The sequence below is a fragment of the Lissotriton helveticus genome, chromosome 3_1 (genome assembly GCF_964261635.1).
Source record: "Lissotriton helveticus chromosome 3_1, aLisHel1.1, whole genome shotgun sequence".
NCBI lineage: Eukaryota > Metazoa > Chordata > Amphibia > Caudata > Salamandridae > Lissotriton > Lissotriton helveticus.
The window spans coordinates 585,394,466-585,466,554 of NC_136061.1; the positions used below are offsets into that span (position 1 = coordinate 585,394,466).

General features: G+C 46.0%; 1 long non-coding RNA gene across 1 annotated transcript; it reads right to left on the bottom strand.

Moving 5' to 3' along the window:
• Positions 1 to 23,934: 23,934 nt before the first annotated feature.
• On the bottom strand, positions 23,935 to 59,056 carry LOC144824673 (uncharacterized). Its single transcript, XR_013609051.1, has 3 exons — positions 58,994 to 59,056; positions 25,592 to 25,716; positions 23,935 to 25,202 (listed from the first exon to the last, which is right to left on the bottom strand). It is a non-coding gene; the product is annotated as an uncharacterized LOC144824673 (long non-coding RNA).
• Between the last annotated feature and the right edge of the window lie 13,033 nt (positions 59,057 to 72,089).

The window sequence follows — 72,089 nt, forward strand, 5'->3', positions numbered from 1 at the left end:
AAAGTGCCTAGCGGTAGTTTTTGCACCCTAGCTCTGCCGGCACCTAGGGAAACCTAGCAAAGCTATACATTTTTGAAAACTAGACACCCAGGGAAATCCAGGATGGGGTGACTTGACTGGCTCCCACCAGGTTCTGTTACCCAGAATCCCTTGCAAACCTAAACAATTGTAAAAAAAAAACATATTTTCCTCCCACTTCTGAAGTGGAAAGTTCTGGAATCTGCGTGGATCCACAAATTTCCACCCACCCCGCATTCCCCAATGTCTTATGAGAAAAAAAGGTACCTCACTTGCGTCAGTAGGCCTAGTGCCCACGACAGAAAACGGCACAAAACTCAACGTGGACACACCACAATTTCACAGTGAAAAATGACCCTTTTTTGGAAAAGTGATTAACTGTGGTTTTTGAACCCTAGCTCTGCCGGCACCTAGGGAAACCTAGGAAACCTATACATTTTTTAAAACTAGACACACAGGGGAATCCAGGATGATGTGACTTTACTGCCTCTCACCCGGTTCTGTTACCCAGAATCCCTTTGCAATCCTAAATAATTATCCCCCAAAAATATTTTCCTCACATTTCTGTGGTGGAAAGTTCTGGAATCTGCGTGGATCCACAAATTTCCACCAACCCTGCATTTCCCCAAAGTCTTCCAATAAAATTGGTACCTCACATGTGTGGGTAGGCCTATTGCCCGCGACAGGAAACAGCGCATAACGCAACGTGGACACGCCACAATTTCACCGTGAAAAATTACCCTTTTTTGGCAAAGTGCCTAGCTCTAGTTTTTGAACGCTAGCTCTGCCGGCACCAAGGAAACCTAGCAAACCTATACATTTTTTAAAACTAGACACCTAGACAAATCTAGTATGGGGTGACTTGACTGCCTCACACCAGGTTCTTTTACCCAGAATCCCTTGCAAACCTAAAATTTTGCCAAAAAACACATTTTCCTCACGTTTCTGTGGTGGAAAGCTCTGGAATCTGCGTTGATCCACAAATTTGCACCCACCCCGCGTTCCCCAAAGTCTTCAGAGAAAAATGGCACCTCACTAGTGTGGGTAGGCCTAGTGCCCATGACAGGAAACGGCACAAAACGCAACTCAGACACACCTCAATTTCACAGTGAAAAATTACCTTTTTTTTGGCAAAGTGCCTAGCTGTAGTTTTTGCACCCTAGCTCTGCCGGAACCTAGGGAAACCTAGCAAACCTATACATTTTTGCAAACTAGACACCCAGGGAAATTCAGGATGTGGTGACTTGACTGGCTTCCAGCAGGTTCTGTTACCCAGAATCCTTTGCAAACCTAAAAAAACTGTCAAAAAAAACAAATTTTCCTCACATTTCTGTGGTGAAAAGTTCTAGAATCTGCGTGGATCCACAAATTTCCACCCACCACACCTTCCTCGAAGTCTTCTGAGAAAAATGGTACCTCACTTGCATGGGTAGGCCTAGTGCCGCTACATGAAACAGCGCAAAACGCAAGGTTAACAGACCACAATTTCACAGTGAAAAATTACCCTTTTTTGGCAAAGTGCCTAGTTGTAGTTTTTTGACCCCTAGCACTGTCGGCACCTTGGGAAACCTAGCAAACCTATACATTTTTTTTAAATAGTCACCCAGGGGAATCCAGGATCTGGTGACTTGACTGCCTCTCACCAAGTTCTGTTACCCAGAATCCCTTGCAAACCTAAAAAACTGTAAAAAAAAAACACATTTATGTGGTGGAAAGTTCAGGAATCTGTGTGGATCCACAAATTTCCACCGGCCCCGCGTTCCCCAATGTCTTATGAGAAAAAAGGTACCTCACTTGCGTCGGTAGGCCTAGTGCCCGTAACAGGAAATGGCACAAAACTCAATGTGGACACACCACAATTTCACAGTGAAAAATTACCCTTTTTTGGAAAAGTGCCTAAATGTAGTTTTTGAACCCTAGCTCTGCCCCCACCTAGGGTAACCTACCAAACTCACAAAAAAATGTAGACACCCGGGGAATTCTAGGGAGGTATGGCTTGCGTGGATCCCCCAAAGTTTCCTTTCCCAGAATCCAATGCAAACCTCAAATTTAGCTGAAAAAGTCACTTTTTCCACATATTTTTTTGTGGGAAAATTGTGGCATCACCGGGCTGACACAAAAATCCTACCACCCAGTGTTTTCCTGGGTCTCCCAATAAAAATGGTGTCTCACAGGCGACAGGCAAGGGCCCAAAACGTATTGAGGCAACATTAAAATTGCCTATCTCAAAAAACCTGGTTTTGCAAGGGTGTCACCTGGGTTTTTGGCCCCATGCTTGGCACCATCTAGGGAAACCTACCAAACCCACACATTTCTGAAAACTAGACACCCGGGGGATTCCAGGGAGGTATGGTTTGCATGGATCCCCCAGCGTTTCCTTACCCAGAATCTCCTGCAAACCTCAATTTTAGCTGAAAAAAATCATTTTCTTCACACATTTTTGTGTGGAAAAGTTGTGGCATCACCGGACTGACACGAATTTCCTACCACCCAGCGTTCCCCCAGTTCTCCCGATAAAAATTGTGCCTCATCTGTGTGGGCGGCCCAAGTGCCCGCGACAGGCAAGGGCCCAAAACATATTAAGGCAACATAAAAATTGCCTATCACCAAACAACCTGGTTTTGCAAGGGGGGTCACCTGGGTTTTTGGCTCCGTGCTTGGCTGCCATCTAGGAAAACCAACCACACCCACACATTTCTAAAAACTAGTCCCCCATGGAATTCCAGGGAGGTATGGCTTGCATGGATCCCCCAACGTTTCTTTACCCAGAATCCCCTGAAAACCTCAATTGCCTATCTCAAAACGACCTGTTTTGCAAGGGGCTTCACCTGGGTTTTTGGCCCCGTGCTTGATGGCCATCTAGGGAAACCTACCAAACCCACACATTTCTGAAAACTAGAGACCCAGGGGTTTCCAGGGAGGTATGGGTTACATGGATCTCCCAACGTTTCCTTACAGAGAATCCCCTAACAAACCTCAATTTTAGCTGAAAAAATCTATTTTTTCACACATTTTTGTGTGGAAAAGTTGTGGCATCACCGGGCTGACATACATTTTCTACCACCCAGTGTTCCCCCAGGGATTCCGATAAAAATGGTGCCTCACTCATGTGGGAGGCCCAAGTACCTGCGAAAGACAAGTGCTCAAAACGTATTGAGGCGACATTAAAATTGCCTCTCACCAACCAGCCTAGTTTTGCTAGGGGGTCACCTGGGTTTTTGGCCCTGTGCTCGGCGACCATCTAGGGATACCCAGCAAACCCACACATTTTTGAAAACTAGACACCCGGGGAATCCAGGGAGGTATGGCTTACGTGGATCCCCCAATGTTTCCTTACACAGAATCCCCTGCAAACCTCAATATTAGCTGAAGAAATCACTTTTTTCACACATTTTTGTGTGGAAAAGTTGTAGCATCACCGGGCTAACACAAATTTCCTACCACCCAGTGTTCCCCTGGGTCTCCCGATACAAAATGGTGCCTCACTCGTGTGGGAGGCCCAAGCACACGCGACAGGCAAGGGCCCAAAACCTATTGAGGCAACATCAAAATAGCGCTCAAGGCTGACAACACGACCAGCACCTCTGCACATAGACACACCAGGCAGGTAAAACTGAACTGCTGGTGGTTTCTTGTACCTTGGCCACTAAGCACTTTAAGTCCTAGATTGCACGGTCCAAAAACTTTTTCAAGTATATCTATGCAGGGTATATTTCTCCCATAGGATACCTAGATTCTCATTGTGTTTGCGTGGCCACGCATGTGGAACCAGTCACAGATTTCTTGTTCATTTGTATTTTTTTATGCTTGTAGATGTTATGGGGCAGATTTACAAGCCCCTTGTACCTCTTTTACGCCGCCGTTGCATCACTTTTGTGACACAACGGCGCCCCATGGTGCGCCGCATTGTAAATGCGGCGCACCTATGGTGGCGGAGCCGTGACGCACAATAACTGGCGCATCCCTGGGGATGCGCCAGTTATTGTAAATCTGCCCCTATGTCTTTTTAAATTCTACCAACATTTTATAGGCATTTTGGTTTATTACAAAACGTCATAGAACGTTAAAAAGTATACAAGAGAGGGTTTGGATCTGAGACTGGAGAACAGAGACAACTTTTTCTCGAATGGTTATATGGGCATGGAAGAAGCAGAATTATGGTTGTGATATTTTGTCATAGGTCCTGTGCCTTTCTTTTTTATTTGTATCTTTACGAAGATGCTACATGTAGCGTTGAAGTGACGAAGGCGGACCGAAGACAGAGGCGACCAACATCTAACTGCCGCAGAAACTTGAATAACCATTCTAGAACCAATATGTAAACACCAGCAGGCGATTGGCACGAAATGGTACCTGCAACCACTTATGCTCATGCAAACTTATAGGTACTAAATATGTATAACCTAAAAAGCATCTTAAATATGATGGAGCATGATGGTGCTCTTTCATTTGTTGGGGTGCATCATAATCACTAGTAGTCTGCACCTACATTTATTCCTTTGTTGTGTTAACATTTGGTCATTAGAATGTATTTAGTAATAACTCGAAAGTGATATGATAGAATTATTACGTGCCATGTAAAGAAATACACGTGGCAGTCGTGTTTTGAATAATGTAACCCTTAGCATTTGTTGCAATTGATTAACAATTTATAATGTAATGGAACGTTCACCAGAATGAAGTTGTACACGGATGTGGCAACTTGAGATTAAATGTGTATAAGTCCTAGGCTGCTCACAATGATTTGCGCATTTGGTATGTTTATGTAACATGATGATTTAGGAATGCTTAAATAAAATGTTCATTTATATGTATTTTGCAGGGCCTATGTGCTTCATTCTTATCTTAGCTGATCTCTGTAGGCCTGAAATGTGTTCTCCCTGACGACTTTCGAAGCGGGGTAAAAAGATACATTATATGTGATTGTTGGATTTGTTCTGTTCTCATGTTTCCGTTGCAGGTGGAGAAAGTCTTCTTTGTTAGTTAGAATAACGCCTTTTGTTTTAGGCTCGGGAGCAGAAGATTCTTTTGTGCAAGGAATGGGAGACGTGTTCTTTCTCACTGGAGAAGGCCTGGGAATCAAGGTCATCGAGCCAGGAGCTGGGAGTATCGAAACTAAATGGAAAATCATCTATGAGAAGGATGAGGTGATCCAGATGCAGGCAGTGGGCGTGTCTTGTGTTTTGCGTTTTGAATTAAGAACAGTGTCCCAGGGGTTGAGTCAGGAGAGGAGGTGAGATCGATGCAGAGGGAAGGAGCATCTTAGAACAAACTCTATAGCTTTGGCTACTTGACCAGTGAGTGCACTTCTTAGGAAGTCTTCATGCACCGACATCTTTTCCTGATCTTGCCTGGTGAATGCTAAGTAGGGATGGACTAAGTTTTTTCACTCACTAATCCCAAATGAAGACTGATCTTGACGTGGGGACAATCATTACCTGTGTTCTGATTCAGGAATTTGACATCCTTTTCATGCTACAGTGCTTTAATGTCGCCCGTAGGTTTGAATTTGTAATAGTTCCAATGTACTTCTACAACCTCGTCTTCAGGTGTCTGCATGACCAGTTATTTTTGGCCTTGTGATAAACCCACTAAATTGGAATTCGGAGTCTGTGATATATCATATTCATGGGGGAAGATTTACAAGCCCCTCGCGCTACTTTTGGGTCACTTTTCCCATGTTAAAAGTGAAGCAAAAGGGGCGCAAAGGGCTTGTAAATAAGCCCCATGGTTCTTTAAGGTTGCTGTCTTGCTAATGAGTTATCTCTCCTCTCTACACTTCTCAGCAGGCAACAAAGATTCATTTACCAAGAGTTCAGGAGTAAATTTGTAAAGAGGAACCTAGCCCTATTAAATACTAACTACAACACGCTTTATGCATAAACTATTCATCTCCATATCTTTAATACGATCTGGGTTTTGCAATCACCTGTAAATGGTTAAAAGCACCGGGCCCTTCCATCCTGGTTCACCCGCAACCTCAGCTACCATCTGAGTCCTGTTTCCCAGGCAACCAGAATAACATGCATTGTTAACACTGCTACAGTTTGTCTCATTAGTATGGACGTTAGGACATGCTTCACTTCCATCAAAACAAACGTTACCAGTAATTCCTGAAAGAATGCCTAGCTTCATAACTGAACCTATGCTGTGCCACGATTTAGGCAATTTTGGAGAGTAAAGTGCATGTAAAAGGTATAATTCATTTTAACTGTATTTTCAGGAGCGGTGGCACATTTTTTGGCACAAAGCTTGAAGTCCAGAGCAGCTGAAAGCCTTTGTAAGTGACTCTCTTTAAAGTACCACTGTGATCACTGTAAAGATTGTAACACGTGCCTTCAGTTACATACAGTGCTAGAATTACACACAAATACCAACAAAAAGTGTGTAAAGCTGTGGCAGAAAAACAGTGGTGGACCCACGAGGGGCAGAGCTTGAAAAACAAAATCCGGCGGTTTTATACATTTATTTAAAAAAATCTTTTCCAAAAAGGACACATGTGACAGCAAGTCTATTCTAACTTACTTAATTGGTCCCAAAGGAGCTACATTTTTAAAATTCCTACAGGGTTCCGACACCTGCTGCAGAGAGCCTTGTGTGCCTAGCAATTTTGAGGGGCTTACAATGATGTTTAGAGAACTCTAGTTGTTAACGCAGCTTTTGGAGAGTTCAGTGTTTTGTCCAGTCACAGCTTTGACACATAAAGTAGCATAAAGGGTTAATGAGCCTGCTTCAAAATCCAATGTACAACATGCAGATCACAGATTTGTATTTTAGGTAGATTGGTAAGTAGGTACTACTTTTGACACAGAGATCATTTTGTAACTTCCACTTCATAGGTTTCAGTACTTCTAATATAGCACAGCAATCTATTTACTGGCATGAAAGGGCTGCATGCAAACTGTAAGACACAGGTCTGAAAATTACACCAGAACAAATTCAGCATGTTTCCCTGTGGCTGTAGCCCAAAATTAGCTCCTGGAACCGGGATTTGGTGGGTCCCCTTACTTTCCAGCGCTGATTACATTCAGGTTTGATCCTTTCTTTTAGATGTCTTTTTGTTGGCAGTATGTTTTGGCAAGCAGTACATATTAAATCTACTAAAGTAACTTAATATGTTAGAACATAGGGATATCACATTCTGCAGAAAACTGACGTTTCTTCTAATATAGAATTCTCAAATAATTCTATATTCTCCCCCCAAACCAACTGAGCATCTCGTCTGTTCTGAGTCAGCCCACCTTCCCACTACTCCCACGTGTGTAGGCGACAGTATGTTTGATATCAAAACTTCGTCTCCTGGTCTTCTGGCAACTGTCCGATTTAAATAGTATAACAAGGTATGCAAGCTAAAGAGATTGAATATGTTAGAACAATAATATAGGTACGTTGGATCCAGCGTTGATGTTAAATGCCAGGGGGATTAATTACAGAGGACACGCGTCATCTCGTGTCCAATCTATAAAGGTTTTCACTAAAGTAGCCCAATTGTGGGCATTGCGGTATTTCCGCACCCCAGCCCTCTCTTCCTTATATAGATGCTTGCAGTGCTTAATTTGAGCTGGTGGGTTTCAATGCAGTACACAGGCACTTTGCTGTCATCACCGGCACTTATGATAGTCTGCAACATGCTGGTGCTGTCTGTCTAATTTAGTAATGAACAATACAATAGTCATTTATTAATTTGATTTACATTAAAACGGACTAAATGCCTGTTGCCCAAGCCGTCCTCATTGTGTTGGGCACCTGGAATACGGTGAAGTGTCACAAAGACAACAAGGGAAGCACCACTTTACCCCAAGTCTGGACCATCAGTAGTGTCCGGCTCTTTCGGTTTATTGTGCTGAGTCCTTTAGCTAGTTGAGGCTCTGCTCGAGACCGAATGGAGGAAGAGGTCCAGCACTATTAAATACCTCTGTATATAAGATATCTCTGCTGGCACTGGAATTATACAGCTGAGGAGTACCAAAATAAGTGGCAGAGTTGACTAAAGTATGCGGCAAGAAAAGACAAATTCCGCAGCATAATGCAGCACATTTTGTGATGGTATTTGTGAGAAAGTGCCCACTTTTTTCTGAATTGCTGATGTGCTTTGACTGAGTGTGCCCTGGGCTCCTGCCAACCAGGTACCCAGGACCTGTGTTCCTTCCCTAAAACTGTACTGAAACAAAACCCAATTGGCTTCTATGGCCACCTGTCAGCCCCTAGTAGTTGGTACCCTAGGTACCCAGGGCATGGTCACCAGAGAAGTCCCCTGAGGGCTGCAGCACGTATTGTGCCACCCTCAGGGGCCCTGTACCCTGGCGCTCACACACTGCCTTTGCAGGCTGAGTGCCTAAGTACAGAACTAAAACCAGAGTCGACATGGCACACATCCCTGTGTGCCATGCCCACAGAACCCATTGCCCTAGCATACTTCAGTCACCCCTCTAGCTGGGTGCCCTATGCCAGAGGTGTGGGCACAGGTGCATGAGCCCTGTGCCCCTACAGTACCCAGGGCCATTCCTGGGCACTGTAAGTGCAGTGATGCTATTAAGAGTATATGGTGCTGGGAGGTTGGCATTACGAACTCCACAGCAACATAATGGCTACACTGAAGACTGACAAGTTTGGTATCAAACTTCTCAGCACATTAAACCTGCACTGATGCCAGTGTCAGATTTAATGTAAAATGCACCAGAGGGCATCTTAGAGATGCCCTCTGGAACTCTAACCTACAATCCACGTCTGGCTGAGTGGCTGCAGAGGCTGCCACACAACAGACATGTTACTGGACCCCTGGGTAGGAGAGCCCCCGGTCTCCTGGGCCTGCAACAATGCCCATCCTGGGCGAGGTGCTAGGTCTCCTCCCCCAGGATGGGCCATGCCCATCCTGGGGGAGAGCTTCAAAGGCATGCCGCCTCTGTGAGCTTCTCCAAACCATTTGCTGTACCCAGCAACCAGCCCCCACCAGTCCTGCCCCCCACTCCGGCGGGAAGACTGGCAGGAAAAACTACGTCAGGAAGGGGGGGTGCCAGCCTGTGCCAACCCCACCCCTCAGTTAGGGGAGACGAGGTGAAGCACGACTCCGGCCATCTTGAAAATGGGGAGCCCTGCCCTATCACAGCTAGGCTCCTGCCCCCCTCCCACAGGAGAGGAGCAGGCTAGGGGGTGTACCCATTGGTCCCTGTCCTTACCCTACCTGTACCGCCCCTAAATTCAGTATTTAGGGGCTCCCTGAACCTTCCTTACTCAGATCCCGATACCAAAAATAAGAGAGAAGATCAAGAAGACCCACCGTGCAGCTGCTAACAACAGAACAACAACAACTGACTTGCCCCCAGCCCTACCGGCCTGTTGATCCTGGAACCTGTTCCTGCCTAAACCCGGCGACCTCCGCGGACAGCAACCTTGGGACACCCAGAGGACCTGCCTGCCTTGACCCTCTTGAAGATTGGGACTCCCATCAGCAGAGGCTCTGCTGCAACAACCCACCTGGTGCCTACCACGAAGCTCCGGACCAGCCCACTCTGCACCAGCCGAGCCCGGGCCGGGCCAACCCGAACCAAGACCATGAGGACGTCCCCCCGGCGCCTAGGACCCAAAGTCCAGTGCCCAAAGACCCTCCTCGACGAACCAGCCGACGCCTGCAAACTCAGAACCAGGGGTCACCACAACCGCGACCACCAGAGGGTAAGCTTTTCCGACACCCAAAGACACCCCTGCACCCGGCACCCTACCGCCCCCTGTGCCGCCCTATGGGGTACCTACCTGTGCTCCAAGATCCCAACTTACCTCTCGAAGTGCTGGTCGCCCCTCTAGAGTCTCCGTCCCTGAGCCTGCAGCCTTTGTTCCTTTTTGACATTTCCCATTGGATAACCTTGGGCGCCCAACGTCTCAAAAGCACCCTGCACCCAGCCGCCCGAGTGCCGCTGGCTGTGACGCCTGTGTCCTATCCTACTTCCCCACTTGCCCTGAGCAAGTGACCAAGAGCCCAGCTCCCACAGCCGCGTGACCTGCTAGCCAGCAGCCACCAACCGAAGGCCCCCTACCCTCACTGGATATCATTGGGCCTACCTACCTCTGCACCCGGCTGCCCCTGTGCCGCTGGGAGTGAACTAACTGTACTTACCTGACCCTGGGGGACCCCTGAGTCTATGCCCAGAACCTTAACTTCACCAACCAAGTACTCACCTGGAAACCGGTAATTTACTTACCTGCCATTGAATAACATTGACTCATTTTGACTCGAACATTTTTGGGTGAAGTTTTGAAACCTGAAAATATTTACATAAAATCAGCCAAAGTCCGAATTCTGAAGTACTCACCTGTGATCAGGGGAGAAGCCAGTGCTGTACCTTTCAGCCCAGTACTGAACCGCAAAAGTAATCCCTAGCGGGGTTACTAGTAATCTGTATTTTCTCCATAGGAACCCATTGTCTGCTTTTCTATGAAATTTCTTCTAAGTGTCTACTTTTCAAAACTTTAAATATTCTTTAAAAATCACACGAACTACTGAAACGCAATTACCTACCTGTTTTGAGTTAAGACCCCAGTGCTGGCCCTATGAGACCATTGCTGGGTTACAAAAGTAACGCGAGCGAACTTTACCTGCAACCTGAATTTTCTCCTATTGAATAACATTGTCAGATTTCCTTTGAAAAGTTTCTAAGTGTGAACTTTTAAAACAGCTTTATATTAATGAAAATTCACTACAGTAGCTAAAACGGTTTTGCTAACCTATTTTCAGCTTAGACCCCAGACTGACTCTCAGATCTAGTCCTGGGACTACTAAAGTAATCTATATAGGAATCAACTGTACTTACCTGTGGAAACCACTTTGAGCTCAATGCTATAGTGTGTTTTAGGATTGTGTTGCTTACTGTCAATACTGTATTATTTGTGTGCACAAACTTTATTGCTCCTTTGCAAAGTAATTACATGAGAGAACTCATAACAAGAAAAGTATATTTGTATAACTGTTGGTTCTAAAAATAAAGCACCAATATCTGTGGATATAAAAACAATTGGCCTAGAGTTCAGTCCTTGAGTGTGTGAAACCTTTTGCTGACTGACTGTGTACAACAAATGCTTTACACTGTCCTCTGGTACTGCATTACTGCTCATCCAAACTACCACTTTGGAGAGTAAGGTCAGTTCTGACTTTAACCTCTGTTATACCTCTGGGGTTGGTGGACTCTATACACACTGTACTTCATTCTAGTCTTGTATATATAGCGCCACTTTCTCACAGTATTACTTCATCATTTTGTCATTATTGCACATGGTAACACTGTCTGGGAAGGATTTCACTGTATTAGTACCTATTTAACACAACATTATAGCAATAAGTAACTGAAAGACGATCAGTTAACCTTTGTGAAGGGCCTTCCAGTGTTTCAGAAACCCGTGTTGCCATATTCTTAGTAACCTTTCATCCATTTGTGCTAAAAACAATATGCTAGAATCCTCAGGTTATGTAGCAGATGACGGATTATGTGGCAAATGCGGCAAATCCATAATAATGCCCAAAACACTGCAGCTTTAAACTGTAGGGGTTACGTCCGTTTCGGGGGCCCGGTAGGACGTGCAATATTTTTTCAAAAAGGATTACCTGGCCACCAGTTTTGGAACTGCTAATTACTCATGCAGATTTGGAAATACAACGCATCACGTCATTGCATTTTACTTTCACAGTTTTATTGTTTCAACTTGATTTCGAACATCCTTTCATTTTTTTAAAGCATGAAAAGAATACACATTTCATTCATTTATACATTCCTCATGAATAAATGTTAATAAACACATAAAAAACTGGACAATTCAAAAACTTAAACATGACGACAATCAATTCAAATCTAACGATTAATTCAAACAATTACACCAGTCGGTGATTCAAACAATGCCTGTAGGCGCTATGACATTAAGTATTATTCAGTTCGTTGAGCCCTTCAAACATGTATACTGCGGGGACAACTTTCTCCGGAAGTGATTTGCTCTCGGTCTATATTTCATGTAGTGGCACCCTCTCTAGAGCTTCAATTAATGTGGATCCCTCGCAGGCAAAATATTAGCGTGCGGACGCGTTTCCAATCCCCCTTTGCCTCAGGGGATTATCATCAGGGCTTAGACCACGGTGTAATCTTATCTTCTTTGATGAAATTCAATCTCCTAATAGTATCCTCTTAGACACTGGAGTCTTCGTGTTTACTTGCGATGACTCCCACCTTCTATCCTTATTTGCGATTTAAATTGAGCCAAAATACTTCATTGAGGGCTTTACATTCCACCTTGTGAATGTTGTAATCCTTTTTCAGGGGATTTCTGGCTCTTCTTAACGGGTTATGACTTCCTGATGGAAATTTAGGCGATATACTTCAAGCTTCACTTGGCAAATGGCATCTCTCCACAAACATTCATCACCAACCGTGATGAATGTTTGTGGAGAGATGCCATTTGCCAAGTGAATACAACTGTGAAAGTAAAATGCAATGACGTGATGCGTTGTATTTCCAAATCTGCATGAGTAATTAGCAAAACACTGCAGCAGCATAATCCAATGTTACCAGTGGCCCTGCTTACACCACTCAAACTGTACAGCATGTTTCCAATAAATCTCAGTGATGCCCCAGATGAGACTGATTTCTATCACATGGTGTGGTCATGTCCCAGATGGAAATCATCTGGAAGAAGGTAGGAAATCTGATCCGTGATCTATCAGCGAAACGTGCCTGAGTCCCACTACCTTTCCTGCTATTATGTTGACACTTCCAGTTAACCACCGTATGCTCTCACTTGACAGAGAAGCCAAACCCGGTGGCAGCATTGCCATCGACTTTCAAGACACAGTAAAGGTTTCTCATATTAACACTTTAAATAAAGACTGGGTAGAATTATGCATTTTCAAAATTGAATTCTTTTCTAATAAACGTTGGAAAGGAGCACTAGGATATCGCCCTCTGGGATCAAAAAGAGTTTAACCATCGTTTAACCGAAATCATTGTTACACATGGACTGTCATCGCAACACTTTCTTTTACTGTACGACTTTAATTACCACGGAAAGATTTCTCCAACCCAGAGGTTGTGCAAAAACTTGTGAGAAAAAGTCAGGGGAAACTAGCCGCCATTGTCTTGAAGCTTTTTTGTCGACAGTCTTTCTTTTCTGTCCTGTCAGTTTTAGGAATCTGGAGACAGATTATGGAATGGTCTGTCCAGATAAGAGGTGGAGGGGAGGGGATCACAGATCTATAAAACTAGAGTTAGTAAAAATTAAATCCAAGGTATGGCCCGCTGAGTGGGAAGGACATTTAATTTTTGGGTGGAGACCCAGCATCTCTAAATCAGAGATGCTCATCTGAAGTGAGCAAGGGACCCACGTCTGGGCATACCCTGCCAACTTAGGGCGAACAAAGCAAACACAAGGAGATGATGGACGGAGCGCTGAAACTCACCCCCAGTTTCAGATATGGGTTGAATCCATCATCGTTCTTTAGCTCACTCCACCACCCCTGTTCAGACACAGCTACATGCAGATCAGTCTTGACCCTGTGCCTCATGGGAACAGTCCAGCCCGAACTGCCAAGCCATGTCTTCCCTGGACCAGAAACAAGCATCCTGGGACCAGTTTCGGGCTAACAGCCCTCATCAGCCAGGCTAGCTTGATTCCAGTGGCAAAGTGAGCAAGGAACCCACGTCTGGGCATACCCTGCCAATGTAGGGCGATCAAAGCAAACACAAGGATATGATGCACGGAGCATTGAAAGACAGAACTCAGACCAATTTGTGTGTATACAAATATTATTTAATTATTTTATTTCTAGAACCAATCCAGGCCTGGTGCTGGTAAGTCAAATAATACTTTGCAAAATGTATGTAATTAATTTCAGTTGTATGAAAGTTCAAATGTAGTTTTTGATTTACAAGTAAGTCAATTATCAGAATTACTTTTCAGTTACTTTGTAGATTACAATGCTCGTTACTTTTTGGATTACTTTTAAAGTTATTTTTGCTAATCAGTGTGATATGCCTAGATATCACACTGAGACATTTCCCAGACAAAAGGTAAGTAATTCACTTTTGGTACGCTTGCAGTTTTTCAAAGAAAAGCAGCCAATGCAATCCTATGGGAGGAAATTAAGTTATTGGTTTACAGTTAAGTACTTGGTTGTGGGAGTTGGTATTCTGGGGTTAGAACCAGTGTCCCCCCAGGGTCACGGATGCACTTTTGAACACTCTCAGCGGCACTAGTGAGGCCGGGTGCAGAGTGCTAAGGCCCAATGTTATCCAATGTGGGACAGGGGGCCTCTGGTTGGTGGCTGCTCACGAGCATGCCACAAGGCTATGGGAGCTAAGCTCCTTAACTTCAGCTCATGGGAAAGGGGGATCCAGTTCATACAAGGTGCACCCACAGCGGCATAGGTGCGGCCGGGTGCAGGGTGCTGTTTTGGCATCGGGTGCCCTGTTGTTTTCAATGGGAGTTGTTGGTTTGGATTCTGGCTGTAGGCTCTGTCCAGGAAGACTTCTGGGAGGAACCAACTGCTGGGCAGGTAAGTTGGAGGCCTTGGGGACTTATAGTGCACCACAGGTTCACTTCTCCAGGGTGCAGTGCGGCTTGATGCAGGTGTGTCTTTTGAGGTTGATGAATTTCACCTCACCGGGCCATTCTCTGTTGGAGGGGGTCTCCGTGCAGAGGCTGTAGGCGACGTCAGGAAGTCAATGAGGGGTCAACCCACAGTGGACTCAGACTCTCGAGCACTGGGGGACCTCGCTGGGACTGGTGGGCCACTCGGACATGAGCCGTAGGCGGCGGGTGCAGTGGTGGTTCCAGGCTTCGGGTTTATTTGTCCTCAACAGGCTCGGATTCTTTCTTGGCTGTTTCTTTTGAACAGAGCTGCTGTTCACGGGAGATCCGGTCTTTGTGGAAGGCAGTCAGTCCTCCCAGGGGTTCTGGAGGTCGCTGGCTGCAGGACAAGCTGACTTTTAGCGCAGGATCTCTGGAAACTGCAGACAAGCCGGAAGGGCTGGGGCCAAGTCATTTGTTTACTGCAGTCTTCTCTGCTGGGAGTCTTCTTTCATCCTACTTCTTCACAGGTTGCGGAAATCTCTCTCCTTGGTTAAGGGCTGACCCCTAAATACTGTATTTAGGGGCCGTTTTAGGGGTCACGAGGTCAGTAGCCAATGTGCTACTGAACTTAGGGTGACTCCACCCTTGGTGTGCTCACCCCATGTGGGGGAGTGGGCACAATCGCTAATCCTGGAGAGTGCCTGCCATCTGCAAGATGGCAGGCACTGAAGGTTGGACTTCAACTTGCCTCTCCCACCTGAGGGGTGGGGTTGGCAGAGGTGGGCACACCTTCTGGGCTGTGATAATTTTTCCCGCCAGTCTTCCCACCGAAAAGAAGGGGACACAGGAAGGGGGGCCTTCTCCTGATTGCAGGAGTGGCTGGGGTTGTTTTACAAAGGCAGCAAGGTCTTTAAAGCTCCCCTGCCACAGATGGCTCTTCCTGGCCTGGGGGAAGTGTAACTACCTCCACCCAGGAAAGGCTTTGATTCTGAGCTCTGGGATTGAAGGCTCCCACCCCAGGGGTTCAGAAACCTGTCTAGTGGTGGCAGGCTGGTGTGTACCAATCAGGGAACCCACCAGAGGCTGGTCGTTTTTCATGGGGCATCTCTAAGATGCCCTCTGAGTGGATTTTTCATTAAATCCAACGCTGGCATCAATTTGGGTTTAATGTGCTTAGAAGTTTGATACCAAACTTCCCAGTTTTCAGTAAAGCCATTATGGTGCTGTGGAGTTCGTAATGAAAAACTCCCAGCATCATAAATCTCTTAATGGCATTACTGCACTTATAATATCTAAGATTTGGTCTAGACACTGTAGGGGTATAGGGCTCATGCACCTGTACCCTCACTACTGGTATAGTGCACCCACTAGAGGGGTGGCTGACCTATGCCGTGGCAGTGGGTTGCTGGCATGGCACACAGGGATATGTACCATGTCGACTCTTCACTTTGTTCTGCACCAAAACACACAGCCTGCAATGGTCATGTATGTGTGTAAAGGTACAGGGCCACTAAGGGTGGCACAATAAGTGCTGCCGACCTTAGAGGCCTTCCCTGGCCACAGTGCCCTTGGTACCCATGGTACATTTTACAAGGGACTGACATGTGGCCGGAGAGGTGGCAATTGGGGGTACAATATTCAGTTTTGGGAAAGTGCACAGGCCCTGGGAGGGAAACATCCATCACCACACAGGCATTGCATCGCAATGCCTTTACATCGCGGGTATTACAACGCAAGTCGTTACAACGACTTGCGCCGGATGGCACTCTAACTTAGGGAATAGTATGATTTACTATTTCAACACCTTCCCTACTGTACGTAGACTGGTGTTGGAATAGTAAATCATACTATTCCTAAGTCCAGCACCCTCCAGCTCAAGTCGTTGTAACATCTTGCATTGTAAAACTGAGATGTAACGTAACACGATCATTTTAATTGCGTTGTAATGTCACATATTTACCCTGGGAACCTGATTGGCAGGGACCGATGGCACTTCAAGTCAAAGCGCATCAGTAGTCTGGCAAAAAGTCGGGGGTTACTGCAACATAAACCCAGCTTCCTACAATGCCCTCCATGGATTTTGGTGCAATTCTCTAACCAGATTGCTCCTGCAATCAGGTAACTGTTTAATCTAACAGTAGATACTGGGAAAATCCCTCTGGTATGGAAATCAGCACAGGTCTCACTCATACAAAAGAAGGCCAATGTTGAACCTAAAAAATCAACAAACTAATGGTCTATCTTGCTTCTTCCACTTTTGGGCAAGCTGGAAGGCTTAATAAACAAACAACTTTCAACCTATCATGAGAAGAACAGGATCCTGGGCCCTTCACAATCAGGGTTTAGATCCTCCCATGACACAGACTGCCTTGGTTGCAGTCACTGACTCCATAAGACGCTCTCCTGATACAGACACTCCATCTATGCTAGTGCTGCTGGACCTGCCTGCATCTTTTGACTCTGTGCCCCACTCCAGGCTGTTACATAGGCTGCATGTCAGGGGGATCTGTGGGGCAGCTCTACATGGGTTTCGAGGCTTCTTTGAAAGTAGAATGCAAACCATCTCGCTTGACGCATTTGAGTCTCGCACCATGAAGATTGACAAGGGGTCCGGCAAGGCTCATGATTAAGCCCCACTCTGTTTAATATATATGTGGACCCTCCTTGCCAAGATCTTTAAATCCTTTTGATTTGAAATACTGTCTTATGCAGACAGCACTCAATTTGTAATCTACTGGGATAAATACCTGGACAAAATTAAAGACAGTTTCTCCAAAGGTATGAAAGCGATCGCAGAATGAATGACAGCAAACTGCTTTCAGTTAAACGCTAACAAACCAGAGATCATGATTTTTGGCTAGGGCCAACAACTCTGCTCCTCTGAATGGTGGCCTCCAGAATTAGGTACAGCTCCTACTTCCAGGCAGGTAATCAAGAATTTTGGTATTAAAATGTATTAATCCTTATCTATAAAAGAAAATGTTATATCCACTACTGGAACCTGCTTCAATACGGTGTGCCTGCTGAGTAAAGCATTTCATTTTCTTTCTCTCTCTGCAAGGAAAACTGGAGTCTAAGCACTAATTATTAGCAAACTAAGATTATGGAAATGCCGTACTTGCTTCAGCAAATGAGACATTAATGTCCCAATTACAAGTAGTAAAAATCACAGCAGCATGATTCGTTTGTAACCTCCCTTATGGCTCTACTTCTGCACCTCTGCTGAGAGCCTTACACAGGTTACCAATCAGGAAAAGAATAATCTTCAAAATCTGTTTCTTCATGCACAAATCATTAATGGGAAAAGGTACCAGCTACTTACATCAGAAGCTCAAATTCCTGCCCAGTCAGGAATTTGAGATCTATGGACAAAGCTTTACTCACAATCCCCCGTAGCCGACTGATAAGATGCGGATGCAGGTCTTTCTCTTACCTGGCCCCTTTCTATTGGAACAACTTACCTTATAAAATCTGCACTTCTACTGACCAAATCAAATCCTGGAAACTGCTTAAGACAGTTTTATGTTAATGTAGTGTTCTATTTCTGCCTGGTTCTGCCCACAATGCCAAGATCCCACTTCGGGGGCAACTCGTGTGCTTTAATAAATTACATTACCATAACACAGAGTGGATAAGAAGGCAAAGTATACTTCATGGAAAATTTGCTGGAATGCCAAGACCCCAGTTAGCTGTTTTGTAAACATTGGTTTTGTAACTGTTAAGAAATCAATTGCCATCTGTTGGAAGTTTCCTCACATTCCACTGATCTCAATGTGGGGATTGAAATTGCACAAATGGGTGCAAGTCGTAGACCTCACCCCTAGTTTTAAAACAAAGAGGGCTGTTGAACTGTCTGATTGGTATCTATACTGCTGAAACTGATTTTCAAGCCTGTTGATGAGTCACCTTGAACTGGGGACACTAATTCAGATAAACTGGTTAAAATTAAGGAGCGGATTTAGAGATTGGCAGAGAATGTACCCTCTCCCCCACACTGAAGGTCTGCTCACTGAATTTACAGACTGGTGAACCTTAAGTATGTCAGCAACAGAGACCACTCCTTCTCTGTCACTGACATACTCATCCGATGGCCTAACAGAACAAGTGCGTCAGAGGTTTGGCCATTCGACTGCCTGCATGATTTAGAGTGGATGGTTGAATGGCCAATTTTCACTGTCCTTCATTGCTGGGTAAAACCTGGAGGTAAGGGTCAGTGAAAACTTCAAAATGAAGCCCACACCATGAGAGACGGCTCCTGCGGTGTTGGGGGGGGAGAGGGGGAGGGGGCATTATTGTTTGTATTTCACATTTCGGAATTTTGTTTTTGAAAATACAAAAATCCTGTTAAAAGTTTGACCGATGGTATCATCATGTTTTATTGCATTGAGAGGTAAGCAAAGGTTCCCACCAATCTTAAGAGACGTCCGCTGTGCCAGCGGACATCTCTACATTTGGAGTCAATAATGTACTCTGAAGTCTAAATCAGGCCTTGTATTTTATGGTGATTTTTACAGTCTGGGGGTCTTTCTCCAGAGCTGGGACATGTTTCTTTAGGTATGTAATGATGAATACCTGTTAACATTTAAAACCAATTAAACAGATTAAAAACCCAGAAAAGCGCATACAATTATACTTCTAATCAATTCCTAGGGTCTCATTTTGGATTGGAAAAGGGCAGCCAATCCACTCGCAATAGTTTGTTATTATTTTCTTCTACCATAAATCTTTTTTATTCAATCTCTTTGCTGTCTGTTCGGATTAAAAGACTCATAAACACTTATTCTGTTGCGTCAATGGGGCCCTAAAGAGATTCTCATCTTTCAAACACCATTTGTATCCTAAAGGTTTCTCTAGTATAGATCTGTCAACACCTTGAAACGAATAAACCCCACAACAAATAGATCGGCGCTTACCTTATGGAATGCGAATTGTAACCAATGCATTGAGAGTTGAAACTAAGCAAGGCCTTGGTTTCTGTGAGTGAACGAGTCCTGAGCCAATGAAATGATCATTAGCTCCCGAGTAAGGTGGGGGAGAGCCTGATCCCTGTGCAAACCGGAGTTTGCTCAGAGTTTGGAATTCTGAGTAATGGGGAATTTAGTGAAAGCGTGCTGCCCACTTGAACCCTTTGGTGGTTTCAGTCTGCTGTTTAAAGGCCCCCAGAATTACCCAACTTAACCTTGACCGCAGCGGTTGTGTACAATAATCCACACATTGGGAGCAGACCAGGGTAGTTTATTTAGCACCAGAGCCTGCAATATCATAGGTACTTCACTCTTTCCTTCTTAATAACAAGATGGGCAAAAGTGACTGGATTTCCATCCACTATACCTTTCTGTCCCCTTTTCCTGCCTGGTAGAGTTAGAATCCCACTCGACACAGGAACAAATCCCCTCGTACTACTGATTCACTGGTAACATTAGTACCATCATCACACACCATGGATTTGTCAGACTACCAAATTTTCATATATCACATAATGGCTTAACTGCGCTATCAGAAATACAAAATGAAATACATATTCACTGGGTATTGCATTAATAAAATATACTCCTGATAACCTGACTTGGACTTGAACATTGTTCTTTGGGGGGAGCAAAGAGGCAGATTGTCCAAGTGTAGGAATCAAGGATGATTTCCACAGAAAACTGTCCCGCAGGTTTGGTGTTGCTGTCCAAACAGAAGCAAATGCAGGCCAGAGAAGGAAGAATTTAGGGAAATATGAGGTGGTAAGACTGGTGGTCAACGATTTATAGGATCACAGATCTGATAACTGGATGCCTTTGTATTGGTTTCCCTATTGTCTATCGCACTCTATCCATTTATCTGTATACAAAAAATTGTAGAATTTACATTGTTGTGGGAAAGTCTAGAATGGCTTAATCCATCATTTCTGTACATATAACATTGCTTGCTGCGTTTACGTTAAATAAATTATCCTTCAAAAATAATGTACTCATTCATCTAGATCAGTCGGAATGTGTTCCAAGGCGGAACACAATATCTTCGCTGCCCGGCTCGCGTCCAGTGTTATCAAGGGGAGGTGGGTGTGACCTACTCAATAGCCTCACTCCACATTGAAAAACCCTTGGAAACGGTGGGCTGGGAGTTCATGTTCCAGACCCACAGTGATATTCTTTTCCTCCTATATGCTACGCTAGATCAAACTGCTGTATTCCAAACCACAGGGAGGACTCAAAACAGGCAAGGTGACATTGGTAATACGAGTGCTGGGAGGGATGTGGAAGCCGCCAGGGCTTGTCACCACTACAGTTTGCCCTACTCATTGATGCCCTGGCTGGCATGATACACTGGGGAATATCAACTGCTGAAACAATCTGAGGGAGCCAGCACATTTTAGAGGTCTTGGAAGAATTCTGAGCACTCTCGAGACTCCATACGAATTGGAATAAAACCCATTTGTTCACCCATACGCATTAGCAGGAGGCGGCCCAGGGGAACTTCCTCAGGTTGGACTACAGTGGTGCACGAGTGACCTCAGGTATCTGAGCTTATGGCACGCAATACTTGTAAATACAGTGACTGGTTTGGAGAAATGATTTCTCAGCCATATGAGAATCCATAAAATGTTGTTCAATGATGCCCCTCTCGATGCTGGTTAGAGTGGTGCTAATAAAACTGGTGGTGCTGCAGCGTTGTCTATACATTTTTCAGACATTCTTTTGCTGGTCACCCATGAAGTTCTTTTGAGAATTCAGTAGCTTGTTACCTCGCTGATGTGGGCAGGCGCTCGCCTAAGGGTGGACCTGAGCATGGTGAAGTTGCCCTCGGAGAGCGGCGGCCTGACTGTACAAGATCTAGAATGCTATTCTTTAGCCTTTCGGTTACTGCACCTCCCTGGGAGGTTAAATGTCACATCCAACAGGTAGACTTTTCAAAGTGATATGCAATTGAGATACCAGTTACTCTCTCCCATCCAGCCAATAAAGGGGCGTATCATACCTGGTGAGGTTGATGTCCTACCTCTGGAACTGCCACATACATAATTAGACACATAGGTACTGTCAGTCTCTGATTTTCCTACTGTTTCAGGCCCTTGGGACAATTTGGAATGGGAGAGTGCTTACTGGGCTCGGCAGGGAGGAACCGGCTCTACCTGTTTCTTACCCCGTCACTATACCCCTTATTATCCTGTTTTCCTTAATTTGCCCTCCCTATCCAATCAGGGGGCCTCTTGTTCCCTCGATCTGGTGGAAAAATGTATTATTTTTTTCCTTTAACAATAGTAATGTCAATGTGATATAGATGATATTTCAGTTTCAACACATTTTTGTATATATTGCATGCTTGGGAAGTATGTTGAAAACACCAATAAAAAATTGAGATACCAAAAAAATAACAACCTTACTATATAGGTAATAACATTAAAATTATTTGAAGCCTACCATGTGGTAATGTTAGCGTGTTAGAATCCCACAACTTTTTCTCTATAATAGACGTCGAAATTGGGTGAGCATTTCATCTCCAAATTTAAGAAAAATATGTTTTACAAATTGGCCTAATATAGGAGCCCGCCTAAACATACTTGTAAGGAGCAGACTAAGTGATGGGTTGGGGTACTGTGGCCTTTAAACAGACATGTTCTTAAGTATACCTCTATTAATTGTTCATATGCAAAACAGGGGTTGGGGTGTTGAATACCAAGATCTCATTGTCTGGATTCTACCTTTTGCCTCTTTCATACACCTACAGACACCACTTGACTTTTTATCACATTCTTGCAGGATCTTTTTCATCCCTGCTTTCTCTTTATCTCTGTTTTTCTCTGTATCAATCCCTCTCCTTTTGTGTTTTCCCTCTCTTCCTCTGGACCAAAGTTTGCTGAGGGAAAATAAGAGCTGCTCCCCAATAATGTCCACCAGTTGGCCCAATCCACAACCACCAGCTCAAATTAAACACTGTTTGACACTCCCCCAAAGGTTCATATATTTGAACAGTGATACATTTATATGTGTAGCTTCATATGATTAATATTAAACTACTACGTTTTGCATCTCTGGTTTAACTTACGCTCTTGACTATCAGCTTTACCTCATGAGAACGAGATGGATTTCTCGGACCACCATCCACTTGTAAAAGTAATTATGCACTTTTTATTACACATTGTGATCTCCAACTGCACAGTTCATCACAAAAGATTGCCATATGAAGACAGAGGAAACCTGGATGATCCTGGTTTTACTGCTGAATAAATCAATCAAGGATTTATAAGGTGCGGCAAATCACTCAGGAGGGTCTCATGGCACTGGAGTTGCTAACTGTTTCGTGGTGATCAGTACATTCTAACAGCCAGGTCTTGAGTCCTTTCCTGAATTACCGGAGTGATGCGGTGGTCCTGAGGTGCAGGGAAAGGTTGTTCCAAGCTTTCTCCACCAGGTGCCAGGATACACTGTTGTGAATAAAGACATCCTCCACTGTTGCCTTTGCAGATACGCAGGTGTCTGTGAGGAAGAGGAAGATGGGTCGTAGGTGTCTGGTCGGTTGGTGGAAGGTCATGTGTTTGTTGATGTATGCTGGTCCTTTGTTGTGCAAGCCTTTGTATGCGTCGGTCAACATCTTGAACTGGCATGTCTTTTGGATCGGGCGCCAGTGTAGCCTCCTGGGGTGGTATGTGACATAGGCCCATCTGGGGAGATTGAGGGTGATTCTTGCAGCTGAGTTTTGCATTGTCTGTTGTCTCTTCAGGAGGCGTGCCATGATTCCCACATAGAGTGTGTTCCCATAGTCCAGCCTACTAGTTATGAGGGCCTGTGTGATGGTCCTTCTGGTGTTGACTAGGAGCCACCTGATGATCTTGTGGAACATACGTAGGGTGTGGAAGAAGGCAGATGTGGATGAGTTCACCTGTTTCTTCATTTATAGCTTTCTGTCCAAGATGATGCCAAGGTTGTGGGAGTGGTCTGTCAGGGCCGGGGATGGGCTGAGTTCAGCAGACCCCCATGCGTCTTTCCATAGCGAGGTGTTGTTCCCAAAGATGAGGACTTCCGTCAGGTCATGTTGCAGTGGTGGTTCGCTTAGGATGTGCTGCGGGGAAGTGGGGTGGGGCGGGGAGGGGTAGGGAGGGGGTAGTAAACTTAGACAAACTACAGAACGAAGAACATAATAATTACTTTCCTCTGTTCCATTGTATGTCTGAGTTTACTACCCCCACACCCTACTCCTCTTCCGCCCCACCTCCCAGCAGCACACCCTATATGAGCCGCCACTGCCATGTTGAGCTTGAGACAATTGTCCTTCATCCAGTTGGTGACGTTCATCATACCTCTGTGGTAGTTGTGTTTGGTGGTGAAGGGGTCTTCTGACAGTGAGAGAATGAGCTGGGTGTTATCGCCATTGGAGATGATGTTGAGTCTGTACGATCTGACGGTGTTGGCCAGGACGGGTCATGTACGTGTTGAAGAGGGTAGGACTAAGGGACAATCCTTGGGGGACGCCACAGATGATCATCTTGGGTTACAAGGCAAATAGTGGGAGACAGATTATTTGGGGTCCTCTGGTGAGATATGGGGTGATCCATTAGAGGTAATCTCCCTGGATTCCGATGTGGCAGAGTCTGATTATCACGATGTGCTGGGAGATGTTGTTGAAGGCAGCTGATAAGTCCAGGAGGATGAGGCTGCTCTTTTACTGCATTCCAGGAGTGCCCTGATGTCGTCAGTGGCTGCAATCAGGGCTGTCTCTGTGCTGTGGTTGGCTTGGAATCCAGATTGAGAGTGGTCCAAGAGGTTGTGGTGTTCCACGTGTCCGATGAGTTGCGGGTTAAATGCCTTCTCAAGAACCTTTTCGGAAAAGGGTAGCAGGGCGATGGGCCGGTAGTTCTTCGGTTCTACTGGGTCAGAGGATGGTTTCTTCAGGAGGGGCCTCACTTCAGCTAGTTTCCAGTCCTCAGGGAAGGAGGCTGAAGTGATGGAGGTGTTCAGGACTTTCTTGAGCTCGTTGCCAATCGGCTTTCTCCTGATGTTGAAGATGTGGTAGAGATAGGGGTCCTGTGGGCCCTCTCGAGTGCACAGAGTTCATGATGGAGATTGTAGCTTGAGTTCTGAGAGGATCCCAGTGGGTGAGCAGGTGTTCAGGTTTATGTTTTTGGGTGTGAGCCAGTTCGAAAGCACCACAGAAACAAGTGCAATCAATTATTTTTGATAGTATGTGTCTATTTCTATCAACTGCTTCATTGTGTTTCTGTATTATTTTGCAGTATGCGTCGTTTATATGGTGCTCAATCTGTGTGTCTCTCAACATTCCCAGTCTCGTCAGGTTTGCCATATGGATTCTTGTGTGTGCATGCTTCTTTATTTTGTCAGACAAATGCTTCAAGTCTATTACTCCTTGTTTTGTCCAAGGAATGTCACCACCAAACAGCAAGCAGGGGAAGAAGAAGAGAGAATTTTTTGACGTACACCCTGTAAGCCAATCATTTTTTGTGTACCAGGTGTTCAAGAATGTACATTTTTAAGTCTTTCCTCTGTCCTGGGAAATTTGTTGTAGTTTTAGGTCAGGCCCATCAAGTCCTAATTGCTTTATATTTAGTTTCTCTTCAAGTGTCCATCTAAAGAATGACCTTGCAAGTATCTGTTCTCTTGTATTCATGCCGATGCTGGCCTTACCAATATTAAAGAAACCTGTCAATAATCAAAGTACAATGTATAAGGTTTGGTGCAATAGTATCAAATTTCAGTTTAAATACATATATCTTGTGCATTATCGCAATATATCTCCAACAGCTTCCCTTTGCCCAACATGACTGCTAAAAATACAGCCTAAGTTCCTGCTGCCATAGTGCTTGCTGAAGGCACTGTACCAGACACTGCTTGAGGGTCTTGTACAAGGCAAGGGATAGATAGTGCCTTTAACAACCATTATTGCCAAAGCACAGGGCTAAGGCTATTAGTAAATTCTATCCACTGAGGGTACAATGTTCAAAATGTGCACCCTCCCCAACCACCATGTAGAGTGACCACATACATAGCCCTAAATCCAATGTAAAAAAGTATAGCATCAGTTTCCTTACCTTTAACACTGGTGTTTGCTGGGTTATAGCTGGTGTGAAAGAGCAGCAAAGGAGGTTGGGGTCTCTTGTTCTTCGCCCAAAAATTGCCCAAAAATTAGGTAATGCTTGCCAGGCTTTACCAGGTGCTGAAAATAAAAATATAACAATTTATTTGTGAAACATTAGGATAATCAAACAAAGACTGGGGGAAAAAACATAACGCTCTAATGTTTACCTTGCAGTTTGCATGCAGCTCTTAGATGACAGTTAATAGCTCACTGTTCTATGTCAGGATTTTAACTTACAAACTGCAAGTAACAAAATGATCTCTCTGACAAAAGCAGTGACTCACTGACCTATTAACATCATGTGCATTTTGTGATCTGCATCAGGTACATGTTCTTTGCAGCAGGCACATTAACATTTGGTGCTACCTTTCCATGAGTCAAAACTTCCACTAGACAAAATTCTGATCTCTCTCTAGGAAAAACATTAACCATCAGCGTTATCACAACATTTTCATTGTTTCTGAAAATTGCTAAAGGCCAGGAATGAGTGTTTTAAAAACCATATTATACTTGCAACTTTATTCAAATTACACACTAGACAAGAGAGCAATATGCTGCCTTAATAAAAAGTACCAACATCCTGGAAAAAGCAAAGTAAAGCGTGTGAAATATAAGTAGGAAGAACATGGTTACCAATCCACCCATCAATAAGTCATTGCAGTACCCCAGGATTGGTGCACTTCCTCACCCGGGAATACAATGTTGTTCAAAAAAAGACAATAAAACAATAAGTATTGAATATGTTTGGGTGTGAATAAAATCAATCTAGCCACTTTGCGAACAGTTTGACTTGCTTTATTTCGTTTTTATTTATTTTTCATAGTTTGAACCTTTTATTCCCAAAGCACACTGTGAAAACAAAAATGTAAAAAATAAAACCAAAGTGCTTTTTTCTGTTTTTGGATCCATGGCAGATGTAATTAGGGAGTGGCTTAAAAAGTAAGCAAAAAATCAGTGCTTAGCAAAGTGTACCACCCGAGAGGTAATGTGCTGCTTCTGTCATTGCATCCAGATATATAATACAAGTAACAGTGACCTACAACAAGCCAGTAGTATTGGCTTTGTTAATGGTTGTTAGTTGCATAACAAATACGTAACAACCGTAGCTTCTAGTATTGCAGATTGAAAGTGCTTTAGTTCTAAAATTATGAAACTATGAAAGACCTACAACGAGTCTCTTCGAAGTTACATTGGCAGCGCGGTTGGTACTGCTGCACATGCACTTTAGCACTAGCTGGCTGATTCTCCCTGCGCCTAAAAAAGTCAATATATTAAATGCAAAGCAATTGAAAATATGTGAAATATATTATAATTGTGCATTTCAGATATGAAAATTTCTGCATGAGGTACACAATATTGCATCATCTGCCACCACCCTCACCCATCCATTAATAAACAGCGCCCAGTTACTTCCCAGAAAGTTTTGATGTAAATAAACCCAATGAATACATACATGGAAATCTCGCAACTTCCCACTCCATTTGTAATGGTGTTTCCGTTCTGCACCCTTGATAAGAGCAAGGTAAAGAGTAATATTTTTCTGGTGGAGAGGCTGGACAGTAAAGAAAGGGGAAAATACATTAAAAGTAGCCTGGAAATAAGCCATTTGAACTTGCTCCGCTCTATTTATTTGGAGCGGCATAATATGAGTCTGGTAGTAACGATCACGTCACAAGCTGATGACCATTAATATACTATTTTCCTTTCACCCGCGCCCCCAAGCTGAAGTGAATTTCTAGGACGCCTGAATTTGCATTGCGACGCTGTTATTATGGGGTGGCTGCCCCTGGCATCGATCACCGGGGGTGGGGGGGAGTCAAGCTGTTCGTGGCTGGCCCAGCTTGCAGCCTCTGCGCGTGTGTTTCAGTGGTGGTATTACAGTTTACATTGCCTCCCAATGGTTTTAACTAATCATTACCTCCTCGTCCTGTCTTCCTCGCCACAGTAATTACCCATGAGCCTCCGGCTCCACACAGAACTCCAAGCATAAAAAAATAGCGCTCTAGTCTCCCTCTCCCTCCTCCAAGATGGCCCCCAGTGGCTCCAGCCAATCCCATAAAGGGATACAGAAACACCAACACGACCTGTTCTTTTTTTCTGCACTACTCCGAGTGCTGTGTTCCCTGCTGGACAGGTGAGTGGGGCTGGGGTCTTGCTTGAGCAGCCCCTTTTGGCCTTTTGGTATTTCGTGTGGGGGAAGTGGTTATGTTTTTGAAACTGTTATTTATTTTTCTTTGTGTGTACTTAGTTTTTTCCCCCATTCGTTTGCCTCCGCGCTCCGTGTCCTGCTCTAGCAGACCTTGGAGGCGTTTTCTTCTATGGGCTTCGGTCGCTTTGCACCTCGCTCTATGTGGGGGCACCTGGGGGCCTGCTGAGCGGGGCCGTTGATGGTTTGCTCTGTTTTCCCGGCCACGAGTCCTGCTGTGCGGACATGGCGCGGCCGGGTGCGCTTTTACTTCAGACCTTTCTCCGCTTACCGAGTGCCGCGTATGAGTGCTCGTGTGTAGCGATGGGCGCCATTCTGTTTGCACCGGTCTGCTGTTGCTTCCACACTTTGCCCATTCATTCTTCAGTGTTGTGGGTTTTGGATACGGAATGGAAAGATGTGGACAAGGGTTTTTTTTTCCACGTTTTCTGTATAAAGGATATCCTCTGCTGGTGCGGTGACGCGCTCTTTGCGGCTGCTACCTTTTCCATTCGGGCGGCGGCCTATTCTTCTTCCACGATCCAATCCTTGCTTATGGATTTTCACTCTCTATCGGTGTTATTGTACCTGGGGGTGGATCTCTCTTCTGCTCTGGGTATGATGGAGCAGCAGGTTCGCCTGCTTTCTGATGTCTCTTTGATTCATTGGAACGCGGCTTCTGCGACTGGATCTTCGGTCGCTGCGAGACGTCGGTTGCGGCTTCGCTCCTGGCAGGCTGTTGCTGCGCAGTAAGGTCTACTGCTGCAGATCCCTTTTTTCTGGGGTTCGGCTTTTGGTTCCCCTTTCGATGGGATGGTGAAGGAAACGGCAGTGGACCGTGGACTCCTTGCTCCTGAACGGGCTGGTCGCTTCCATGCCTTGGGTTCTCCGTGGGCTTTTGCTCCTTCTAGGAGGGGTCGGGCTGGTCTGCCCTTTCGTGGAAGGGGGCGTGGCTGAGGTGTTCCTTCCTTTGGTGTATCCCGGTTCTCCGGTGCTTCTGCCTCCTCCTCTCCTGCTTCGAAGTCATGTCTGGTTCGCTCCTGGTGTGGGTCCGGTTGGGGGTCGCCTCCCTTGCTTCGTGGAATCTTAGCACGAGACTGTGTCGGGCCTGTGGGTGCTTCCGGTGATTTCGGACGGTTTGCGTCTTGGGTTTACCTGGCCTCCCCCAGGCTGTTTCAAATCCGCTCCTTGTCACAGAATCCCTCTATGTCGGATGGCGCTTTTGGAAGGCATCGATTCCCTGGTGGTCAATAATGCAGTGATTCCTGTGCCCAACGATCAGTTGGGGTTGGGCGTGTATTCCGTTCTGTTTCTGGTGTCAGAATGCATTGGGGTTCTCAGGCCTGTGATGGACTTTAAGTGGGTCTCTACTTTCATTCCTCACCAGGAGTTCAATGTGGTTTCGCTGCAGTTGATCCTTCCTCTGGTGTCTCAAGGAGATTTCCTGGCCTCGATTGCCTTGGGGGATGCTTGTCTGCATGTGCCGGTTCACCCCGACTCTCGGAAGTTTCTCCGGTTCTGCGTCCTGGTTCGTCTCTACAGGTTCTTGGTTTTACCTTTTGGACTCTCCTCTTCTACCGGGATTTTTGCTGAGGTTCTGGCTCCTCTTATTAGACATTTGCATGGGGAGGGCATTGGTGTTTTTCCTTGTCTGGACGACATTTTGATATCTGCTTCTTCTCTTTCTATGGCGGAGTTGCGCGTCCAGAGAGTGTGCCATGTCCTGGTGCATCACGGATTCCTGATGATTGTGCCGATGTCCTCCCTGGTTCCTGCGCGGGAATTGATTTTCATTAGGGCTCTGTTCGAGACTGTATTGGGGATGGTGTTCGTGCCCCCTGCTCGGATTCTGTCACTGATGTCGGCTGTGCGGTCCCTGTTGTCGGGGCCTTCTCATCCTGTGGCCCTGTGGTTGCGGTTTCGGGGGCTGATGTCTGCGTCCTTGTTGACCATTCCATGGACTCGCCTTTGCATGTGTCACTTGGTGTCCCACGTTTTGTTGCTTGGGTCTCCTGTTCCCTCGATATGGGTGTTTTGGTCCCTGTGTCCCCGGGGGTTCGGGTGGTCCTGGAGTAGTGGTTGGACGTGGGTTGTCTGTCCAGGGGCCGCCCGTTTCTGATTGTTCCCTCCCGGGTTCTCACTTCCGGTGCCTGTCTACTGGGGTGTGGTGCTACTCTGGGGGATTCAACGTCTCAAGGGGTTTGGCCTTGGTCGGTGTTGTATTGTTCTTCCAACTACAAAGGGCTGTCGGCCGTCCTGTTGGGTCTGTTGGCTTTTTCGGATCTTCTTCGGGGTCGCCATGTGCGGGTCCGGGCGGACAGTCAGCTGGTGATGTCCTACGTCACCCATCAGGGTAGCTGCAGGGTTCGTTCCCTCGGTTGCCTCGGCCTTCGGATTTGTGATTGGGCAGAGAGGAACCTGGCGTCCCTGTCTGCGTTTTGACTTCCTGGTCTGGAGTACACTGTGGCGGTTTGTATGAGCCGTGTGTTTCCGTCCATGGGGTCTTTGTCCCTGACGTCCTTGTTGTTCTGGAAGATTGCGGAGACTGTTTGGGTCTCCGATTGTGGACCACTTTGTTTCACGGGCCGCTGCCTTGATCCACTGCTTTTGCACGATTTTTCCTTGCCGGGATGCTTGGAGGGTGGACGCTCTGTCGTTCCTTTGGCCGAGGGGCCTGTTGTATGCTTTTCCTCCTGTTCCCCTGATTCCGGCGGTCTTGCAGAAGTTCGTGTGGAAGGGGGCCTTTGTCCTTCTGGTTGCTCCGGGGTGGTGCCGTCGTCCTTGGTATCCCCTATTGCTGGAATTGGCTGTATCTCCGGGCTGGACGTTACCGTTCGTGCCTTCTCCTCTGTTGGGTCCTCTTCTGCCTCTGCCTGTGTTCCGGTCCCTGGGTCTGTGGGCCTGGCTCTTGTGAGGGGATCGCTGTTGCATGCAGGTTGTTCTGTGCGGTTGCTGGCGTCATTCAGCAATCTCGGCGGCCTTCTACTCTTATGTCCTAAGCTAAGCATTGGCATAACTTTGCCTCTTGATGTGTGTCACAGGCTGTCGTTGGCTTCTTTGGACCCTGCTCCGATTCTGGATTTTTTACTTGATGGTTTCCTTTTGGGCTTGGCCATTTCCACTCTTGGGGCTCATTGGGCCGCCATTCGGGCATTTCTTGTCCTGCCTTTGGTTCTAATTTCTCCTTTGGTGGCTCGGCTTTTTATGTCGCTTTCTTTGCCACGTCCCCGTCCTATCTTCTGTTCTCCTTGGGACCTTACTCTGGTATTGCGCTCCTTGCGGTCGGCTCCTTTCGGGCCTTTGGAGTCGGTGGGCCTGAGGTTCTTGAGACTCACAGTGGTGTTTCTTGTGGCTATTGCATCTGCCAGGCGTACAGGCCCGGACTGGCCGTTGCGGGCACCGGGTAATCCCCCGGTCGGCCGCATGGGTGGGGGCCGGTTGGGTGCTCCTGGGGGCCGTTTTTGTTACAGGGCCATTTTTGCAGCATAGCTGCAAAAACGGCCCTGTAACGAAATCAGCCGAAAACCGGCCCAGGCAAAGAGCGCGGCCGCCCCCCCCCTCCCCCGACGGGAGGGGAGGGGGGCCGGCCGAGCACTTTGCCAGAGTCGGTTTTGGTTCCCAGTCCAGCCCTGCAGGCTTTTTGGTGAGCTGGGTGCCTTCCTGCGGTCTGCTCCAATTTTGGTCATTTTGTCTGATCGTGTAGTCTTGCGCCCTCATCCTACGTTTATTCCTGGGGTGGTTTCTTATTTCCACTGTTCTGCTGGGGTGGTTCTTCCGATTCTTTGTCCTGATCCTTCCTCGGCTGGGGATTGCCTTCTCCGCCTGTTGGATGTGCGTCGTGCATTGTTGGTTTATTTTTCACGCACTTCTTCCTTTTGTAAGGTTGACGATTTGTTTGTCAATTTTGGTTTGTCTCGTCAGGGCCTGTAGCCCTCCCTGTCCACTGTCAGTCGTTGGATTAGGGGGCCATACTGTTGGCTTATGGTTTTGTTTCTGTTCTTCCCCCTCTGACTGTTCGGGGTCAGTCCACCGGATCTGTATCTGTATCCTGGGCCGCTTTTCAGGGGGTGTCCATGGAGGATGTTTGCCGGGCTGCCACTTGGTCGTCCCCGCTTACTTTCAGGTCCCATTATCGCCTTCGGATTGGGGGTGGGGGTTCTGTTTCCTTGCCTCTTCTGTACTGTCGGCTGGGATTCCTTGAGGTGTATGTTTCTGTGGAATATTTGTACCTCTTGTGATTAAAATATGTTTCTCTGCATGTTTCTGTGGAGTGTTTTCCTTGCATGAAGCTGATTGCTTTGGTATCGGCTCATGGGTAATTACTGTGGTGAGGAAGACAGGACGAGGAGGTAATGCCCCGGTTACTTACCGGTAATCTTCATTACTCCGAGTCCATGTCTTCCTCGCCACAGTATAGTTTCCCTTCCCTCCCGGCCCTGTTGGTGGCTTCATATCTGCGGCTTGGTTCTTCAGGTTGTGTTGGTGTTTCTGTATCCCTTTATGGGATTGGCTGGAGCCACCGGGGGCCATCTTGGAGGAGGGAGAGGGAGACTAGAGCGCTGTTTTTTTATGCTTGGAGTTCTGTGTGGAGCCGGAGGCTCATGGGTAATTACTGTGGCGAGGAAGACATGGACTCGGAGTAATGAAGATTACCGGTAAGTAACCGGGGCATTCACTGACTTTGACTTACGTCTGGTCTATCACTGTTGATGATCAGGATCTTTTGGTGACGATTCCGAATTTAACCAAGGCAGCCTGAGAGATGACCCGAGCACGAACCACGAGCAGTAGTAGCCTGGCACTGAACACGAGGTGTGTCGTGTCATGTGTATGGCTGCGGCATGAAGCAACTCTCGCTCTCCTAATGTGCAGGCTAGTGCACATGTTCGGGCTGGTAAGAAAAATGACCAGCCCAAACCGAACATGCGCACTATTGCTGCTGCGCTTAGTGCGCTAGAACCGACATCACCACCCTTAGTGCAGCCCCACCCCCTTCAGCGTCCTGATTGCTCTGAATTCCCGTCAATATAATGCTTAGAAATTTGAGCAAAGCAGAAGCAGTTGAGTTTACTTTACTGTATTAAAAACGTGGATGAATGGGGCCATGTGCATTAGTAGGGCAACGCCCCAGTGCCACAATGGACGCACCGCCACTGATGAGGCCATGGATGGAGTTGCAGAAGCGGGGGCATGGTCCTGGTGGTCTGCAGGTGAGGGTGCTGCTGATGGTGTTTTTAGTTGGCTGGGTGGAGTTGGAAGTTGAGATGCTCCATTATCAGGATCGAGTCATCTCAGGAGGTTGTGCAGCAGATGGTGTCCTTGTAGATGATGGAAGTTCCACCTCAGTGTGTGTTGCTTTGGTCCCGGTGTGGTATCTTGTAACCTTCGGGGGTGACGATGGTGATGTTCGGTGTGGAGGTAGGGTTCAGCTAGGTCTCTGTGAGGAAGATCCTGGGAGGGGCTCCGGGAGGCAAGAGGCGGGGTCAGCGGGAAAGCGGGTGGTGGGGCAGGCTGGCTCACTGCACAGGGAAAATAAACTCACGAGATACAGTGAAATGACAATGTTCGGACTAAAATAACAAGGCACAGGAACAGTAGCAATGAAAGGCTATGAAAAGAAAAACACAAGTTACAAAAATATGAGTGCTCAGACTAAAATGACAGGCACAGAAGCAATAGCTTTGAAAGGCTGGGAAAAGGAGGTTGCGAGCTACAAAAATATCAGGGCTCAGACTAAAATAACAAGCACAGAAACAATGGCAATGAAAGGCTGGAAAAGGAAAGCCACGGGTTACAAGAATAACGGGGCTGAGACTAAAATAACAGGCACAGAAACAATAGCAATGAAAGGCTGGCAAAAGAAAGTCACGAGTTACAAAAATAACGGGGCTTAGTCTAAATAACAGGCACAGGAACAACAGAAAATGACACACAGAGAACAAACCACGGAGGATAAGCACTAAGCTTAAAGCAGTGGAGGGGCTGGGGTGGAACAAGGACCTGGTCAGTGGGGTTGCACTGCGGCCTCCATAGTAGGTCCTGGGAGGGGGAGGGGTGCCGGGAGGTGGGAAGCGGGCGGTGGGATCGGTGGGAATGTAGGCGGTGGGGTGGGCAGGCTAGCTGCATAGAGACTAAAGAAACTCACAAGGTAGAGTGAAATCATACCTTCAAAATAAATAAATAAATAAAGATCACTAAAAATCAAATATTTCCTATATGAAGGTGGAAAATTCTTCCTCTCTTCTATGTCTGCATGCCATCCCCTTGCTTCTGCACAAATTAAGCTCTGGGCATGTATGGTCATGTATTGCTTCCTTAGACTCATTGCAGCCCTATCATGTTTCCACTCCATGATTCATTTTATTCAGCATCAGCACTAGGGTGCTTGATACTTGCAGACTCTACTTCCCTCTTTGCTCTACTAATACAAAGTGGAACAGTGCTTAGGAAGGATGACATTGGCCTGGATTTATCCCTACCATGGTGCCCTCTCTGCACTCCATGACTTACCTCTTCATGGGGTTTGATTGGCATGAGACTACTCAGAGATTTTCTCTGCTCAATCTCATAACTTCTTCCAGAGTACAGAGCTACATGTGCATATTCCAGCGCTGAGGGAACTCCAAGGGTTACCTTAGTAGACCCAGGCATACATAACCTGTTTAGTAGCTCTTGACAGCCCTGGATAAAAATGTGTCTTGTTGCACACAGGCTTCAAGGACACCTTTAGGTCCCCTGTTTCTCTCTGTTCACTAGTTCTTATTTTCATAATGTGAGCAACACTTACTACAGGCCAGATGGGGAGTTCATGGGTGTACCCCTGCATCCTCATCTTCAACAAGGGTGACACGTAGTAAACGAAAAAAACAAGGCAAGAAAAGCAATATGGAAAAAAGTTAAACCTGAAAACAAAAAAGAGTGGCCCTCTTTAAAACAAAGCAACGCTTTACTGTGCGCTTCAAAGTATTTTCCAGCTACTAAAGTTGCACTCAATGACAGTAACAGTTGAGAGGTACATAAAAAGTACTCAGGCTGAAGAACTAATTAAAAAGACTGACTACAGAATGGCAGAGGATGATTGAATTATTTGTGAGTGAAGAAGTTCTCTTTTCACACTGACCCTGGAATTATACCAGGCAGTGGCTGAGCAGTGGAGTGCGGGTTGATGCATGCAGCAGGCAGGCCTCTGGGCATAAGGTAGCATCAGATGGCGTCAGTTGTGCCTGCCTCGGGTGTTTCAGGGTGAGTGGCAGGATGCATCGAGGAATGTTGATGGATGCAAAGGAGCCAGGGGAGGAGCCCCCTGTGGGAGGCAGGTGGAAGCTGTCAGAGAGGCCAGATGTGGGCGGGGCCGCGGTGAGTGGCAAACGCCTAGAGTGGAAATGCTGCTGCTGAGGTGGCAGCGGCGTGGGTGAGTTGTGAACAGCAGCACAGCACACATTCACGTTAGCCGAGGCTGCTCTCAGAGCGTGTGCCCTGGATCCCACGAGGCAGAAGCAAGCAGCTCAGGTAACATCGATTCTAATGCAATTGACCTGTAAATGAGCAGGACGTGCGTCTGACGGGCAATATTGACTTGTTTCTATGGAAACCAGAGAAGCAACGGGCATGCCACTAGGACTAACAAGAGTTCATTACCCTGCAGCCTCTAGATGCACTAACAGATATCGGCTGCCCGTGCAGTCTTGCACAAGGTAGCCGTTTGCTTCTACTCTGTATAGACCTATAATGATAAGAGCGTAGGAAGCCATGAGAATTATTGGACGTTTTATGCAAGGTTGGTTGCAAGTTACTGTGGCTCTTTCTAACCCTCGAACCCCCTTCCAGACACAACAACTCTCCCTAGTTTCAGGCCATGTGTTGCAGCATGTGATAGGTTTAAAGGCGGTGCTTGGAGTGGGGTCAGACATACAGTGCAGACTACTTTAGACATTACCAGAAAGGGTGTGTATTTGCTTCATTGATAATCATTTGGAATGTTTTTTTAATGTTCCAGCCCTCACAATCATTTGTTCGTTAAATGTGTCCATAATGTTATGAGTAAGCACCAAGGGTGGACTGTCCTATTGTCCTTAAATTGATGTGGACGTGCATGTAATGTAGGGGAATCCAACCGAGGTCTAGGAGAAGTGGCTCCATGTTAGATATTGATTACATACAATTTATTTAAATTGAACTAATTTACATAGTCAATGGTCATCTTGAAAATCTGGCTGGGACCCGGCCTTCCAGGGCCTAAATTGGGCATCACTGATGTAAGGGATTAAATAGACGTGTAATACTTTAGCTGTTTTGTAATATAAGTTTTACAACCCATACTGGATCCTCCACTCCTCTTTCCTCTGATATATATTTATGTCAACATTCCATTTTGCATCTGTTTTGTAGGCCATGCTAAGAGCCTGCCAGAGGAATATATTATGGTTAAGTTATTGTTGGAAGTTGCTTAAATGTAATGCACACAGTTGCTAGAAGCTTTTTCTACGCCGACTGCAGTTTTTCTCTATGCTGGACAATAGGCTTTATGAAGTCTGACAGGGTAGTTGTCTTTAATCAAACATTTACTCACCACTCTCAATTTTGGCTTTCTTGGCAATATCAAAGATTGTAATACTGATGTGGATCTTTGCAAAGACGTTTCCCCAGCAGTGCACTACACGCAAGGTATTTGCTACCCCGATTACTTGTAAATCCCCACGAATTTGTGGATCCGGCAGGCACACTAAAGCCTGGATCTTGTCTTCATCAGGATGCACCGACTCTGGTGGCACATGGAGTTCTACGAGTTTTGTGGCTAATACCCTAAATTGAAATTTGGTTGAAGGTATTTGAATAACTTAAAGCTCACTCGTCTCAGAGTTCTTCCTGTACGCTGATGTTTATATATTCCAGATTTCGGTTATTGCAATATTGTTCCCTATTCTATATTTTTTGCCATAGGTCTTGTCCCTGATTCGTGCACTCTGACCTCCTTAAGCCTGACAAGATCCATGATTCCTTTCCTTCAGTCTGACGAGATCACTGATTCCTGCATTACTCTCATTTTTCGTCCTTCAGTCTGACAAGATCCTTGATTCCTCCCATGTTCTTACTTCAGTTTGACATCATCCCTGTATCCTCCCAGTCTGAAAAGAAGCCTGGTTCCTCCGATCTGACTTCTGTCAGCCTGATAAGAATTGTAAGAGGAGTTTATTCTGCATGGGTGAATCATTGGTTACTCTTCGTTCCACAAATATGTATTGACCTTCCTTCAGTTTGTAGAGCCTTGGAATCGTTGTAGGTGCTATGGTAGCACATCACATTTACGTGCAAGGTTTTCAGAGCCGAAGTCTGAACCAAACATCACTGCTTAATTTGTACCACTGGTTGACAAGGAGTGCTTTGGTACTCAGACTCAATTTTGGCATCATCACGCTTTGGCCTAGAGTAAGAGAGAGATTAGGTAGAAAAGAGACACACAAGGAGGCAGATAAAGGTAAGAAAACAGTGGCAAAGGTAGAAAGTAGGAGTGGGTGAAATTTGTGGAAATTGTTTCCTCCGAATTCCACGGAATTACATAAAAAAATCCGTGAGATTCCATGGAGTTCTACGATGGGGTGGAGTGGGCATTTGGCGCTATTTGAGTAGCACAAAATGCACCCTTGCATCCAAAAAATGGATGCGAGGATGCATATTGCACTATGAAATAGTGCTGCCAGATACCAAATACATTACAGTGAATACCCCTTGGTGCCCATACATACTCTGCAGTGACTACTGCAGAGTATGTAAGGACGTGGAGCTGTATGCACTGAAGAGATAGAGAGATGTTATCAAAGTATTGATTTTGATGGAGAATTGGAAGTTCAATAATATGTTTAACCTATGTCGTGTATTGATTCTACCGAAATGTGTACTATCCTATATCAAGATACTACATGGTGTATCTTCCAATTAGGGCAGTCAAATGTAATTTACAATCCAAAATGGATTTATGAGTGATAATGGTGCTTGCCATATGTTAAGCAAAAGGACAAATTAAAAAGGAAAAGACATTGACAAAAATAATTTTGGTTTCTGTGTAGCGAAAATATTTGTTCATGCTTCAGTGATGTAAAAACACGAATAGCATAGCCAGCAGCAGAGATAGTTCTATTAAGACAAAAAGCACAAAAACTCATATAGGACATGTGGCAACAGCAGCAATATTCAGACTCACACACAGAAGAGGTTACACAGTAGGTACCAACTGTGACACTTCAATAAGTTTTGTTGCATGACAGTTCATACTTGTTAGAAATGGGGGTCTCTAGTTGGCAGAGGTAGGTACCTTTGTGCAAATAGGGATCCTTGCGTCTAGTTAGAGTAAGGAAGATATACACTTTAGATAAGCCCTGCTCGGATGTATGACATTACAACGCATGCTTTTACCACGCATGCCTTTACAACGCGGTATTTACAACGCATGCCTTTACAACGCATAGTGCTTTGGGGCGCTGGATAGTGAATTGTTTAATTTACTATTCAACTCCAGTCCCCGTGGATAGTAGGGAAGGTGTTGGATAGTAAATTAAACCTATTCCCTATCCTAGAGCGCCCCCCAGCGCAATGCGTTGTAATGGTTTGCGTTGTAAAAGTTGCGTCGTAAAGGCACTGCGTGGTAAAAGTTGCGTTGTAAAGGATGTTTCCCTCCCTGCTCACCCCCTTGGTAGCTTGGCACGAGCAGACAGGCTTATCCCAAAGGCAATGTGTAAAGTATTAGTACTAACACTCACAGTAACACAGTGATAATACCACAAATGGACACCACACCCGTTTAGAAAAATAGAGTATCTTTATCTGAACTTAACAAGTTCAAAACAACAAAAATCCAACATACACTGTCAAAAAATATGACTTGCAAAAGGTTTCAAGAACTTGTACCATAGAAATCTATGGATTTGTGACTTTTCACCAAAGTACCTGTAGATGGGTCAAATGTTCCCAAGCCAAACAGCTGCAAATTCAGAAAACAAAGAGATGTGACACTCCTGAGACCTGAGGAAGGCGATGCGACAGTTCTGCGGTCCGCAGAGAACAAGTTGCGTTGGTTCTGGTCTGTATGGAAAGTGAGGTGTCGATTCTTCGGGCTGGTTCCGGTTCGCAGGTGATGCGTCTGGAATGCATGCTGCATAGGTAGGATGTGTGGATCTTCAGGGTGCGTCGGCGATCGATGCGATGGCGTCAGGCGGCGCTGCGTCGGTCCTCTTCAGCCGCGACCCCTCAATGCGTCGATACTTGCAGTGGCAACAGGCACTGCGACAGTTTTCGCAGCGGCAAGGTGATGCGTGGAAATTCTTTTCGCGCCGTCGAGATTCGTCAAGAAAACAGCCGCAAGAAGAGCTATGTGTTGATTTTAGCAGTTCTTCACATTTTTTCTCTCTTCCAGCTCCCAAACAGCTGCAACAACCTCCAGAGGCCCAAAACTGTCACACACTTCTACGTAGGTGAGAACTCCCAACAGCAAAGTTCAGGGGAGCTGGGGGTGAAGTCTTTGTGACCCTGAGACTTCAGAACAGGAGGCCAGCAAACACAAGCCCTTGGAGATCTTATTCAAGCAGGGGACACAGCACACAGCACATTCCTTCTCCTTTCCTTGGCTGACACAGCAACTGCAGGCCAACCCCAGACACACAGCAAAGGCAGTACTTCTCCTCAGTTTCTCCAGCTCTTCTTCTTGGCAAAGGGTCCTCTTGAATTCCAGAAATGATCTAAAATTCTGGGGTTTGGGCCCCAATATTTATACTACAAAATCCTTTGTTCTCTGGTGGCAGAGAAGCCCTGTGCCCAGCCAAAACCAGTTCTGTCCTCTCTGGTGCAGCCTCCTAGTAGGAGGTGGAGACAGCATTGTGGAAGGCAGACCAGGCCCATTCAGGTGAAAGGAAATCTCCTCCCCCTACTCTAAATGCAGACCAGATATATTCAGCCCAGCCCTGACTCATCAGGCTTTCTGATTCCACTGCTCCTCCCCAGCCCCTGACAGTCCAAACCCAGACAGGCAATCGACATCTCAGCATAGGCATACTGGAAGGTTACACAAGAAAATACCTACTTTCTGAAAGTGGTATTTTCAAACATAGAATTATAAAATCACCCTTACTAAAAAATGTATCTGAACATTCGGAGCTCAGGCATACTAAACTTTATTTTCCTACCTTGTTACCAGGGGCAGTTATGTTTATAAGATGTTATTTAGAAACTCCTCATTCTGTCCTATGGGAACAGGTAGCCGTGCAACAGTGAAAAACAAAATTGGCAGTAATTCACTCTCAGGACATGTTACACACCTCAGTGCATGTCCTACCTTTCACATACACTGCACCCAGCCCAGGGGGGTACCTAGGGCCTTCCATAGGGGTTTCTGATATGTAGGAAAAGGGAAGGTTAGGGCCTGACAAGTGGGTGCACTTTCCAAGTCGACTTGGCAGTTAATAAACTGCATGTAGACACCGCGGTGGCAGACATGAGACACCATTTCAGGACTACTCCTGTGGGTGGCACAATCAGTGCTGCAGGCCCACTAGTAGCATTTGATTTACCAGCCCTGGCACACTTAGTGCCCTTTACTAGTAAATCAAATATGCCAATCAGGGAGAACCAATTACATTCATAATTTACACAGGGAGCACTTGCTCTTTGACACTGATCAGCAGTGCAAAGTGCCCAAAGCATCTAAACCAGCAAAAACGAAATCCAGCACAGCATCAAAAACACAGGAGGTAGAGGCAAAAAGTCAGGGAAAACCATGCCAAGGATGCCAGGTCTACCAATACTGTAGGAACTAATACAATGATTTATTTTAGTGGGTCCGTTATTGTGGTTGATGCAGTGATGAGCATGACATAAAACCAATAATCTTAGTTTTAACCAAAATTACAGGTGTGTCACATTAAGTTTCCAGAGGACAAGCATAATTCATGCAAAGTGCATGCATTGTTTTATTAAAATGAATAGCCTGTTTTTACCTTTATACGGGATAGACTATGAATACTATGAATATAACTGCTATGCTAGGCGCACTCCAGATATCTGAAAAAAAGAAATATAAAGAGATGGGCATTGGCTCCACCACTTTCAGCATGTTTATGGCAGCTCAATATTTGGTCCGCATGTGATGAGCCAATCACTAAAGGCCAACCTAAGACTGATAAGGCTGATGAAGGACAATAACATATGATGAGGTTAATTGCGAGTTGAGTCCCAATTGTTTGTCAAGTTGTAATGGGTCATCAGTAGTACCATAGCCACAAGTACAGAGAGAGAGAGAGAGAGAGTATATCTCTCTCGCTATACTCCCTCTCTCTTTCTCTTTCTACCTCTCTCTCTCTCTCTCTCTTTCTCTCTCCCTCCCGCTCACTCTCTCGCTCTTTCTCTCTCTCTCTCTCTCTCTCTCTCTCATTACTATGGAGTGGGCTGGTTTAAAACTTCACCAAGGCCTTTATTTTGAAGTGTGGCTGATTCTTTTTGACAAGTACAATTGCAGGGAGCCTTGAGAAAAACTACCTCTCCTCGGTGTGTAACTGGACTAATCTGTGCTGTTTCAGGATGGTCGCAGTAAACCCCTTGCTCAGGCTGGAATCTGGAGATTTCTTGCCCATGTGTGTATCATTATCTAGGTCATTGTTTGGTTGTGAGTAGATCTAAAAACAGGAAGTCCGGGAAATTGCCAGGTCTAGAGAGTTGGTGAGCATGTGTGTCTGGCTGCAGAAAAGGCCCAGTACAAACACTGCACTGTCAGAAGTTTGTGTGGCTGGCTGCACTCTAGTTTGATTTGTGTTGTGTTCACAATAAACCTTTAGAGATAAAGCAAGACCTAATGTATCAGCTTTGTAGTGCTGTCTTCATTCACAAGTTGCTAACCTGCTGGCCTTTCAGTATGGACAGGCAGATATTAATATTCTCGCAGCACTGTTTATCATGTACGATAAGCTTGTGCGCGGTGCTTTACAGATCTTAAACTTTTTAAATACGTTCTTTATTTGGATGGCCAGAACCCATTGGACATTTTGAACAATTAAATTAACTATTTACTGGCAGAGTTCTAGATGTTTCTTGTGTGCCTATCAGAACACATAGTGTAATCAATAATTGTAGGAGAAGAGACAAAGGCCTTCCTCCGTAGTGAAATACTTATAATAGCAGTGTTATTACATGCATAATTTCACTTCCTGGAATTAGAGATGCCAGTTGTACCTGTAATTATGGGTGCACAAATGAGGGCCAACTTTGTAATTCTGATGTGTGGAGTTTTCTTCATCAGAATTTCAAATTGTGCATTTAAGTCACACTAACATTTGTTTCTTATACTCAGATTTTCACGGAAGTCGAAAATGTCTGGGTGAACAACGCTCTGGGCCAGTTCAAGTCAGCAGGCAGACTGAAGAAAAGCAAGGGCAGAGAGGATATGCCTGATCTAAGATAGCCGCTCACCCCTGTTAACCCTACCAACAGATTTGATTTACATCTCACACAAAGCTGGTTGTGGAGGGGGGACATTTAAATGACAGTGGTGCTTTTATTCTTTTTCTGACATAAAATGGGCGGGCTACTGTTGGAAATGGCCCTTTCTGCAGGGTCACCCCCAAATGTTTTACCTTCCACCTCCTCTTTTTGCTGAATTCGTTTTTGTTGGCTTTAGCATTCTGTGCACTTTACCACTGCTAACTAGTGCTAAACTGCTAATGTGCCTATGCTCTGTACTGAAAACAGGGTAACATTTGCTTGTCCACAATTGGCATATTTCATTTACTTATAAGTCCCTAGTAAAGTGCACTGTGTGTGCCCAAGACCTGTATAGTAAATGCTACTAGTGGGCCTTGCACCCACTTTAGTAGCCCTTTAAACATAGCTCAGGTATGTCACTACAGAGCCTGTGTGTGCAGTTTAAACTGCCATTTTGACCTGGCAAGTTCACCTACTTGCCAGGCCCAAACCTTTCCGAGGATTACATATAAGTCCCCCCTAAGCCAGGCTCTAGGCAGCTTGTAGGCAGGGTGCAGTGCATTTAAAAGGTAGGACATATACTTTTGAGTTTTGCATGTCCTGGTGGTGAAAAACTGCTACATTTGTTTTTCACCACTGCAATGACTGTCCTTGAGATTGCATTACAACATCTTATAAGTGTAATTTACAATTGGGAAAAGATAGAAATTTGGAGTTTGGTGTCCTTGGATTCACAATTTAAAATCATAACCTACGGTGAAGTTGGATTTTAAATTGTAAGTCTGAAAATGCCACTTTTAGAAAGTTGCCATTTTTTTACTTTGACCATTCTGTGCCGCTGCCTGTCTTTGAATACTCGTCTAGATTGGGTGACAGCTGGACTTTGTGCATTACCTCTAGACAGTCACCCAAAGGGAGCTGGGGTATGACATTTGCATCCTGATGGCCAATTACCAGGCTGAGGGGGCCTTCCTGAGGTAGATTGGGAGGTAGGAGCTGACACTTGCACCTGAATTGGGCTGTGCCTGTTCCCACACAAAGAGCTGCAAACCTCCCTGCTCTGAGTCTGGAGACAGGACAGGAAAGGTGGACCCTTCTGATCTTCAAAAGCCTATTTGAAGTCTCCCCCACTTCAAAGGCATACTTGGGTATAAGTACTAGAACCCTGACACCACCAAATCAGAACTTTGCTCAAACCAAGGACATTTTGCCTGTAAGAAGAGCTACTGTGCTGTAGGAGGGACTGCCACTTTGCCGACTTAGCCTGCTGATTGCTGTGTTACAGGAGCGACTGCCACTTTGGTACTTGCTTTGCTGTGCTGGCCTGCTGCTTTTGCAGGAGAGTGAGCAGGTCTTGTTTTCTAAAATTCGTGCATCCAGGTTCTCTAAGCGCTTGCTGACTTTTCTCCTGTTCTTGAGAAGTACAGGCCTTAACCGCATGCGTGCGGCCGTTTTTCCCGTGGTATGCGGCATTTTTAAATTTACCACGTTACCTGACGAGCTCAGCTCGTCATCAGCACACGGTAGGTAACGCTGATGACGAGCTGAGCTCGTCATCAGCATGGAAGGGGTTAAAAGACTTCCCTTAATCCTGCTCAAGCTGCTTGAGTCCGCCAACTGTGAGTTCTCTCTTGCCTGAGGTGTCAACTCCAGTCCTAGGGCCTCAGAAGTGAGTTTAGCAGCTTTTCTACATTCTGGCTTCTGCTAATTTGCGTTGATTGGTGCTGATGCACCACCAATAGATGCTGATGCTACAGCTGCTTGACAACAGTGTTTCTACTGAAAACGAGGCTCGATGACGACAGTGTGCCTACCTCCGAAGTCGCTCGACAATGACGCAGTACCTGCAGTTTAATAAAGCTCAACAACGATATGGGAAACCCTTAGCGCGGCTCGACGGCGATGCATCAGGCTCTCGACGTCAACACTTGCGCCAGCCCAGGTATTTCTTCAGCGGGATCTGTTTAAGTTCTGTAGCCGGCCTTCCCTCCATTGTGGTCGGCCTGAACTTTGGATTTACCTCAGTCTAGTGTACCCTCAAGTAACCTTTTAACGCTATTGACTTCTAAGACCTGTTTTGGGATTTATTCTTTCAAAATTCATATCTCGACTTCTACTTATTGAATGTTTGTTGTTTTGGTCTTGTTGTACTCAGATACATATTTTCTATTTTTCTAACTTTTTGTGGGGTTTCGCTCAGTTACTGTAATGTTGCACAAATATTTTACAAATTGCCTCTAAGTTAAGCTGGACCTCTCTGTGCCAACCTATCAGAGAATGAGCACAGGCGAATTTAGATTGTGTATTTGACTTACCCTGGTTAGATTTGTGGCTCTTGCTTGGACACGGTGTATACTCTTCCACCCAGAAACCTCAATTTCTAACAGCTACAATAATCATGAATAGCAGTTCTCCAATTTTGATCCAAGTAGTGGTACAAGTGGGCACGTAGTGAATCCATATGCGCAACCCTTACAGATGCTCTGACAGTGTCACAGAAGTGGGCGCTCTGTTTTCTAATATCAAAAGCAACAGTAGAAAACTGCTCTTCTTGGAATAACACTCCAAGATTGGGATCCAGGGCAGTGCATGGAATCTATCACTTAGGCCCAAGCCAATGTGGTGCAGCAACTGTGCTTCTCATTTTACTCTAGTGGTGCTGTAAGGTATGTTTATTAAGGGGTTGATGATGCATCTATTGAAACATCATTCTAGAGCAGGGATGAAATGGGAATATAGAAGTGCAGGTACTTACTATGCTAGGGTACCTGTTTGCTACTCAGAAGTGCCGGTATTCTTCCATTTTAAGTATTGCACCCCTGCAGATAAGTGCAGCTACTCTCCCCTTAAAATCACCGAAATTCAGACACTCAGTACCTGACAGTACCTGCCCATTTAATACACTGATTCTGGACATCCTCCCAGGGCTCCACCAGCTGTGAGCACCAAAGAAAAGGGAGGAGATGTGTCCTTCTAACTGTGGCTGCTGAGTTTGCAACATCAGGAACAAGGGTCGGATCCTGGCTTCATGTCAACTTCCTGTTCCTGTGATTCTGGGAAAAATCCTATATTGCTCCTGTCTCTAAAAAAAAAAAATATATCATAGTCAGATTAAATTGTAAAACTCTCTTATGCACGTGGGCCAGGTTTGCTCTCTAAAAACTGAAATAAGAAAAATGTCATACATTTCAGTCCCATTACTAGGTGAAGAAGACGCCGAAGTAATACTTGGCCCAGGGCAGCATCTGGTTACACTGTAGCGGGTGTCTCTTGCTGCACGGACAGTGATAGGTGGAGGGTATGTGCCCGAGTACACTGTGAGGGGGGGACTTTGTTCCCTGGTACCTTGTACACACCGAGGGCTCTGCTTCTGATTAGAGCTCTTGGCAGGTACAATTTTATCTCAACCAGGAAATTCAGAATCCCTAGGAACCTCAGAAGAAGGGGGAACATAGAAAGAAAACAAAAAGTGCTCCTTAAGTGCGAGGCTACACATGGGTTCCTAACAACAGGAGAACTCGGAGCCATTTAGTCCAAGGGTTTCAAGGTTGGTAATCACAACTGAGTAATACTGCTATGCCCACAACCCCAAAACAAGCAGTAACACACAAGACATTGTATTAATGAAGGGTTTAGCTATTAGTTCTGATGGCTTCTAAATGGCAAACGAATGGAGACCCTTGGAAAATATGATCAGCCAAAAAAGCTTTCATCAGCATCTTGGTAGAGGCTGTGGCGGAGGTTCTGGTGATGGCTGTTAATGCAAATGCATTGTGACGAAAATACCACAAAAAAGTTACGTTTAAATAATTATTATTAGTTTTATTAAATAGGCTTTAATGGAATAGTGGCAGGCATATAATACAGATTATAAATGATTTGCACTACATATTCCGTAATTTGCTTTAAAAAGGTACACATATAATTATATTACACTGATTAAAAAAAGAGATAACTATAATTTACAGACTAAAAGTGATAATCAATATTTCTCATATGACATGCATTCACAAGCATTCACAAGCATTCAAACATAATTCACCTACTGTAACTTTTATACATATCTTAAGTCTACTAAAATGAAAACAATAAAAACATAACATCAATACCACCCACCACAGTTACCCCAAATCAAGTAAAGAAGTCATAAATAAAGTGTTAAAATATTCCACATGTACAAGTATATTACCGTAGTACCCATTATCACCCAGTATATCAGTATTCAACTAGAGTTCCCTTCTTTCCCCTGCAAGGACTCAGAGAGCTATTCAAAGAACCTGTATCTGCTTCTGGGGCCAACAAACTATACACCAAGTGTTCCCACGCTTTAACCCTTTCAGTTTTCACTTGTTATCTCATGAAACAACACATCACTCTCCAAACTTTCCCATTTAACCATTTCTTTACACCATCTAGCAATTTGAGGACCATGCACCAATTTTCAGTGCATAGTCAATTCTCATTTTGCCAAAATCAAACCTAAGTCAGTAAATCTAGTACAATTTTGTCTTAATTTTAGGGCGAGGGTATCCCCCTAGGAGGCAGACCAAGGCTGTACAGGGGAAAAACTGTACAAGAGGTAGTGAGGTCTCAAACCAGACAGATTTCATTTGCCAGGCGGGCAAGTCAATTCGCTTTACCATTTCACCTCACCCCTATCTCCCAAAGAACAGCCAACATCCACTCTAGTAACTTCCGTAGCTTTCAAAAACATTCTACAGGGAAAACTCCATCAGGTCCTCCCTATCATTCCACTTACAACATCTGATGACGTGGACTTCCTCCTGGGTATACTGTGAACCCAATGCCCACTTGTACAGCCATGGCCTGGACATATCCAAAAAAGCCATCATTAAACTAGAAAAGACCTGCAATTCCACCAGATCACCTAATGGCCCCCTACTGCTCAAAATCATACACTCTGCTTGTGAGTTTGATATTTGTCAGGCCAACAATTAAAAAATCAAACCATTGTGCTACTTGAAGTACTGTCCCTATAAACCTAGATTCTACACCAATCTTACTCCTTAAAATGTATCACATGTGGTGCAAAAACTCACAAATCGCACAGGGCCAAGTCACCCACTAATTGCATTTACATGTTGTACATTTTTATAAATGATTGCAAAGAATGGTAATTTTGTAAATGTAAATCCAATTGCAAGGCTGGAGTATTCTTGCTTCTGTGTTTATCCAATGGCTATGTGCTGTACTGGTTATGTGAAGGGTAAATTGCTCATAAAACCTCCAGGGGATGGTATGCCTTTTGGACCTAGCTCTGTGCTTTGCAAATACCCGAAATAAATAAAAATAAATAAACTTGCTGGCTGATCCTGATAAAGGTATACCTTTAGTGACAGAGAAATCTGACAATTCAAAATGGTGACCTGAGTCTAAGTATGGAGGTGAGCTGTCAGTTGACCATAGAAGGGCGTCAAGGAGCACAGCTCCAGTAGATCCACTTAGGCTAATTCTGCTGTTGGCATTTGATGTACTAGGCTAGACCCTTACCTGAAGTTACACAGTGTAAAACGAATTTTCCTATTTGTATTATCTTTTATTTTTTAATTATTTTTTTGGTTAATTTACATAATTATTTAGCCCATAAATTTTTTTTCCATTTGAGCTGAGCAAACAGACCAACGGCAATAATGGTTGTACGAGGCTTTGTACACAAAATCTAGGAGAGCAGCAACAAAGCGAATAGTCAGTTAAAGCCGCCTTCAGTTTAATTGGAAAATGCTGCGATGTAACCAAAGCACTTAAAAAAAGATTTTTCATGGGTTCAACCTCTGGAATCAGATAGTATAATAATTATCATAGTCTCCCTTCATGTATTGACCTTTATTTATTTATCTGAATAAAAAACAACCCCGAAAGCCCATCAGGATCAGATCGGGATAGTGTGAATAACAGGGGCGGCTGGTGACATTTGAAAGTGGCGGGCGTAAAATTCTTGCCGTACTTTACCAAACTATAGGGGGTTCTAATGGTGCATTTTCAAGCAAATTTGAGAAAGCACCTCTCTCTCTCACCAGTCTATATTGTCCATTTGTCTATCCTTCAAACTCTCTCAGTCTCAGTTGCCTCTTTCTAGTCTGTCTTTCTATCATAGGTCTCTTTCTCTCTTCTGTCGCCCATGCTCACTCTGAGCTGTCTCTCACCAGCCGGCAATTTCAATACACCTATCTTACGGACCACCTTTAGTTCTCACCATCTTACTTGTTTTCTCCTTTTATTTTCCTGTCTCCTTCCTGCATGTCTCTTTTGCTACCCCTCTCATCTCTGTTTTGCATATCTCTATCACAACTGTCTTGTATCTCTCCCTGCTCGATATTCTCTTTCTCTCTCATACACATGCACACACGCACCTTCTGACATTTCTTTGTAGTGCACTCTTTCTCTCTTCCATTCTTTCAGCTTTCCCTGGTGCACTCTTTCTCGTGCCTCTTCTAAGCCTGTACCCCGGAATCACAAATGTAGATTGCGAAAGTCTTCTCCACAGCCATAAAATGACCCAAAAAAAATGTTTATTTATGAGCGTATGAAACAAATAAATTAGTGAAAATATAGCACCTGCAAAAGACGACTATAGCAGAGTTTCAGGGAGTCCCTCACGACCCTTCACTTGTGGACGCGGCAGACACTTGCAAACTAACTGAACCACACCTTGCTGAGGAAAGTCCAGCAACCCATTATACCACTAAAGTGTGTGTATTGTCCAAGGCACAGGCACACGTGCGTAGTATTTTTTTCACATCAGAAACATGGAAAAACGCGGTACAACTAACATCTGGTACAGGCAGCAACTCTGACAGGGGCCAGCAACGGCCGGCATGCTTGCGGGAGGGAGGCTGGGAGGCCGGGGGGGGGGTCACGGATGGGGATTAAACAATTAAAATAAAACATACCTTACTGCCAGGAGTGCCGGATAGTGCTTTTTAATTTTTTTTGTTACTTTTATATAGCGATGTGTACCAGTGGAAAGGCGCAAATGCACTTCACAGGCTGCTTGGAGACAGGTCCCACAGGTATCTAGCGCCTAGTTGTCTGAGATTTACTGTGTTCTTCGCTAATCGTTCGGGGCTGGCTGAGGAACCGAAAGATATGCACAAATATTAAGTGGCACCCCTCATTCTCGTGAAGTTGGTCGGCGCGAGCTCTGGGCCGCAAAGCAGGCAGGATGTTGCACTCATTGGTGTCCAGGCGCTATCTGAAGGCAAGCAAAGGCAGAGGACCAATAGGAGCTGCTTGGAGCAGCTGGGACTCGTATTGTATTGTATGGCATATTTGTATAGCGCAGTGACTGTCACCCAAAGGGTATCCTGGAGCGAATTTCGTAGCGCGCACTGCATCACAAAATGCGATGCTGTGCGCGCTACGAATTTTGTTTTATTAATAAAATTGTGTACTTACCTGCAATTATCCATATGCCAGTTTTTAGCTCCCTCCACTCTACCCCTCCCCCTCCCCGCCTCCCTGCCCCACCGTAACTCCCTCCACGGCCCGCGGCTGACCTCAGCCGGTCCGCGCCACCTCTGCTGCTCCACTTGGCGCCTTCACGAACGGCCCTGGAGTGTACTGGCAGCCCCTCAGCCAATCCTGGTGCTGCCAGCCAAGCGTGGCTTAGGGGATGGCTAATCTTCGCCCATAGCATGCCCATTAGGAGGCCATGGGGCTCCTAATGGGCATGCCCAAACAAGGGATAACACAAGTGCGCATGAGTGGGCACGGTGCGAAAATTCGCCCTCCGTCCCCACTCATGCGCACTTTTGTTGCTGGTGACAATCATGTCAGTCAACATGACGCCAGACCACCCACCCCTTTCAGTCTCTGAAGGGGGTGGGCGGTCCGACGTCATGCTGACTGACATGATTGTCAGACACTGTCTCTCCCTCGGCGGCGTCTTTGAACTTAAGTAAACTGATTCAGTTTACTTAAGTTCAAAGATGCCAAGGGAGCTGCGGGCGGAGGGGCTACGCCCCCACTCCACAATTGGCGCACCGCGCCTGGTGAATAAGCCGGAAGGCAAAGGTTGTAAGCATCTGGCAAAGTGATGGGGCCTCCTGCAGTAGTAGATGAGGGGTCCTCAAGTCTCCCATATCTCACAGATATTTCTTGGTCTTGGGCTGAATTAGGCCCTCATTGAAGGATTGGGGGCCCTGGATGGCTGTGGGGCCCCCTTCTGCCCAGTGGCTGTTGCGGCATGTGTTACGCCCCTGATCTGGCCCCGCAGGACATCAGACTTACTTCCAGACATAGTGCTTCGACGGTGGTTGATTTTCTTACCCCAAGATAGTTCTTCACGTAGAGACTGGTCATAAATTTGCAGTGAAATCAGTGGGAAGATGCCAGGTCTATAATTACCATTTGTAGTAAGTATTTCACCATAGGTCCATGGCCTATGCTCTAGACGCCCATGGGCATTTGTGCGCCATATACATTTCCAAATCAAATCAATTCAAACATACTCTTCTGTTTCCGATATGGGGATTAGTTATGCGGACCAGAAATTACTAGGTGTGTAATTGGAGGTTTTTCTGGATGCCAGGGACTTTTGCACACATATTTTACTACATTTGGAGAAGATAGTAAATGTGAGCGGGGGTCCTTATTGGATCACTGTGGGAGTTTATGGGTTGGGGAGGACATGGGGGGCAGGGCAGGCACTCAGGATGGATCAGAACAGGATCAAGGCAGTATACAAATGAGTAGATACTATCTTTTCGATCTAGGGTTTTAGTAAGGGTACAACCTGGTAAGCGCTATAGGATCAATAACATTTTAAGAAAGTTTGTTTCTGCTCTTAGAACATCATTAGCCTCTGCCCTCCTTTCTTCTTTGTTAACTGGTGATGAGATTGGATTGTCAAATAATTATATTTATAAGTGCACACTGCCTTCTCACAGGTAATAAACTAGTTACCCTTGATTCTCAAATATTAAAAATTCATAACCTATGACTTTCGCAAATACATTTTCGATTTATTCTTGGATGCAAATAAGGATCTGGTGTCTAGTGTTTTCTGGGGCTCCCACCATGGTATGATCAGATACAAGAATGCTGTCTACATTGTCTGTATTGATTGTGCGTGTCATGATAAGTCTTACTTAGTAGATGCGTCGCCCTTGTGCCCCATTGCGTGGTGCAAAGGCGACGCAACTACTTGATAAATGTGCCCCTTGACTTAAGAGGGGTCAATTAAATCCCCCAAAATTGGTGATAGGGGAATATCTGCATATCCCTTGTGTGGGTTGATAATCTAGGGTAACGCAACGCAGCGCAAATCATAACGATTCCACGAGTTCTTATCTGCAGATTTCCTCAGCAGTCACAAATCCAACCTCCCTCCCTGCCCCATTCTCCCAACCATAAAGTGAATGGATATAACGTATCCATATTTTACCAGGATGTTACCATCGGTTCATCTTTACAGTCCCCAATTGAATCTATAATTTCTATATTTTTTATGTTTGTTAGACTGAAGCAACATATTCCAACAGTTTTTCTTAGAATGTTTTTCAAAATGTTTAGCTTCTCTTAGGTTTCTTCATTTGATGAAAAGCTGCTCTCTGTGATGATGCAGTGTGTGCCGGGGGCATCTGTTACTACACCCCTGACAGCTTTTTACTCTCCTCCACCTGCCTTGTCCGATCAGTGGCAGGCTGGAGCCTGCAGGGGAGGTTATCGCTGCCTCCTCTTTCATTCTCACTCGAGGGCCGCCATCTCTCCTTATCTGCTCTTTCATAAACAACGTTCATAACATTTTTTTGTCTTAGCGAATTTAACTAACTTGACCATTATTTAAATTAAGGGGGTACCAGACTGTTACTTAGCACAATAAACGTTACCTCTGCATCTAACTTCCATTTGGATTATTACCATATTCCTTGTTTTAGGAAATGGGTGTTTTGGGTGTTAGCAAAACCAAATAAACTGTAGCCTAGGCATACGGGTAAACAAGCATCTGCAAAGCTGCAAGTGCTGGCCTGCATTAGGAATCTCGAGTAAAACATTTTGAAAAGCCTCGTGCAGTGTTGAAAGGAAATAAAACGAAATTTTTTGTACATAGTACATCTATAAGTTAATTCATTGTGTGAGGATTGAGAGTACTTTTGGGTTGCAAAATAGTCCCCAGTACATTGCAATGCAAGCACTTCGTAGGAGGCCGAATGACACTTCATTCAGCCAATAGCATAAAGGGGATCGAAAAATGCTGCTCTGGGTACTGCCATAACCACTATAACTAAATTTCAAAGAATTGGTAACAATAGGTAATGTAGACAGATGCACTGCCAAGTCAGACCTAAACATGTAGGCCCCTGGAGGCCCCCTTGCTCGTACTTTGAAAGGGTAGGGAGTGCAGAGTGGTATCTCTGGTGTTGTAGCTGTAGGATGAGTATGGCTGAGACTGCATAGCCATTCTTATGAAACAAAACTACACAGAATAAATAAAAGCAAACATTTTCTGGAATCATACTTGGTGTCTGGCTTCAGGCACCCAACAAGGACTGATCTGTGTTCTTTGTGGAGTGAAAGCTGGTCAATTCATCAAACAAGGATTTCAGAACATAGACCTGTGTCCGAGCTCCTGGATGGAGAAAGCGCTTTCGCCTCCAGGAACTCTTTTGTCCCTGGTCCTCCCAAATCACTGTGTGCTGTTAGATTACCAAGGCAAAAATGGGGCATTTGACTGGATTGTGAGCTGGAGGCACAAGGTGAGGTTCATTCCCTAGAGAACCCAATAAATGGACCATGAGATAACACATGAGGCCAAATGATGGAGCTCAGGCTGAGTGTAGACCCAGTGGCTCTGGTACATTAGCTAGAGCCAGGCCAGTGGTATTCAAAGTACGGGCCGGGGGCTGCATGCTGCCCTCCTGAACTTTACATGTGGCCCCCTAGGCAGCAGCAGCACTGGGCTGCCGTTTACTCGACTGAGCACTAAAATGGAAAAAAATGTTAAATATACAGCAAGCATTTATTTAAAGGTTAATTGCAGTTAGGGAAAGGAAGTAACTAGACCCTTAACTTTAGGAACACCATCATTTTTAAATCCAGACACTCCATCCATTGATGGCCACCCCCTGCCTGTACTTCTTTGTGTTCTCAGGGAGAGGGATTTCCTGGACCATCTCTCGATCTCCTAAGGAGACCAGGATCATAACTGCTTGTTCCTCCCCATTCCAAGGACTCAATTCCTCCCCTAACGCTACACTCACTAAACCAGATGTAGGAGCACCAGTGGGTGCAGATGACTTTTTGGGGCATTTAGGGGAAATATGACCCACTTCTTTACAGAAGTAATACGTAGGAGGAACTTGGGGCTCCTCTTGCCCTTGAAGGCCCAGGCCCTCTTGGCCTTGGGAGACTGGGACCCTTTCTTGAGAGAACTACCTTGGGGGCCTTTAGAGGACCCCTTGGGGTTACTCTTGTCCTCCCACACCTTCCGCGGGGACTCTGCATATTCTTGGCAGTGGTACTCCCAATCCCCTTGTGGACCCGGGTACTAGTCCAGCGGTCCGCCTCCTCAGCAAGCTTACTTGCGCGGTAAGAGTGCTGTCCTGAGGCGGAAAGCCGGGACTGTTTTATGATCGTAAAATTGCTGCTATTATTTTAACTGCTGCCATTTGTTTTTATATAGAGTGTGTGTATGAAAACTGTTCCATGTGTTTTAAAACTTAAATTGGAGAGTGCAGGGCGCGAACCCCCGATCCCACCTCACCGGTCCCGCCATCTTGTGTGAGGGGGACGAGCTGGGCGAGCATTCTAGTGCTCCGCCCCGCCCGCCCCTGACTCTACAAAAGCTCCAAGCACCCTTGCCCCCGCTGATTGCTAGCGCGGTAAGAGTGCTGTCCTGAGGCGGAGAGCCGGGACTGTTTTATGATCGTAAAATTGCTGCTATTATTTTAACTGCTGCCATTTGTTTTTATATAGAGTGTGTGTATGAAAACTGTTCCATGTGTTTTAAAACTTAAATTGGAGAGTGCAGGGCGCGAACCCCCGATCCCACCTCACCGGTCCCGCCATCTTGTGTGAGGGGGACGAGCTGGGCGAGCATTCTAGTGCTCCGCCCCGCCCGCCCCTGACTCTACAAAAGCTCCAAGCACCCTTGCCCCCGCTGATTGCTAGCGCGGTAAGAGTGCTGTCCTGAGGCGGAAAGCCGGGACTGTTTTATGATCGTAAAATTGCTGCTATTATTTTAACTGCTGCCATTTGTTTTTATATAGAGTGCGTGTATGAAAACTGTTCCATGTGTTTTAAAACTTAAATTGGAGAGTGCAGGGCGCGTACCCCCGATCCCACCTCACCGGTCCCGCCATCTTGTGTGAGGGGGACGAGCTGGGCGAGCATTCTAGTGCTCCGCCCCGCCCGCCCCTGACTCTATAAAACGTTACTCTGGCCTAGGAAGCGCAGCGGACGAGTGCAGCGGGCGCGCCGGGCGCGCGCTGAAGCCGCGCCAAAGCCAAGCCCGTCTGCGCCCGTCCGCGACCGGACACGGCCCAGGGCCAATACCCCTGGTCCTGTTAACCGGATCCATTGGAGTAGGGATGAGCTGCTAAATCTGTCCTCCGCCACATGCAGGTCCGGCCTTCACATCATGCATACAGGGGTGGACATAGGCTGCAGATACTGCCAATTTCGGTTCAGTACTGCAATGTCAGATATCTGGGCCAGCCCTACCCTGTCGTGCGGCTTGCTTAATGTGAGGTCGCTGCGCTGCCATAAGCTCGACATCCACGACTTACTCATAGATAGACAACTGGACCTGTTATTCCTCACAGAAACATGGCTAGATGTACACTCCGACCCTGACATCATTCAGGCATTGCCGGAAGATTATCTGATGGTAAGATTGGATAGACCTGAGGGCAGAGGAGGAGGCATAGCGCTTGTATTTAAACATCACCTTGCCTGTCAACTGGAACCAGTCCATCTGGCGGCAGGTGAGGTGGGGGTGTTCACAATAAAAATCAATGGGGGTACCACTGTGAAGGGTTACTTAGTCTACCGCCCGCCTGGTCCCCTGGCAAGGTTCAAGGAGATAGCGCTGCGGAGAGACAAGTTTCTGCTACTTGGAGATTTCAATATGCATCTCGAAGATTTGTCAGACAAAGGAGCGATGGAGTTCCTGCAGGAACTTCAAGCACTACAACTTGAGCTAAAAAGCCAACTTCCAACACACCAACATGGTCATCTTCTTGATCCGGTATTTGCGAACTGGGAGGAAGTAAGTGCGGCTCCCCCAGTGCCTTTCCCATGGACTGATCATTTCTTGGTACCTTTTGAAATCTCTCTCCCCAAGCATAAGGCGACCGTTCCCACTCCTCTCAATTATCCTAGGCGCAAATGGGCTAGGTTCTCCCTGCCCAAATTCCATGAGGCTCTCACAGCCGATGGCCCCCCTGGAGGCGATGATGCGGACTCGGCAAACAAATTGCTTAACGACCGCATCACGGCTGCGCTGGACCGCACGGCCCCTTTGGGTTACCCTAAGGAGGGCGGTCGTAAACAGAGAACGGCACCCTGGTTTAACGAGGAGCTGCGCGGTGCCAAGAGGGAATGTAAGCAAGCGGAAAGGCAGTGGAGGGAAGCCTATGATAGTCAGGCGAGAGAGAGATATCTCATCAACAGGCGAGCATATCATAATCTTATTAGGAGAACTAAAACCGCCCACTATACCGAAAGAATAATTGATGCAGAGAACTCAGCAAAAGAACTGTTCTGTGTTTATAAATCTCTGGCTGTCCCCAAATCCTCAGCGGGATTAGACGACTGCTCTGCGGCTGCCTGCAATCGCATTGCCGAGTATTTCGGTGACAAAGTGTCCAAAATTTACTCTGCCTTTCCCGCCCAACTAGTGGCTGGAGGAGAGTTCGATGCATCAGTCAGAGAGGTGGATGGACATAATCTGCTGCTCAACTTTTCCACCCCGTCAGCAGAAGACCTGATCAAAATATGTAGATCAGTGAAGTCAGGTTCCCCACGGGACCCAGCGTCTCCTAAACGGTTGGGGGACAGCTTGACGACACTTGAACCATATATCAGGCATCTGTTGGACATTTCCTTTAGGTCCAGCACCTTGCCTTGGGAATGGAAACAGGCAGTTGTGCTCCCCCTCCGCAAGAAGCCTAATATCAGCTTCGAAAAGCTGGAGAATCTGCGTCCCATCTCTCTCCTACCCTATTTCTCGAAAGTGGCGGAGAAGGTGGTGAATCTGCAGCTAATGCAGTTTGTGGAAGAGACAAATCTCCTCCACCCCACCCAGTTTGGATTCAGACCTCGACACTCGACTGAGTCGGCGCTCCTCATGGCATCCAAATCCATCAGACAGGGGGCCGACGAGGGCCACACTATGGCCCTGATCCTGCTGGATCTCAGCGCTGCGTTCGACACTGTAGCACATTCCATCTTGCTACAGTGTCTGAACAAAGCAGGGGTGGGTGATGCAGCGCTAAAATGGATCCAGTCGTTTCTATCTGGCCGAGGCTTCCAAGTCAGGCAGGGCGACTGCTACTCCAAGCGAGTGGCATTGGACCAGGGGGTACCACAGGGCTCGTCCCTAAGCCCTACGCTTTTTAATCTATATGTTGCCCCGGTTGCCTCCATAGTGGAGAGGCACGGTCTGCGCATGGTGTCATACGCTGACGACACGCAGCTAGTCGTCTCCCTATCGCGTGCACCCGGTCTTGCGGCAGACATCTTCAGAGCATGCATGCAAGATCTTGCTGCCTGGATGTCTGCCAACTGCCTTAAACTCAACGGCGACAAGACTGAGGTGCTGGTGGTAGGGGGAGACCGGGCGGCGTGGACATCAGCGTGGTGGCCGCCTTGCTTGGGACCAGCACCTACTCCCTGCCTGGAGGCGAGGAATTTAGGTGTCTGGTTCGATTCCGATCTGACCTTTGGCCCCCAGGTCAACCGGGTGGTCGGTACCTGTTTTGGGATCCTCAAGACCCTCAGGAAGGTTCTGGAGCTCCTTCCCACCAAAGCCCGCAGAACACTAGTGCACGCTTTAGTCACGTCCAAGATGGACTATGGCAATCTGCTCTATTTGGGAACCCTTGAGAAGAACCTGAGCCGTCTACAGGTTTTGCAAAACGCCGCTGCCCGGCTGGTACTCCGACTGCCTAGAAGATCAGCCTCCAAAGCCGCGCTCCAGGCCTTGCACTGGCTCCCGGTCAGAAGCAGGGTAGAATTCAAAGCCCTCTGCACCTGTCATCGGATCATTAATGGCAGGGCACCCCTCCCTCTTCAGGGTCTCCTGACACAATACGAGCCTTCCCGTGCGCTTAGGTCCTCTGGATCAGGGCGCCTGACCATCCCTAAGGTGACCAGAGCAAGGATGGGTGGAAGATCCTTTAGGTATCTTGCCGCATCCAGCTGGAATAAACTTCCGGTAGCGTTGCGTTTGGAACCTACAGAGTCTATCTTTAGAGCCAAGCTAAAAACTTTTCTTTATGTCAGATAGCGGGCCTTCCCCTCAGCACTCCCTCTGACCACGCTCGCATCTCAGCGCGGGGACACGCCGTTTTTCATCACCATGCGCTCTACAAGACCCCCTATTATTATTATTATTATTATTACTGGGATCAGTCAGCTTACTATCCAATAGATTTTGGTGCAGCTCTGGAATACACAGACTACTCAAGTGCTCCCAACTGATTAAATTGCATAAGCCCTTAAAATCATTGACCTTGTTGCCCAGCATCCAACCATCCAGTGCCCGTGTGTACTCATTCACACATTCTACCCAAGCACGGGATTCCTGTTTCTTGGAGGTCCTGAACTTCTGCCCGTATTGTTCAGGAGTGACCACATACCTGAGGCATAAAGCCTCCCTCATGTTGGTGTAGGTCAGGGTTCCCGCCCTCTCTAAAGGTGATAGAACGTCCCTCCCGGAAGCCTCAAAGTGTTTCCATAGGCCTGCCCCTAATGCTTTTCAAGCACCTCATTCATCCTTAGTGCGATCTCATATGCCGTGAACCATGCATAAATGTCATCACCCCTCTGGTAAAATAAATGAATAAATAAATAAATAAATGTGATAAACAATTCCTAGGCAACCATAAATGTATACATATGACAATATGCGGAGGGTATAACAGAAATAGTGAACTAGGTGTCTAAAAATTATAATATAATCTTTATTCGTGTCTTATTAAAACAATTTTTTGTATTCCTCAGAACATAAAATCTTGCCACAAACAATACAAAAATAATATATACACTGCTAATTTGAAAAAGTAAAATAGAAATTTGTTTCCATATAAAACTTTCATTCATGTAGTAATTGTCGACACGCATTTCGGCGTATCAAACGCCTTCTTTAGGAAATTACCACAATATCTACAAGAAAATGTATTTATAGGGTATTGAAAACAAATGCAAATAAATACTTTTTATTATCCCTATTTTCATATAATTATCTTAGTCTATTATAATCCACTTTATTCATACCATATTGCTAAATACTTTACACATAAAATATATTTTCCTAAAAAGAAACATGTACAATTGATCATTTATTTATACATCAACCAGAACAAACCTATGTTTCTGATACCACTCCTATAATATAAGAACAGTACTCATGATTCTATGGAAAGAAGGGGTGTTCAAGAAAAGGAACCTATTAATTCAATGATAGTCCATTAGCTGCTGATATTATGAACAAGCATACAGACAACAATAAATAAACACACTTACTTAGTGTCTGGTGAAATAGCGCAAAAACTTTGACGGTTTCGCTATTATCAATAGTGCTAAAATTTCTGTAATATAAAAAAAGAAAAAAATATATACGTTTATACCATGCGTATATTCTTTTTAGTTATGACATCCGTGGTATACCGATCTCTCTAAGATACAGATAAAAAACGAAAACTTACTAAAAATCCCTTTATACTGATACAGGGATGGTAATTAGATTGATATTCTTAGTGAATGTTCTATTTTGCTCCTATGCACCTCCTCTTTTATTCTGAAACAGAAAAATAGTAGTGGAATCCTGTCTCTGAAAATATAACATTGATGTCTGATATACTGTTAATAAAGAACAAATCCTATAATTATTGGCGTGTTATTGCAATCATTAAAGATCGTTATTTATGATCCACAGCCGTTATTATTTTGAAATGGGTCCTACGCCCATATCATTATAATGAGATCATTGCATGATATCGCATACCATATTATGAGTCAACATTTTAGTAGCGCAATGTGACTCTATATTCGTGTAACATCCATATCAACTCAGATGGCTCACTACAATCTGTACTGTAAACCAAATGTTTTAATGCGCTATATTAGGAAGCTAGAATGTAGTACCTGCATGAAGGGAACGTTGATAGGTTGGTTACGATGTATGTTATGGGCAGATTGATACACTGCTACCATTAAGGACCTCAATTCTGGTACTCATAGGCTAAAAATGTAAATAAAAAAAGATCGTAAGCAGCATGCTAAGGTGGCTATTTGGCTAAACTCAACAACTGCAACCACTTTAATGCGGACAGATAATGGAGACGCTAGTATGGTAAATACCTACATCTAAAAAGAATGTAAGCTGCATGCGATGTCTGAAACAGCAGATCGGGATGTTGCTGATGTTGGAACCCTCGATTTCAATATTGATATGGCTAGAAATATAGGAAAAGAAATGGATCGTAAACAGCATATCTTAATTAGCTGTTTTACTAAAAAAAAAAGGCCTCTGACCCCATTCGTGTAGACAAAATATAAAAGCGATACGCTATTTAGATGGAACGCTATTCAAGTAAATACCTACATCTAAGAAGAGAATTCGGTTCCAACCGTATAGGCGCGACCGCTTCTGGCGTCTGACGTCACCGTATAAGGAGGTCTGAAAACCGGATCTTCCATGTAGGAAGTTTAAATATTTTCTACTCATACAATGTGATAAACCTTGTGATCAGAATGACGGTCACGTGACAATGTATGTATGAGACGATCACGTAACAATATATATATGTTAGGAAATAGCTAATCGCAAAAAAATGAGACAATTTAAAAGATAGAAATCAGTAAAAACATAGCTTCAAATTATAAGGAAGCCCAAGATTATATTAATATATCGGTAATCGCCGTATTGCAATATAAAAAAACTGCTTAATACGTGCTGTCGTATTCTCTTTCATAATTTGCTCTATGCGTACTTTGCGTGCTAACGTCTTGTCTTATATGGTATAAATACGTGATTGGGGGCATAATCATGTGACACCGTCTAGCGCTGCAATCACCCCTCTGGTAATCTTGCACTAAATCCTTTGGAATGTACACCTTCCCAACTGGCTCTGGTGGTGCGCTGCCACCATTCGAACTGGGCTCGGCTTGTCTACACTGTCTACCCTTAATGTCTTCCAACTCGAGAGTGTTCCTGCTCTCCTCTGCTTGAGTTTTAAGTTTTAACTTCTCCAACTTGTACAGTCTGACCCTTTGGTTTTCCTCCAACTTCTCTGGTGAAAAACTCCTCCCTGAATGGCTACTACCAGCCCCTGCTGCTGGTCCCTCCACCGGCAAATCCAGTGGACCAAATCCATTCCCTGGGTCATCCTCATCCACCTCACCTTCCCCCGTCTCCTGAGCCTCTTTGGCTTCCCAGCAGGCCCTCAAGGCCACTTGTGGCTCCTCCTTCTTGGCGCTACTCTTCATGGGACATCCCAAAGCTCTGCAGAATTTCCTCAACTGATCAACCTTGTAGGTAAACAATGCCTCAATGTTAAACTCTAATTCTACAGCCGCAGCCGCAGCCTCACTGGCTATCTGGCTACTCCCCTGAGACATGATGTGTGGCTTAATGGTTACTCAACACTAGAACCAACAATTCAAAACAATATGTTGTTGCGTCGTGGTCTGCAATCAATTTATGATGCACACCAATTACTGTGAGTGGTTTTGCACACATGCATTTCAATTACGTTAGGATCGTATCCCAATGCTGCCACCAAATGTTGGAAGCCAGAGTCCCAGTCCAGCACTACTGTCACCAAGTGCGAGACCCACTCAACGTTAGGCCAAGTAAGGACACGTTTGAGATAGCCCTGCTCACCCCCTTAGTAGCTTGGCATGTGCAGCCAGGCCTATCTCCAAGGCATAAGTGTACAGTGTGTACAACCACACTCACAGCAACCCACTGGGGACACCACAAATGGACTCCACACGAGTTTGATAAAAATAAGTATAAACTTTATGTAAAAAGATATATGATCAGACCACATGATACAAAAGCCAACATATAATAAAGGGTAATATTGGTTCCGGCTGGCTGGTAGGTTCAAATCCCAACCACCGTTTTAAAAATGCTATGCTGGTCGTAATTCTAGAATCACACACGTTGCAATGGACAAACAATAGTGTCCTGTGTAACGATACAATCCTGTGCTGGACAAAGGAGAAATAATACAATGCGTAACGATACACCCTGGTACCTTGCAATGGGAGAACTAATGCAATGTGTACCGCTACAATCATGTACTGCGCAATGAAGAAATAATGCAAAGCGTCACACTCCAATCACCTACTTTGCAATTAAGAAATAATACAATGCGCACTGCTACAATCATGTACTTTGCAATACAGAAATAATGCAATGCGGGCCGCTACAATCTTGTACTTTGCAATGGAGAAATAAGGCAATGCGTAGCTCTATAAGTGTCTACTTCTTTATGCAGAAATAATGTCAGGCGTCATAAGACGGTCCAGCAGTTCATTAGCAGCAATATTGGCAATGGGTATTACGACAGTCAGCCTTTTGATAACAGTTGCTTCCCACACGTATCAAAGATGACATAAAGTACAGCTTCTCACTCTAGCCCCAGTAATGCCTCTCCTGTAGTCAGTACGGGCCCCAATCTGAGCCGTAGCAAAGGCTCATGTTGCCAGAAGGACTAAGAGGCCAATAGAGTGTCCCTCCAAGCCCGCACCCCGCCCAGGCAGTGATCCACGTTACCTTGGGGGCGCGACCCCACTCTCCTGTCCTCCTTCAGCGAACTGGGCCTTCCATGCAGAACTTTCTCAATGGGCCTCAGGGGCTCGGCATGGCAGCTCAACTCCTCCTGGGCTGCCGGTCTGGTCTGCGACTGTTAGGAAGGTCTCAGGCAGCCGCAGGGCACATGTACCCCAGGCCTCTGAGATTAGGTTACTCAGGGTGCATGTTCACCACAGCACCCTCTGGGTCTTCTCGGGCATGAAGCCACACACACAACACTGATGGGACTTCACGTCGACTCCAAGTGCACGTTCACCAGGTACTCTTTCCTTTGGTCTGAGTTGGCACCAAGACACGCACACCGCACTGCAGAGACTCACTTTCTTCTGGTGCACACGATGATCAGCCGATCACCTCCACAGTCCAAAGCACGCACACTGCTTCACTGAGACTTACTCCAACTCCAGTGCCCCGATCTCCAGGCAGTCTTCAACCACACCTTTGGCCGCACCCATACACGCTCCCCGTGTCAGAGCCTCACTTCTCCTCCTGTGCACTCGATGACCAGGCGCTCTTCAACAGCGCCTCTGGAACACCCCGATACGCACCCTGCATGTCCGAGACTCACTTTTTTTTAAATATGTTTTTTTATTGGTTTTATTAAGTTAGTCAATACATTTACATTTGTTGAAGTGATTAGTACACATGTGATTATTAATGGACTATTGGTTTTCATTGCTTGTCTTCGCATTCGTGTCTTATGTAATTTACATTAACCAGCCATTATCATATTACATCCCTCATCTTTCCTCAAATGTAATAATGCTACACCACATACATTTCATACATAGGATTCTACAACTCTATTATCATTTCAGTTTGTTCGGCATGTATGTTAACCACCCTCTAGTATGGGGGTCGGCTGTGAGTTGTTGTTACTTGTCCAGCAGGTCCAAGGCCGGATCATGTTGAGGCTAATGTGACTTCAGCAAGCTGAGTCTGAGACTCACTTCACCTCCGATGCACACGCCTATCAGGCACTCTTAACCAACACCTGCGGTGCACCATGACACGCACCCAGCGCATCCGAGTCTCACTTCACCCCTGATGCACATGCCGATCGGGCACTCCTCGCCAACACCTCCTGTGCACCACAACATGCACGTCGGAGACTAAGTTCACCTTTGATGCACACGTTGATTAGGCGCTCTTCATCAATGCTTCCTGTGCACCACGACATGCACCCAGCGCATCCAAGCCTCGCTTCTCCTCCGTGTGTCCAAGATTACAGGGCACACCTTCCGAGGGTCTCATGCTGCCACAACACACACCCACTACGTAGCTTGAACCTTCTCTGGGAACTTTTATGTTTCTGTGTTTCCAAACAGGGAGCCAGCTCACCTCGGGCCCTTGGGGTAACAAGACACAGCACGAAGGACAGTCTTCTTCAAGCAGGGAGACCCAGAGTACAAAGCACAGTCCCTACAGCCTCTTCCTTAGTTAAAACAGCAAACTGCAGACCAGACCCATATCACGAAGCAAGGGTTGGTCCTACCCAGCAGTCTCTTCAGATGTTCCTACCTTAGCAGAGGTTTCTCTTGACCACGAAATGGGTCTAAGCCTTTTCAGTCTCAATCCATTTCTATTCCAATGTTCAGGGGTCTCAGCTCTCATAGTTATACCCCTAAATGTCTTTCAAGTTCGTTGTCCTCAGGGGTCCCTGACCCCTGGCTAAATCAGTTCTGGGTGTCTCCCTTTGATACTTGGGGGCTGGATCCTTAATCACTCAGCAGGAGATGGCTCAATTGTTTTATAGCCACAACCCAGGCCTCTTCACTTCCCGGGCTTCTACAGCGCCTACTCTCCAGATGCAGGTCAGCCTGGTACAATCTCAACCCCTCCCTTGGGTCAAGACCTCCCCCAGCTCCTCTCAACTCTTAGATCCAGACAATCAATCCACATTCAGCAGAGACACACAGAAATGATTAACAAAACACACAAGATGATGGATGGAATGTTGCACAATGGCAAAACATTCACCCCCAGTCACAGATCTGGGTTTAATCCATCGTTATTTTGCTCACCAAGCCACCCCAGTTCAGACATGGCCATATGCAAATCAGTCTTGACCCTGTGCTTCATGGGAACAGTCCAGCCCGAACTGCCAAGCCATGTCTTCCCTGGACCGGAATCAAGCATCCTAGGACCGGTTTCTGGCTATCAGCCGTCTTCAGCCAGGATAGCTTGACTCCAGTGGCTTAGTGAGCACAGGACCCACGTCTGGGCATACCCTTCCCACGTAGGGTGAACAGCAAAACACACAATATGATGGACAGAATGTTGCACAATGGCAAAACATTCACCCCCAGTCACAGATGTGGGTTTAATCCATTGTTATTTTGCTCACCAAGCCACCCCACTTCAGACATGGCCATATGCAAATCAGTCTTGACCCTGTGCCTCATGGGAACAGTCTGGCCCGAACTGCCAAGCCATGTCTTCCCTGGACCGGAATCAAGCATCCTAGGACCGGTTCCTGGCTATCAGCTGTCTTCAGCCAGGATAGCTTGACTCCAGTGGCTTAGTGAGCACGGGACCCACGTCTGGGCATACCCTTCCCACATAGGGTGAACAGCAAAACACACTAGATGATGGACGGAATGTTGCACAATGGCAAAACATTCACCCCCCAGTCACAGATCTGGGTTTAATCCATCGTTATTTTGCTCACCAAGCCACCCCACTTCAGACATGGCCATATGCAAATCAGTCTTGACCCTGTGCCTCATGGGAACAGTCCAGCCCGAACTGCCAAGCCATGTCTTCCCTGGAACGGAATCAAGCATCCTAGGACCGGTTTCTGGCTATCAGCCGTCTTCAGCCAGGATAGCTTGACTGCAGTGGCTTAGTGAGCACGGGACCCACGTCTGGGCATACCCTTCCCACAAAGGGTGATCAGCGAAACACACAAGATGATGGACGGAATGTTGCACAATGGCAAAACATTCACCCCCAGTCACAGAAATGATTAAAGCACAAAACTCAGCCACTTTCTAAAAGAGTGGTTTCTGAACACACGGTGACAAAATCACATTCATAGAAAGATGTGTTATGACACTGTGAGTTCATACATACTGAACTTAACCTCTCCATTTTAAACTTATGGGAAACTAGGCTAACAAACACAATACCCAGCCTCCCCCATTCTGTCCTATAGGAAGAATGGCCTTTCACCAGTGAAAAATGAAATGGAGTGTTTTTCACTGCCAGGACATAGCACACACGTCAGTATATGTCCTGCCTTTTACTGTTATGTTATGTTATGTTATGTTAAAACGGGTCTTTTATAGCGCACAGCTACTCCTAGGAGTGTCCCGGCGCTTTGACAAAAACCCGAGAAAGAAGAGACCGGGGCAGATGCAGGGCAAACAGGATGACTACTGGGTAAAAAGCCATGTCTTCAGCTTCTTCCTAAAAACCAGTAAATTACTGATTTTCCTAAGAGAGACGGGCAAAGAATTCCAACAGCGAGGTGCCAGGCATCGAAAAGAGTGTCCTCCAATTCTAGCCCGCCTGATGGAAGGAACAAAAGCCATAGCTAAAAAGGCCGATCTCAAAGTTCTAGAAGGCACGTAGAAGGTCAGGCGCCTCCTAATGTATCTGGCCCCTACATGGTGTCGCGCCTTAAAGGCAAGGGTCAGTGCCTTAAAAATAATCCTTCTTGAGACAGGTAGCCAGTGGAGCTTTTTAAGCAGCTCCGATGCACTCACTCTTCGCTGAAGGCCGTAAATGGCCCTTGCGGCGGAGTTCTGCACCATCTGAAGGCGCAACAGAAGACATTTTGGCAGTCCCAGGTAGAGCACATTCGCATAATCCAAGTGTGAGCCTATCAATGCCTGCACAGTAATCTTTCTATGCTCAAGAGACAGGATAGGGAGGAATTTCCTTAACATTTTCAAAATGCCAAAGCATTTTCCTGTAAGCTCATGAATCTGAGGCCCAAAAGAAAGGCCATCATCAATCTGAAACCTGAGGTTCTTTGCTTTGGAAGAGGCGTCTGCCGGAGGGTACATGTCACTAACACGGCACCCTGCCCAGGGGTTACCCAGGACCTACCACAGGGTACGCAAAAGGGAAAGTAAGGTCTGACAAGTGGTTGCACTTGTCAGGACAACATGCTAACTTAGCAACCTGCGCGCAGGCCCTACACTGCAGGCTTGAGTTCCCTTCTCTGCGCACCTTTGCATTACTAGCCCTGGCACACACAGTGCACATCACTAGGGACTTTACTAGTAAGGCAAACATACCAATCATGGCCAACCAATTACCATTACACTTTACACAGGGAACACTTGTACTTTGACACTGATCAGCAGTGGCAAAGTAGCCAAAGCAGCTAAAAGCAAAAGAGATAGAGACAAAAAGTCAGGGGTAATCACGCCAAGATATGCCAGGTCTAACACTTTGCTTCCCCTACACACACTTTGCACCCCCGCTAGCATCAGTGCGGCCCTTGATCACACCATAGACCACACTGTGCGCCCCCGGGAAAATGTTTGGGAGTACCCATGGGCTGGGCCCATCAGCATTGTGTAGGCCCAGCACCTGCAGCACTGCTGAGGCCAGGTCCATCATCGCTCCTGGGCCGCATTCCCATCGTCACACCAGCGTCACTGTTCCACTAGCTCTCCTAGGCTATAGTGCTGTCATCGTACTAGTGGCACAATTCCATTCGTACTTATAGAGCAAGCACAGTGTGAGCAGCACTCCTCTGTCTCAGCACTTTCAGCATTTTATAGGTCCAGCACCTGTGAGGGACAGTTCCGTCAGCCCTCTTGAGATACACATTTATCAGCATCCGTGCGGCACAGTTTCATCAGCACTTCTGGGCCTCAGTCCCCTTGTTACACATTAGGGTAAGTGATATCAGCACTTCTAAGGACAGTCACATCAGCAGTTCTGGGCATTATATTCATCAGCACACTTGGGAGAAGGCACAATCATCAGTCGTGGGTCACAGTTCCTTCAGCCCTCCAGGGTCACAGATCCATCAACACGTCTAGGGCAGATGCAGCAGCACTCATGAGCACAGCTCCATCAGCACTTCAAGGGCAAAGTGTCATCAGCACTCCTGAGCTATGAGTTCATCAGTACTCCTGGAGCTATTCTAAGATAATGAGAGTAAGAAGAGAAGGAAAGTTAAAAAAACAAGCAACATTATAATCACATTCATTTACACTGGTGCGAGCAATTGTACATAAGCTATATCATTTCCACTGTGTGTGTGTCTGTGGTTGTGTGTGTGTGTGTGTGTGTTTGTTTGTTTGTGCACATGCGTGCATGTGTGTGTGTGTGTGTGTGTGTGTATAAGTCTTTTTTATGGGCTCACTTCTCCAATGCTTCTCAATACACATGTTTCATCTTATTAGTTTTAAGACATTGACTTCCTCAGGGCTAATCAGTAGTTACATGCTATATTCAATCACCGGCAATTCATTGTGCTGAATACCTTATCAGCTAGTGCTTAGTCACTCATCTGTAAGTGAGGTGGGTATCTATGGTCTGTCAATTAATGGCCATCGTGTAAAATCATCATGTCCATATCTCATAAGCCATTAAAGAATGAGATACATTTATTGCCATCCCAATTATGAATACATGTCAAAGCGAGTGTGAACTTTAAGTGAAATGAGAACTTGGTAAATTTCCTTCATCACATTCCTGTAAAGTTCATTCTGCCAATTATGTAAATCTTCCACTCACCTTCAGAAAACTAGTCAAAAGCATCATGAAATGGTCCCTCCTTTGGCACCAACCGATAGATTCCGATGAAAAGTTAGAATTATTATTCTCCAGTTTTCCAGTCTTCCAGTTTTCCAGTCTGTGTAATGTTGAAGAATGCCCAATAATAGTTACGACACACCCCAAGGACAAGCCTCTGCCTTCTATACCCTGGTGGTCTACTGTGCATGTCTAGATATCTCTATTCACATTACCAGCATCCGAGTAATAAGCCGGGCAGAACTGCCAAGTCTTTGGTTCACCTTTGAGTTTTAGATTTTTAGATTATAGATAAACTTGAAGAGAGTTTCATGTTTTAGCAGCAATTAAAGAAAAGCTACAACCTCTCTCCCAGTTCTAAATTCGTTGATTTAAAGGCAGGAGACTAGTAGCAGAGGAACACAACGTTCTAGAAGGATAACACGTGAATAACACATATGTGAATATATATAGGTGATTGATCGTAAATAGCCTAGTGCACCACCCATGAGGTCATGATAAGAATCCTTTTTTATTTGGAAGCCAAATCAAGAGGCCAAGAAGTAGGTGGGCATGATCATCTCCAATACGCATGTGTGTGGCTTGGCTTTGAATAACCTGCATTTTTACATTCAAGATGCAGACTGTGTCAGCTGGCCCTGAAGAAGGATCCATCTCAAGTGTCCAGAGGTCTGTTTTCCCTTTCTCCACCAACTCCTCTGTCTTCTTGTCACATTGAGCTTTAAGCAATTATTAAATATCCACTCCAGATACTCAGTATGCATTGTTGGAATTGAATGCTAGGTGATGGAACTCCACGTAGCTGAACCTGCAGCTGGGTATTGTCGGTGTACATAGAACTATATTGGATGAACCAGGCCAATGATACAGCATCCAGGCTGAAGAGATACAGGGATAGCGTAGAGCACCGAGGGAAACCACATTCTAAATAGTCCTCTGATGCAGCAAATGTGCCATACAGACAGAAGCTGCATATTTCATCAGGAAGGATTTAACCCATGCCACGGCCAAGTCAGTGACTTCTGCAGCCTCCAGGCATCTGAAGAGGACGCAATGGGAGACGGTGTGCCACTGCCGCCCTCCAATGCTATCATAATGTTGTCAAGAGCCGTAAGCACACATATTCGATCAGCTGGGAGAAAGCCAGTCTGAATTGAGCAGAGAACGCATGCAGAGGGTAAGTAGCTGTGCAACAGGATGAGCCTGCCCTATGCGCCAAACTTTCCCTTCACCCCACCCACCCACCCACGGACTCTCCTGTTGACACTTTCCATCTACTCTGAGTGGGCAGAAAATGTCAGTGGATTTCTCCCCAGAATGGAGGAAACAGGACCCCGTATTTCTTAGTCTGTGCCGTTGTTCCCCATTTTGGTGAGGAAACACATGATGCTAGAATTTGGTGGGGAGATACGGCCAGAGTCAGAGATTCTATGTCAGGACCGGAGGCTTCAGATTATGCTTTTCCTTCTTCGCTGTTTATTAAATACCAAAAACACAGCAGCCCAGAAAAGCTCCACAAAAAATGCTTATATAACCCAACACAGGAAAAAGCATTTAAATCCAGATACAAAAGGATTTTAAACATATCCAACTACAAATCCCATCATTCAATCATAATCATCGTCAGTTTCTTCAGTTCGTCTGGAACGGTCAGGTGTTCAAATTCACCGCCCTTCCGTTCGGACTTTCCTCCACCCCGTGGTGCTTTACCAAGCTCCTGCATCCGGTGGTGGAGGTCCTGCGGAGCCAAGGCATCAGGATGATTGTTTATTTAGATGACATCCTCTTGATGGCTCAGTGCCCCGAGAAGCTCAAACTTTAGCCTCAGATGACGGTATTCTTGTTACAGGGGCTAGGGTTCGTCATCAACAAAGGCAAATCGATGCTTTCCCCGTCCCAGAGCGTGGTATTCCTCGGCTTCGTCGTGGACTCGCTCAAGGCCTCTTTGAGTCTTCCGTCCAGGAAGGTGGCCAAGATCCGGCATGTGTTGCGACAAATCACACACTTCCCTGCGGCAAATCGGCAGAGTTGTGGGACTCCTGTCCTCTTCCATTCAGGCGATCTTCCCGGGACCCCTCCATTACTGTGCCCTTCAACGCCTCAAGGCGCATCATCTCAGGCGCGGCATGTCGTACGATCAGTTGGTTCCCCTTACGGAGGAAGTGAAAGGGGAAATGGCCTGGTGGCTCGCTCATATGGAGGCCTGGAACGGCCGGGCGATCTTCGGTTCAGCACCGGATCTGGTAATAGAGTCCGACGCCAGCAGGTCGGGCTGGGAGGCCCGCTGCGGGGAATTCTCCACAGGCGGCGCTTGGTCGTCCGAGGAGCAGGAGTTGCACATAAATTGTTTGGAGCTTCTGACGGGATCCTTTGCGGTTCGTTGCTGGACCAGGGACTCGGCGAGCTCCTGTGTTCTCCAGCGGATGGACAAAGTCTCAGCCGTCCGATATGTCAATCACTTGGGCGGCCCTCGGTCGCGAGCGTTAGCGAATCTAGCAAAAGATTTTTGGGACTATTGTCTCACCCACCATGTCTCCGTGACAGCGGAATACTTACCGGGTCAGGCCAATCAGGTGGCCGATTGGCACTCCAGACATCTACAAGACTCCAGTGTTTGGAAACTGGCTGTTCTGATATTCCAGCGACTGAACGATCTTTGGGGACCGTACTCAGTGGACCTGTTTGCGTCCCGTTTGGATTATCAGCTACTGAGGTTCTTCAGCTGGAGGCCGGACCCCCTCGCGGAAGCCACAGACGCTTTTCTCCAGGATTGGAGTCAGGAGAGGGCTTATGCGTTCCCGCCCTTTGCGATAATTGTCCGGATGGCGGCCCAACTTCGCCGCCAGGGAGCGGAGATGGTGGCGGTGATGCCCGTTTTGGAGATATCAAGTTTGGTTTCCAGTTCTTCTGGAACTTTCTTGGGATTCTCCAATCCTACTCCCCCGGGTTCCTCATCTTCTCCGCAGTCCGCAGGGAGCTCTCCGCCTCATGGCATGGCGGCTTTCAGGTGACGTTGGTCGCTCCCAGACCTTTCGAGATCGGCTGAGGATCTCTTGTCAAAGGCATGGGCTCCCAGCACTACAAAGAGATATCGATCCGCTTGGACCAAGTGGGTGCGTTGGTGTCTTCGACGGGATTTGGATCCCTTGGTCGCAGGTGTCGTACCTAATCTAAATTTTTTGGCGGATTTGGCATCCGACGGCCTGGCATATCGTACCATTAACGCAATGCGTTCTGCGATTTCAGCGGCTCATGAGCCGGTGGAAGGGGCCCCAGTTGGGGAACACTCTTTTGTATACAGACTCCTGCGCGGGATTTGACTTTCTTTACCCCCGGAACCGCGATATTCCATTCTTTGGGACGTCAATGTCTTTCTAAATCTCTTCCTTTCATAGCAACCTAATAAGTATCTTTCTCTGAATGAATTGTTGGCGAAACTGGCGATGCTTTTGTGCTTGGTGTCTTGTCGGAGGGTCTTGGATGTGCGGGCCCTCGACATTTCCGCGAGAGTTTTTGCTCCGGACGGTGTGACCTTTACGGTGGGCCGTCGTGCTTCTCGGACGATCTCTTATCCCGCCTTTGTGGATTCACCCAAACTGTGCGTAGTGCAATGCCTCAAGGCGTATGTGGAGATGACAACAGAACTCCACCCTCCGGGCGAGCGACAATTGCTCATTGCTTTACGAAAGCCGCACAAGGCTGTCTCCTCTCCCACTATTGCTAGGTGGGTGCGTTGGGTCTTACAAGAGGCAGGTATTGACATGAAGCAATTCGGAGCTCACTCAGCTAGAGGAGCGATGGATTCAAAGGCTTTTTCTTTGGGTGCTCGCCTGGAGGACCTGATGAGTGCGGCGGATTGGTCCTCGGATTCCACATTTAAGAGATTTTATTTCAAGCCGGTGGTGGACATTGCGCATTTGGTCGTAAGTAAGCTTTGAAATAGCATAATCCGAAGCCTCCGGTCCTGACATAGAATCGAAATTTGCCTAGCATAGTAACGGTAAGTTTCAATTCTATTAAGGTCACGGAGGCGAGGATTATCCCTCCCAGGTAATATTCCCACCCGTACTTCAG